We start from the raw sequence: 72,089 nt of genomic DNA, 5'->3' as shown, positions 1-72,089 counted from the left end.
CTCCCGATGCGAGGGTTGGTTCTTGCTGCAGCAGAAGGGTATTATTATCTAATTTTAATGTTTTATTGGAGAGTTCGAATCGATATTGATTTAAACCGGGTAAGCCTAATATGCCGTCTTCTATGATAGGGAAATTATCATCTACTAAGGAAAATTCTATCTCTTTGTTGAATAAATTTAGTTTAATTTTGGAATTGGATTCGTATTTGGAATGTTCCATGGAGAATTTCTATGTGTCTGGTATTATTGTTCTTCCTGGGTAGCATCCTCGTTTAAGCAAGTTGATTCCTGCTCCCGAGTCAACGAAAAATCGCAATCCTGGTCGTCCTGGTAATTGTAGTCGTATTGTGGATAATCTTCCTGAGGTAGCATTGTTAATTCTGATTGTTCTTGAATGTGGTTTATTCCTGGAGGGGCTTTTGTTTGAGGCGGTATTCGAAAATTTTGGCATTGATTGGCAAGGTGTCCCAATCGATTGCATTTGAAACATTTCGTTTGTGGCCTTTCGTTTAATGGTCGATTTTCAAGATTTGTAAAATTATTCATTCTTGGTTGAATGTTTTGTGTGGGTGGAGTTTTGTTATTCATGTTACTTGTAATCGTGAAGCGGTTACCTACTGGACGAGACGTCTGGTTACGATAAGATGGTGGAGTGGTTGTTTGTCGTGTCATCCGTCTGCGAGCGTTGTCTTCGCGAAAGTATTTTTCCACGTCCATTGCCTTTTTTTCTGCATCGATGATGTTTGGGAGGGGGGGATTAGCCAATAGCACGTGTCCTATTTCTGAATGAAGGCCTCTTACATAGTCAATCACAGAAACCATGTATAGTCGATCGTTCATCGCTCATCGAGTTAGTTCGTCTTTATATTCATTGGTAATGCTGTATTGAAGTTTGTTGAAAACACGTCGAAATCTAATGTTATAATTTTGCACGCTTTCGGTTATTCCTTGCTTCATCACTCTTAACTGATCTTGGTGTTCTCTTACTGATGCTTGAGTAGCTACGTTACGTCTTAATCCTTCGTACAGAGTTTCGAATTCGTTAATATGAATATTACGGATTGTCATTGCGGCTTTTCCTACAATTTTCTCTATTTTGATCATTTTTAATAATAACGTTTGTTCGCTACACATCATTCTCATTTCTTTTATTTCACGAATAAAATCTTCTACACTTATATCGTTTTCTCCGTTTAGTATCGGAGATACTAAACAGCTTTTAGATTTCCAGAGTTTGCAGCTGTTGGATTGGATGGTTGGACATATGTTGGTGGCTTTTGTGGCATAGGTGGAGGTGGATTAGTATCGTGTTTTAATACTGATATATTATCGTCATCGTCAGTCATCATAGAACCGAATTCAGTTGATTTTACGTTTATTTGTGGTAGTTTAACACGAGAGAGGTTTCTACCTAATATTTCCATTTCGTTAGCGCGTTTTCTATTTTCTTCGTCCGCTAATTTTAAAGCATTCTTTATTTCGTTAAATTGTTGTCGAAATTCTTCGTTCTGTCTCTGTATTAAGTCTAAAATTGCTCTGGTAGAGGAATCGAGTGATCCCGTTTTATTTTGGACTCCACTTGTAGAGGGTAAACTTGTCTCGGCTTTTGAGTCTTTCTTGTTGTTCATATTGTCTCTTCGCTAGAGTTACTAGAGAAACTAACTTTTCGCGTTCTATATTGTTTAAAAGAATTCCGACTTTTCTCACCTTGATACGTAAGTTTGTAGAATGAGGTTCTCTTGCGGTGTTTCCCTCTGTGGCGCGTTCAAATGTGTTGTTTGAGTGTCAAACTCGTTCTGTTGATTTGTTCTATGCTGACAGTGGCCCCGTTGATTTGGTCCACCGTGGTAAATTATTGGCACCAAAGTTCATAACACAAGTAGTTCGAATCCTTCGATCTTCAATAATGTCCGTAGACCGAAATCGTAACTTCGTTTACACTGAAGCGAATGGATCCTGGCAGGATCGCCAAAATGTCACGTAAAAATAATGGGAAAATAATAATAAAAAAATGTTGGGTTCTTGAACCAGAGTTCGAGGTACCTTTATTTTATAATAGGATTACAAGTGTGCGATTTGACCGTTACCGAAAGACTGAAAGACTCGATCAAGACTCAGCCCTTCTAGATGTTCGTTTATCTTATGCCTATGTGCCGAATTCATATTCCTTTGTTTTGGGAGTCGGTGTCGTGTGCAAGGCGGTTCAGGTTTCCTGAGTCTGTTGGAGATATTTGTTGACGTTACATGTACGTCAAGACTGTGTAAGTGTCACGAGGCAAAACAATAATATGAGTCGCTCTCGATTTGCATCGTTCTCTAACTCATGTGCCGCTACATACTTATATAGTTATTATTTCTTACAACCTAGCGTATGCAGTTGTGTATGGGGCCTTAGGTTCACTGTTTATAGATACTGCTAGGAATTAATCGAACGAATTCAACGCAGTCGCGTTTACAGTGTTCCGTATTATCGGAAATGCCGAATTCGCGTGGTTTCGCTTTGACGTTCGTCCACGTTGACGATTGTTCAAAGAACAACCGAGTGGCCTCCGCGTCACAGCTACGAAAGACATCGAAGCCGCGACACCCTTGAGTGACTTCCCTATCTTTTCCTAAAACCAAGGATGACGCAACTCAGGCAATCGTTACAAGCGTTCGAACTTCACATTTTCTTACCATACTATCAACAAAAAATGAAAGCTGGTTTTCAATGAGTCATTATACAATTATATGTCGGAGATGAAAGAACACCGGAGCCTTTGGAATTTTGGATAATCCCGCAACATTGTAACCTAGAGTCTACTATAGCTGTAATTGAACAATTGTAGTTATTCAATCCGATTGTAATTGTTCGAGAGTTGTGATAATGAGCTTGGGCTCGAGGCGACAGTCAGTCGCCGAACGTAGCCGCGGTCACGGGATGAACGCTTTGTCTAACAAAGGTATGGAGTAATTCTATAGATCTCCTTAGAAGAAATATTCGTGGCGACACGCGACAGTAAACATTCCAACGGTTTCTGTCCCGTGGCTCGCCACACGCAGACCCTATTCTTCGAGTAAGATGATTGCCAGATGTCGATGCGTCTCCGCAGTACATGTTCGGCTAGCCCGAGGGCCCGTTATAAATCTTAAGGTTTAGTTAACTAAAGTCCTTCAAACAGACAAACAGTCTTTGTCCCAACTACGGGAAGATAGGGGAGACATATTTTTCAACGAGCGCGGTCTCCCACTAGCAACTTTCCCTCGAGGGCGGCTAGCATCTTTTTCTAACCACCGATATGGAGATTGACCAATTAGCAGCAACGCCAATTTCCCTTACTTTCTGAACGAAGGCTTTTCTCGACGAATCCGATGATCTCGTGTCCTTAGACACACCCCATTATAGTTTTCCTCTGTGGCATCATCGGGACGGGAAGGGCATTCTTTTACGCGCTCCCGTCGACCAAAGAGTAACGTCTTTACGCTCAGCAATTATTTTTACGAGTCAGACTTAGATTCAGCGAGAACGCCCATCTGTCATCCCGTTGGCCGCGGATTCGTTATTGAACCGGAGACCACTGTCACTAGTGTCGCGGACGTCTCACCGCCGTGGTAGATTGTCAAACCTGTGTTATTCATACCTGTGTCAATAAATCGTATCTTCGTTACACCGCAACGATGGCTACCTTCAATGAAGACTCCTCAAACACCGACAACCCTATCCCCAATGTCATTCCGACATATATATCCACCGAAAATGCGCTCCTGTAGACAAACGCTCGATTCGCGTCATAGCTTGTCGCATCTCAATCCGTTGGAAAAAGTTTTTCCTGTAGCATATTTTATTTTTACGAACCAACAAGGTCTTTGTTTATTTCCTTCTTTTTTTTGCACCAATTCCCCCATTGCTTTTTCAAGGATAGTATTTCAGAGCCATTAGTCAAGTTCATTGTAACAATAAACGTACGTTTCGGAAACATTTTGTGCTGTGAAACAGAATACACTAAAGTTTGAAGGTCACATCGATTTTCGAAAGTTTATAAATGGAGGTGTATGACAGTATCACCAGCTGTTGCTGTCCAAGTAACTCCAACATCGAAATACTACAACGATTCCAATCGAAAACGCTAAGAGCCTTAATAGACGCACCTTGGTATGTTACCAACGAAACCATCCATCGCGACCTCAAGATACCTACAGTCAAAGAGGAAATAGCAAAATATAGCGACAGATATAGCAAAAGAGTCAAGAAACACCGAAACCCGCTAATCACTGGACTACTCGATACGACGGACCAGATTCGATTTCTTTTTACTACAGACATGCAAGAAATTCCGTGTTGGAGAGCGATGTTGCGAGTTCGAATGCCTGGACCATCTGAAGAACATTACCGGAACTGGTAAAGTTTATGTCGTTGATGATAATAATTCCTCCACGACTCAGCAACAAGAGCTACTCTGGGTGATGAGCTTAATGGTGCTGTTGCGGCTATTTTAATTTTTCAACAGGGATCCAGATGGCGCCGTTGACGAAATTCTTTCATTATAAACGTCAACGATCAACATCAGCCATCAGGGAACGAAGAAGGTACGCTGTAACGTGTCTGAGTAATTATACCTCGAGGAGTACATACAGTTATGTAATGAAGATTCGTATGTGAGTGTTTGTTTTCTTATTTCTTTTCCCTTTGTTTCATTTGAATGGATTTTTGTACTCAAAGAGCGAGGTAAGATTACGTCAGATTCGTTTTTACATATGCTAAAAAAATGGAAAATGATGACGATGAATCAATGACACGTAGAAAATTATAATCTATTGTATTGTTGTTATCTAATGGTGTTGTAGTTGACTGTATGGTGGATGTATCTAATGGTGTTGTAGTTGACTGTATGTTGTTCAATATTGCTACGAAACTCTTCTGATTCATTGTCACTTATACGAATGATGGAAGTATAAGAAATTGATAAAATTATTAATAATATTTACGAAGAGAAAGTAAACTGTTGGATATATGACAAAATAATTCTATTTTAAATAAGAGACTGGTCAGCGTGGTTATTTTGTTTACAAAATCAAACGAATGTAATGAATGTAATGGTAAGGAAGTAACTATAAGTGGCTGTTAAATTATTTTTATGCTTGAAAAGTAATTCGCAAAGTAATGTAAAGCAGTACTACTGAGTTGTACATAACCTCTTTCAGAATTTGTTCTTAACCTCTTGCTTCATAACTTCTTTAATTATACTCTTCAAACTTATGGACTACTTCGATGTTGTTACGAACAGAAACTGATAAAATATTAATCTTAAATATAGATTGAAATGAAAGCTTGTCACGTAAATATATGTATGTACTAGTTACTCAAACTATGGATCACATAACCTATACAAAAAAAAAAAAAAAAGAAAAAAGAAAAAGAAAAAAATTATTGTACACTATAAAGCAAGAGGTTAAATCTTTAATCTGTTAAGAATTAAATTTTTTATTGTAACTGCGAAAATTATAAAAGTACCAAGCGAAGCAAGTACGGAATATATGCGGAATATGAATCGCTCAACGAGCCAAAGAGCGGCTCAGTGACAAAATTAGTAAAGTAAAGACCACAAATATTACAACATTATATTCTACCACAAAATAATTCTCTATACAAAAAAGGTACACAACGAATCGATTTTTCACAACGATAAGAGTCAACAGAACCAATCAAGACCAGGCGAGACTCTCATAAGACAACGATATCAGAGGGATCAAATCAGCGACTTCAATCTATGTTACAGAGTATAGTTATCAAGAAAAATTGCTCTTTTCATGAAAAGTATGGTAATGATACTCTTATAATACATTGTATATCTGGCAGTCGGATGTGCCCGTGGCCATCGGAAATGTAAAGACGACGCTTTTAGAAAGTGATAGCGCCATCGCGTTTTAAAAACGCGTTAGAAGAAGGACGGTTTCGCTATCCAAGGCGAATCGAAAAGTGTGCGTGTTGCGAGAATCAGAGTTGATGGAGACGGCGAAGCATAGAGTCGTTAGAATTGAGTTGCGAGTGTTGTCGAGAGTTAGAGTTGCTAGTGAGAGAGAGAGAGAGAGAGAGAGTTACCAAATAGTTGTCAAGTTATTTGTTGTAAATACGAGCGTTGCATTTAGTTTTCCTGTTAATCAAACATCGTTTCTCTGTCTAACTAATATCTGTATTTTCAATCCATTATTAATATATTCCGATATTACAAGTGGGGGCTCGTCCGGGATTGAATAAGACAGAGAAACGATACGATTTAACGGAGCTATTTGTGCGGGAGTAGAAAAGAATAGAATAAAAGGGCAAACGTTGAAGACGAACGATTGTCGGGTGAAGAGGATTTGACGCTGGAGGAGCTGAGGAGTAAGCTCGCACAGATGAATCTGCCTATATCCGGTGCGAGATCAGTGCTGGTTGCCAGGTTGAACAGAGCGTGCAAACCTGGTCGATCTACTCCTAAGGATTCGAAGCGTGGCGAAGAACCAACAAACCAGCGAGATCTAAGAAGCAAGCAGAGAGCCGAACGCAGTCAAGAGGGAGAGGAAGACCTCGAGAAGCTGAGGACGAAAGAGCTGAGAGCGCGTCTCGTTAGCTTGGGGTTGAAGGTAACGGGAAGAAAATCCGAACTACGCGCGCGGCTACAGGCGGCCCTAGAAGGAGACGATGTATCGTCGGAAGAAGGGAGCTCCGACGAAAGTGAAGGCGAGGACGATAAACAAGGCGCGCGAGAATACAGGAGAGGCACGCGAGCGGTGTATCAGGACCGCGATGAGTATCAGCAGAAGTATATGCGTCGGTTCGATGTTGAGTCTTAAAGACGTGGAAGACTCATTAGAGAAATTCAGCGGGGATGATCTGCTGAGTGTAAATCAGTGGGTGGAAGACTTCGAGGAAATGGCAGAAGTGTGGGGTTGGTCAGACGCCCACATGGTGGCCTATGCTAAGAAATTACTCGCAGGCTCCGCTCAGGCCTTCGTACGACAAGAGCGATGCGCGAAGTTTTGGGCAAAGCTAAAAAAGGCGTTGAGGAATGAGTTTGAAAATGTAGTAAGCGACCAACAGATACATGGCGAGTTATCCCATAGAAAGAAGAAAGCAGATGAGAGTCTGCAACAATATATGTATCACATGTGCGGGATTGCAAAACAAGGAAGGGTTGATACGCAATCCTTGATAGACTACATTATTCAAGGCATTCCCGACGAGGTCGCGAACAAGACTGTGCTATACGGAGCCAGGAATATCGAGCAATTAAAAGAGCGTTTCAGGCGCTACGAAGCGATAAAAAGAGATATGGAGATGAGGACGAAATTTGAGGAGCCGAAGAGTAGCAGGGTAAAGCCGGTGGCGAAGCTGTCCGAAACCGAGAGGAACAAGGAACCCGGTCGATCTGGAGATGCGAGGAAGGCGCGATGCTACAATTGCGGTGATGCGGAGCACGTGTGTGCGGAGTGTCCGAGCAAGTCGAGAGGACCTAAATGCTTCAAATGTAGGGAGTACGGACACATCGCATCAAAATGCGACCAGGCACTGGGTGAGCCCTCAAAAAAAGTTTACAGCGTGTTTCGGTCGTTACAAACAAGGCGTGGTAAGGATGTTAAGATGGAAAATTTCGAATTGAGCGCGTTGATAGACACCGGTAGTGAGCTGACTCTAATGCGAGCAGATCAGCATGTGAAAATCGGAGCGTCCAGATTAAGTCGGGAAATCGTTGGATTTCGCGGTGTCGGTTCCGGAAGGAATTTTACGCTCGGGAAATTTTCGACGAACATTATTATAGACAATGAGTCGTACTGTATAACCATACACGTAGTTCCAGACACAGTGATGCAACATTCGCTTATTATTGGCGCAGACTTTTTGGACACTGTTGAAATAAGTATAAAAGGGGGAAAATCTTTTATTAGTAGAATAAAGGACGAAAATCCCGATGAGTGTCCGGAAGTCCTCAAGATAGATGTAGAGACACAGGCGAGTGAGATAGATTCGTCACACGTTAAGGACATGCAACATAGGCTAAAAAGAGATTTGAAGAGAACCAAAGCATTGCTAAGAGACGCTCAAACGATGCTGGAGAGATCGAAAGGTGACTCGACGGGTAAAGCAGCTTTACGACAGCTGAAGAACCAGTTAGAAGATGCAGAATGCGCTAGAGCAGTTGCAGTTAAAGCGAAACAGGCACTGGAGCAAGAACCGAATGAGACGCAGGCTTCGTTGCAGGAAGTACTGCGGCAACGTTCCGAAGCAGAAGATCGTGTTAATGTAGCTAGTCGCGAACGAACTGAGCTACTGTCGCAATTGGAAGAAAATAAAGAAGAGTTAGCAGAAGTTTTGAAGAAGTATCGGGCAGCTGTGCAGCAAGTGTCGGAGGAACGGAGAATAGTGGCAAGACACGTGGTGATTGGTAAAGTGGACCACGAGATGGTGTCCTCGTCGGATTCTTGCGGCCAGCAGGAGGACTTAGCGAACATCACGAGGAGGAAGAATCTGGCTAAACAACAGCAACAGGATGTTGTTGATGATATTTGCGAATTTACTGAGAAGGATAGCGTTGCGGGTGTGAGAGTTGTTTCAAGTTTTCGGATAGACTCGAAGAGAGTGAGTGCAAGGCGAACGAAAAGACAAGGGAAGTCGCACGCGCGGAATCCCTCCAATAATATCGATACGAAGATTCGATATACAGAGGATGTGGATGACGAGGACGACGATGGGATTGTCGAGGACACGATGAACGTGAAGACCTTCGAAAAAGAAGAGATCATAGTCTCGGTAGATGGTAAGTTGTTAACGTCTTCCATGTACGAACCGAGCCGACGAAAATGTCACGATGCTGCCACGACGATCAAAGCCCCTGACAAGAGTGAAATGGGTAAACAAACAACGGAGAGGAAGATAGAGGAAGAGCGAAAGAGGAGCAGTAGCATCGAGGACGAACAGGCCGCGGTGTTCCAAGAGGAACGAGATCAGCTGCGTGCGGACGCAAAGAGACGGATTGAGGAGATCCAAATCCGAAACAAGCGGGCGTATAACAGGAGACGCAAGAAGGCGACAGCATACAGAACGGGAGATCTAGTGGCAATCGAGAGGATGCAGAGGGGTCCCGGGCTAAAGCTGCATCCGAAGTTTCTTGGACCGTATCGGGTGATAAAAGTCCTGCGAAATGACCGATACATAGTGCAGCGAGAGGGGGAGCGCGAAGGGCCACGTACAACTTCCACGGCAGCCGATCACATGAAATGGTGGAATGCTGACGATAGTGATGTAAGTGCGAGCGGCGATGATGAGCACATCTGAGGGCAGATGTGATTGTCAGGAAAGGCCGATTGTGATATCGTAGAATAGCTTTGATTGGAGATCGGCTGAAAATAGAAAAACCGTGTACGTCGTGTTTCTGTGGTTCGTTTACATTTAAGAGTGCCTACGTGACTAAAGGCACGTAGTTGGTAGTTCTTACATAGGTATGAGGGAAACAATAGACAACGTTAGAAGAAGGACGGTTTCGCTATCCAAGGCGAATCGAAAAGTGTGCGTGTTGCGAGAATCAGAGTTGATCGAGACGTCGAAGCATAGAGTCGTTAGAATTGAGTTGCGAGTGTTGTCGAGTGTTAGAGTTGCTAGTGAGAGAGAGAGAGAGAGAGAGAGAGAGAGAGAGAGAGAGAGAGTTACCAAATAGTTGTCAAGTTATTTGTTGTAAATACGAGCGTTGCATTTAGTTTTCCTGTTAATCAAACATCGTTTCTCTGTCTAACTAATATCTGTATTTTCAATCCATTATTAATAAATTATAATTAATCGGACAAAATTACACCTTTAATATATTCCGATATTACATTACCGTGATGTAATATTTATCATGCTTATTTTGTACGTAAAACGAATCGTTGGAATATTCCCGAAGCTAACGAAGCATTTCCCAAAAGTTAAACCGAAGAAATTAACGCGAATAGTTAAGTGAAATTTTTCCATTAACTTGCTGACCAACCGGCAAATAAAAAATCATAAAAATTGTTTCAATGTGTTGAGGTCACGCATAACTTCTTTTTTCATTGACGATTACCAAACAGGTAAAATTTCGAAATTGTACGAAGGCCACGTGACCAGATCGTATTGGAATTTGAAGTGCATGGAAAAAGACAACTCGAAGTACAAACCTTGAGCTGTACTACTCGAAGTACAAACGTGAACTAATGGATGAAGAAAAGCAATTAACGCCAAACATCCGAACAGCATCTTGGAGCCCGTCATTGTTCTGAAATAAAAGAAGTGACGAATTAAAAAGACGCAGGACTAATAATAATAAAGGAAACTTAGTTCGTATCATAAATTGAATTTACATCAGAAAAGAAGCACGATCAAGCGAAACAGATCGTAGAAATGACAAATATCATCGATATACGTTTCAGTGTAATTTCACTTTTGAAAATTATTTAGTTTAATACGATCGTATTCATCGCTCTGAAACTTTCATTGTGCTGCAATTTGTGCTGCGTCTTTTTAATTTCTCTATCTTTCTGTGTTTTCGGAAAAATTACTTGAAAGATTAAGAATTGCTTGCCTTATTTTATTTTCGATTAGTTAGGATTTGATTGTTCCAGGTAAGGTTTATTATTTATAACAGGTTTTATCACTTGTTTATTATTTAGGAGTTTGTTATTTTAGGATTAGTACCTTTTAGGATTTCTTATCCTTCGAGTTTCTGTTTCAGATATCTAGGTCTATTTCAAGATGTTTTATTACATTAGGATTATTTATTCGATTAAGATAATTTAAGAGTTTCACAATGTACAAAGAAATAATCGCGTGAAATTTAGATTTATGCTTTAAACGTATTAAACACGCGGTAATTTCAATGTCTATAGCCTCGAACGTGTTCTGATTAGTTGTGTCATTGTCTGTGACATTGAAATCACAAAAATCCATTGCAAGTGTGCTGTCATGCAATGTGGATGTAATTGGGTTTTTTGGGTATTTCCTGTATCATCTGATTTGTACAGTACTATTTTAACGCAAGGACAGGAAACTTATTATATATTTCCCGTCCATTATTTGAATCGTTGTGAAGTGTAACGAATTATATTCGATTCGAGGAGATGTTAATGAATTACCCATTTCATATGTAATTACATGGAAATAAAAATCAACAGACAACGGAATTTCCAATATTTTTTTGTTTCGTCACGTCTTTTTCATAATATATCTTTTATAGGTACGTGATCTATTAATCGTTCGAATGGAAATAATTATTCGTATAATATTCAAATGATTCTAGCCATAAAATAAATTAAAACGATACCTGTCAATGATATGCAATCTGCGTATGACGTCAACCTCGATCTATGCTTATACAAGAAATTTTATCAATCAATGACTAGATATACAATAATCAAATATTATAAAATTTCCTGAAAACCTTTAGGTGTTAATATTAAGGTGTTAATATCTTTAATATTTGCAAGTTATTGTTTAGCGCTAATTAGTTAGAATGTAACAAGTGGTGTACCAGAATTGAGATAATTAAGCCACACGAACAATCTTATTTAGATCTTTTTAATTTTTTAATTCTCTTTTGCTCCAATACTTCGTAAAATTAATCTTCGTTAGCTACTACACTTCATAGAATGACAAGAGATAATTTGTCTTATATAACGTTTCATTCATAAAATCTATCATTAAAGTATATCTTCATAAAAATATCATTCCATACTAACGGTATATTTGGTGTCATACGAGATAACAGTTACCAGTGATGACATATGTAACTTTATAAAGATATCTCGTTTTATTATATATTAAAAGAATGTACTCATTGCTGCTATATTTCAGATGAAAAAAAGGAGGCAACGATTTTACAGTAAAATCGTTCGTTTACAACTGATTCATTTACATTTCATGATAATACTGTGCATTCTGAATATGCTATGATTTGGTTTAAAATAATAAATAGTCCATTCTTGCATACTATTGCTCCGGCTTTACTTGTATTTTCGATATTGGTATAAATAGAAAGACAATTAATGTCGTTCGAGTCTATTTTCGGATCATTTATATTACGTTTAATCCATATAGTTATTATATGAGACATAGTATCGTAAAATTTGGAAGAATAAAACGTTCGTACAGGATGTACATTTTATAAGAACTCCAACAAATCTGCGTGTGCACCTAAAATACAAACCGATAGTGATTGTTCATAAGTTTATATACATTATCTAATGTCAATCGAAGGTATCAATTCTTTTTCTCCATAAGAGTACTTTTTCATTTATATGTGTTCAAAAATACATGTGTTCAACCGTGAAGCATATGTCACCTACAACGAAAAAGAGTTTTCCTATACTTAATATTTCCTTTATATACCTATGAAAGTCTATTCTTCGCGTAGTATGAAATTATGAATAAATCTGGAATATTGTTCAATCTGAAAAGAAAAATAACTTATTGACATCATTCATTGATACGAGATTCAGAATGTTTGTTTTGTCTTGCAGAGAAAGAAGGCAGTCCTTTCTTTTAATGTGAAATAGAAAGCGAAAATTTGAAAACAGATTTTTTGGAAATTTACTTGCAAATATCGTTTTCAATATCGTGATTTTCTTCCCAATGGTACTGTACTTTCAAATTTTCCAGTATCCCTCTAAAAACAAAAAGTCGAACCTCGTTATCATTAACATAGGCATTACAAGGAAGAGAAGTATTAGAAAGCAGCTCCTTCTTATTATGGATTTCTTTATAATCGTGTAAATAAGAAATTCCGGAAATTTTTTCCTCAAGAATTTAATTCTTGTGTTTTGATTGATAATTATTACACTGCATACTAACTTTTCGCATACTGTTCGCGTCTAACAATTTCCTAATAATAACTACTTCAAAATTACATATGTTCTTGCACGAATTCAAAAGTACGTATGATACAATTACAATTGATTCTAAAATAATAATTATTTAAAGATATTAAGATACTAATTAAACGTTTCACTATATTTCAAAATCTGGAACAACAAATTTTTATTTATAAAAAATGAAACTGTCTTTATATATTCTTTGTCATGATGCTATTTCTTATTACCATGTCGACATTTTTTAAAATTCATTTTGTTATCTCTACGCAATATGAAAATTCATATACTGCTTAATATTTTTTACATATTATCCATCCACCGCATGATATCTCCTGAAAAATCAAAATATTAATGTTATATTATTACAATGCTTCTTAAATTTCAATTTTTGACAAATTTGAAATCCAATATATTTTGCACAATTATTATTTATCAAAAAATTCTAAGTTAGTAACTTTCTTTTCAAATGGCAAATAACATGTACATTGACTTACCTGTAAGTTTTTGTTCCTAATCATAATTTCCTCTTATAGAACATCGTTATTGTTCTCATAATTACTACCAGTGTCATAGATATTGTAGTGGCTACAACTGAATTAATAGAAAATGATAAATAACTGTGTATAACAATGACACATAACTTTTACTTACATATCAGTCGATAAGGGATTACTGTGATATCCTGTTGATGTTTCTTAAGGCACTTGATTAGGTGCGATACGGTATCATTCCTTATGGTATACTGTAGATAAGTATTTTAGAAAATAACAAGAATAAATGTAAATTATTCAGAGGTTCCAGTTTCGGCTTAGACATAAATACAGGACCATTTGCAAAGAAGAAAGGGTGCGTTTCTACAGCCTCGTTATAGTAACCATGAATACCAATCTCTGAATTACTGGTTACTAAACATAAATATCCTATAAAATTTAATATATTTCTTTAATTTGTAATACATACATGAGATAGTAGTTCTAAATTATGAATCATCCTACCTGTGATATTACACTTTTCCTTATAATATCATCACTCAAGTGAACAACATTAAGATCATGTAAACCATGTCATCCTATCTTACTGTGAAGATACTTAGTTATGTTATCTAACGTTACAAAAATATCATCAAATTCAAGTCCTTTTATTCACATCACATGGCCACGGCGATCTGGTTCTTCGTTATATAATGTTCTAAAATTTGTCGTATATATAGGATGTACAAACCGTGATATCAAGGTATCAGTTCTTCCTTCCCAAGGGACAGTTTCATTAAAATTCTGATAGAAATAAAGATTAATTATTAATATTCTAACAATCATATATGTTAAATACATTATAGTCAACGATATATACCTGAGCGAATGTAGGGGTGATTCCTTGATAATTATAAATGTCATCAGCCCACATCATTGTGCCACTTCTTTGTACTCCAGCCTCTAGATTAACAGCCTAAACAAACATACAAAATTTTATAGAAGCTGTACAAAATATAGTATATATGCGCAATATTGAAGCGTTCAAGGGGATATAAAGGTAATGTACATCACATACACGTGTACTCTCATGCAACAAAATACAATTAGATTTAATAGTATAAGCTCTTTTGTTCATCATAATAGATTGGAAATTTAAGTGTCTTACGAGGGTGAGTAAAAAGTTACCCGCTCTGTCGGTGTAGAATTTATTTTAAGCAATTGTCAAAAAAGACATACATCATTTTTTGACATAATCACTCAATTTCTGTATACACTTTGTCCATTTGCTGAAGGACCTTCGTATTTTCTCGTTAAAAAATGTTTTGGGCTGAGCTGCGAACCACGAATGCATCGTCGTCTTCACCTTTTCATCAGCTTTCTCGGCATCCATCTCGCACAAACTTTTTAAAACCCAAATCTGTCGTGCACTATTGCATAAGCAGAGCCGTGGCTGATTTGCAAATGATTTGCCACATTATCCAGTGTCACTCGTCTATTCCATAGAGCATAAGTTCATGAGCACGTTCAATGTTGTCGTCGTGGATGTGGACGGGCGTCCAGCTGCTTTTTCATAACACTTGTGCGATCTTCTTTGAACTTTTGTGCCCATTCAAACACACTTCGTGACAAAACACTTTCTCCATAATGTGCATTAAATCTTTGATAAATATAGGCATCAAACATAACTTCCGACCACAAGAAACGAATCACAGCATCCTGCACTGTTTTCCTGCAAATCGCCATTGCAAAGCGCCATTACTCGCGCAACGGTCACAAACGAATTGACGTAACACAATGAAACCTGCGCAGCAGCACTGAACAGATATTGACGTCATACGAAGAGTGCAGATGGATCAATACGGTCGACAGAAGTTTTAACTATCTGGAGTGCGGATAAATTTTTACCGAGAGTCGTATAGGAATCTATAATCTGTAAGTACACCTTTGGCTGAATGGAAATTTCTCTTACATATAGTCAAAAATGCAGAAACAGTGTATTGAATTGGAAAGTGATAAAAAATAAGCGAAGTTTCGAGGTTGCATGTGATTGCATGAGTACACAGGACGTTTTTAGCGAATAAAAAATAATTTTGAAAGACACGAGACTTATCTTGTATTTTATGCACTCTCTGTGTCCGAATCTCCAGAAGCTCTCTATCTTATGAAGTGTTTTAGATTAGCCGGAAAATTTTGTATGTACATACAAGAAGTATACGATCTAGGTGGAATATTCCATTATTCTCTTGATACAACAGAAACGAAATTTACAGAACTTCTCAGAAAGTTGGTTTATTATTACCAAATTAATAGAATTAATATACGTTTATCATCTTTACATACCTAAGTCGTGGAGGTTTATCGTGCGTAAAAAATTAGTGTCGTTTCAAAGTTAAATTTCGTACATTTTAAGCCTATAATTTGTAACGTACAAAACAATGTAAATTTGAGCTGTTTCTTATCTCCACAATAAGAAAATCCAACTTTACGTTTTTTACACAATGATATTTATGGAACAGTAATATCATATTATTGCATCGCTTGGAGAATGAAGTCAAGGTACGATGTGACCCTAGTGTAAACGCTGGGATAGCCAGCTGTGCCGCACTTATAAGCGTAAGACACAATACCTATTAAATAGGAGGTTAATTCATGTTGTATCAGCAGTGGTCCGCCGCGGTCAGCCTGAAAGGATCGTTAAATTTTTAATCAAAGATACTGAAATATATCGATCGAATTGTATTGAAATTATACTTATATACAGTAATAATCTTCTATTGATTTGTGTATAGAAATACTTCAATTTATAATGTACATGTTATATGTATTTTGAGCAAAACTAAGATTAGAAGGAAATTAGATTAAATACCATAATGAGGTGTGAGAAGTGGGCAAAACTATTAAATTGTGTTTATCTATTATTTCTAATGTTTAAGACGTCGATTTGATGTTAATTCGAATTGACGTGTCTTCAGATACCGTATAGTTTGTAGTAACTCTGTAACTTAATTACCGTACAAGAATCCTCTCCACCCTGAGCATGTTCGGCGCATATTATACCATCAGTGATATCAGGTGCATTAGGAAATTTGGAATAAGCTATTTTGCATTCGGCGTTCTTAATCACTGGCATTTGTACTTCCATTAATGCATTACGTCGTGGTCGTCCTACGAAGAAAATAAGAAAGATATTTAAGACTGGAACTGTTTAATTTTATTATAAAATTGATATCACTTACTATATCTTAACGCTCTCCATCCAGCAACAAGGGGGTTATAGCCGACGAAGTTGCTCTTTCGTAGGGGCTCTTTCGTACAAATGGGATATACGTACCCTGAAAAATAAAAAAGTAAATGAAAATGCAGGAAACGAATGACGAAAAGTATGAGAAAGAATTGTACACGCTTTATGACACAATATATGTGTACAGTAAGAAATTTCAGGATATGATACTTCAGTAATACTCAATAGCATATATATATATATATATTTGAGGAGTTACTCGAAAATGGCACCTCCTCCACCAATCTAAGAATGGCAATATTATGATTGTGTATGTTTTCTATTCCATCCATATGTGCACAATGTGCTGCGGTCAAAACATGCCTAGCCGATATCAGGGAACCTCCGCACTTCCATAGTGGTTTGTCTGGGTTTCGGGGATTACGAAAACCTAATGCATAGTCATAGTTGTGAATATACATAATTTTTTACATATTTACATATACAATTTTTTACATATACATAATTATTCGATATTCGATCATACAGCAGACGATAAGTACATACGTACAAATACTCTGAAATAGAGATTTGATAAAGACAGAAATTAAATTTTTATTCCAGTGGAATACAAATTATTAAATAATTCTATATAATTTCTATTTGAACTATACTGAACTATAAAGTTCAAACGTGTAATTTCTGCCCTAACAGTTTTTGATCTCTATCCATATTATTACTCCTATATCAATTTTTTATTTCAAGCAAAAAGATACTCTTCCTAACATGAAGTAAAAGAAAGAAATAATTCAAGTTAATAAGTAAAGTTACTACCGATAAAATCATAGCATTATTATTTAGTCTAATTGAAATGTACATTGATGTGCTGTTTAATGCCTTTAAAGTTCATTCTTTGCAGTAAATGGCTTATTATTAATCGGAAAGAAAGACATAAAACGTACCAAGTTCAGCTGGTTTACCATCGACCACCCTGGTATGAGAGACGTTGCTAAAACCACGGTATGGTGGTCGCAAAGCCTTATACTTATACACAGTTTTTATTAAAATTTCTCTCTTCTCTTTGTTTGGATCGTTCGGACAGCAAACGATCGTAACATTGCCCTGGTATCTGCACACTGATCGTCTATAAAAATCGGTGGCTGTACGGTACTGTATCTGCCATATTTCTTGCAGAGGTTTACATTTTCTGTAGTCAAGGCACCTGCCTTCTTGATTGTCCGGTGTGGTACATTCTGGATCAAACAATTTTAAAACATTTATGCAGTTCAAAGATGCGTAAGAAAGCGACACTGATTACTCAACTTTCGAAGTAAAAAGCCGATCAAGTCCACCGGATTGCCCTACAGACACGTATTAATCCGTAAGAGTTAGTCATCATGTTGATAATAATTATCTAAAGAAACTTTTCACGTGAAAATATAAAATTTTAATTGATTAGATATTGTGTTAGCCATACTTAAGAAAGAAAATGAAAATGAATGAAATGAAAGAAAAGGACTACCTTCAACCTCATTTTTTAAATAAACACTTTGTCAGTTTTGCGGTAAATAAATTCTTAGGAATTCAGGACAGTTTTTAGTGAATCATTTTGTTTCGACCGTTCGCGGAGAGACGCGATCGCGAGATAGCACGTCAACGAGAGTTGTAAGTTCCCGTTACGATTAAATAATCGACGCCACGAACTGATCGATCCCCTTATTTCGATTATGATAATAAGGGTAGTTCAATGAAATTCCACGGAATTAACACAAATAAATTAATGTTTATTTCAACAACTTATTAACTAGAAAGATATAAAAGGAACAAAAAAAATGTAACTGCGTTTTGGTTGATAAGTAATGCGCGACATACCACATGTGTTGACGGTTCGACTTCTCGAAAAGTTCTGAACGCCTTTCGATTTTTTTCGTTTTTTCTGGAAGGCGACCCCCACTACGTTCGGATCACGCCACATTCTTTTATTGCGAGGTAAAATACGGGCCACGAGTCGACGTTTCTGGAAGTCGCCCTGCTTAATGAACCACGCGCTTGCCACTACAATGTTTGTTTGCCGGGCAGACGCGACGATCCGCCTGCGACATTATAGTGGCGCGATCGATAGTTAAGAATATGACCTATGGTAAGCCGCATGGCGTAACATTCTCCCCCCGTTGAGAGGGTACCGATCAAACTAGGGAGGTGTGGTTGAAGTTCCCATCTTATTTCGTCTCGGTGGCTAGTTGTTCGGGTTTCTCGAGATCGGGTTGAATTGGCAGTGGGACAAGCCTTTTGACGCCCCGATCCAAAATGCTCTTTGCCGTCTGAACTGTAGCTGTCCGGATGACACCATCGGCGCCTGGATGAACCTTGATAACTCGGCCCAGAGGCCAATGCATGGAGGGAACGTTGTCCTCTCTGAGGATGACGATTGTGCCCTTTTGGATGCTGTGTCCACCCTTGCTCCATTTATTGCGGTTGGTTAGCTCGTTCAAATACTCCTTATGCCAGCGGTTCCAAAAATGTTGTTTAAGCTGTTGGATATGCTGCCATTTGGAGAGTCGGTTCGATGGAATGTCTCTGAAATCTCGATCACGTAAGCACATTAATGAATCGCCAATGAGGAAATGTCCGGGAGTGAGGGCTAGGAGATCATTTGGATCGGTGGAGATAGGAGTTAGCGGGCGGGAATTGAGGACTGCTTCTATTTCTATGATAAGAGTATTACGGTGTTAAGCTCATATGTTTCTGTTTCTCCACTCGCGCTGCGCCATAATATCCTTTGATATTTCCGATCCTCTGGTCGTACGAGGAATTGCCGATACATTTTCTCGATGTCGCCAGTGAGTACGTACTGATGAGCGCGGAATCTAATTAATATACAAAATAAATTGTGAGTTGATTCGAGAATATAGGATTTCCCCATTTTCATGATTATCGTGATTTTTGTATAAATATATTTTTTAAGATACTAATAATTAGGTAGTTATAAATTAGTATTATCAATTATTTTGCATTTATAATTCCGCCTCTAGTATAAGTGTTAATTGAAAACTAACTTTATGTTTCAAAAAGTACTAGCAAAGTCGTTGAGTAACAAGCCACTGATGCTAACACAAATAGCATTGTCGTGATTAAATATTTCTAAATATTCATTTTTCATTTTGAACCTGTAGAAACAATTTATTATATATACTATTAGCTAAGTAATTGCATATTTAATTAAGTCGAAATATAAAACTTAGTTATTTTAATAATTTAAAAAATAAAAAACTGACAAACATTTCAATTTAATTTATGGTTGGAACAAAAGACAGTTATTTTTCATTAATTGAAATATTGCAATGCAGAGTACTTTCCAAAATACGCCGAGAGTATTCCTGATGATGAAACGAGCGTTGCTTCATCGAACGCAGCTAAAGAAAACAACATCTATGTAGTTGGTGGTACGATGCCTGAAATAGAGGGCGATAAATTGTACAATACCTGTACTATTTGGGGTCCCGATGGAACGTTGATAGCAAAACACCGAAAGGTAAGTAATATATTCCTTTATGGCTTTGAATTTGAAAATATTGGGGTGAAGAAAGTGACTCTATCTAGGAATAATTTAGGAATATACATATGTACATACGTATACTATAACCAATTCTATAATTTACGGTTTATAAAATACGTTATGATACGGGAAACGCCCATTTTTGTTGTAATGTGTTTGTTGTTGTATAAATTTTTCACATACTTAAAATATTATTATACTTATTTTTTCTCCTTTTTAAACATTATTAAATGATAAGAATTTTTAATAAAAGAAAGTGATAAAAACGCTGTCAGTTATTAAATAAAAAGTAATTGAAGTTTAGGAGTTGGTAACTTTGATATTAAATTACAAAAGTTGCAGCAATAGAATTAGCGACTACATTTTTATGTTATTAGGTACATCTATTCGACATCGACATTCCTAATAAGATTACTTTTCGAGAGAGTGATTCACTCAGTCCTGGTAACTCCCTAACGACGTTCGATGTGGAGGGCTGCAAAATAGGTATTGGCATTTGCTATGATATTAGATTCGAGGAAATGGCACGCATTTATCGGAACAAAGGTACAGTAACTGAATCGATCAATACTTAACTAGCAAAAAATTAAATATCTTTCTTAAATATATTCTATATAAAATTAATATAATCTGTAACTCTGTATAAAAAGAAGCTTAATTTAAAAAACCAGTATATTTGCTGAAAATGAAACAAATAAAAGAATTAAAAGCACAATAAGAGGACTGTCCTTGCATATTCAGAAATGATGGAATGTGAACCATGCAACTACGAAGTTAATTGGTATTCGGTGGCTTCATATTTCCTGCTTCTCTGAGTTAGGTTGCCAAATGCTGATATATCCAGCGGCATTCAATATGACCACTGGACCACTGCACTGGTCATTACTTCAGCGTTTCAGAGCGAATGATAATCAATTATACGTTGCCTGCATATCACCGGCTCGTGTTCCTTAAGCAAGTTACGTCGCATGGGGACATACACAGTTGACCAATCCCTGGGGAAAGATTCTTTACGATTTGGAAACTCAAGAGAATATGGCAGTCACCGATATCGGTAATTTACAGCTTAAAATTAAAAGCGAGAGATCCATGATGTAATTAATTTTTAGTCTCGTTAATTTATCGATTTAGCCATCTTCCTCTGTATTTGTTGAATTTATTAGTAAGCATTACTTATTACTTCGTATGTTTCTTTTTTCTATCAGATCTAAAAGTTGTTGAGGAAGTAAGGGCTCAGATACCTACATCTTCTCAGAGACGTACAGATTTGTACGACACTGTCTGTAAGAAGGAGTAACTCTACACTACAACAGAAAATGTTTTTTTATAATATTTCTACTACGATATCCTTTTTCTGTGAATTATTACTAATTTCTTATCATTTGTACTACATGAATGACTCAATTAAGAAAACCAAAACGTTATAAATAATAATCTGTATATCTTGTGTATCAACATGTAATTGGATATTATAATAATATAGGAATGCTATAATAATATAGGATAATAATATAGGAGAATAATAATATAGAAAAAAATACATGCTTTTAAACACCTTTAATATCGATCACATAAATTGTTATAATTCACAATGATTACGCATACATAAAAGACCCCTTGATAGTAAAATTTACGATCAAAAGGCAATTACGTATCGTTTAACAACATTTAATTTATAACACCTTTTAAACATTTAGACAGATTAACACATAACACTTCTTATATATAAACATCAATTCGAAGTTATCGGCTTGGAGAAATTGGTCGATTAATACCTGTAGATTGTCTGTCTCGATGAAAGACTTAAAGAGAGCAAAAACATGATAATGCCGCTAATATAATATTCCTTCTTTCTTGTATCTGTCTGCCTCTCAGGTCGTTTTACTAATTACAATAAGTAATTTCGACTTCTTTGCGCTCTCTTTTAACGCATTCGAGACCGAAAGAAATTCATATCAGTCAGTAGGTAAGGGTATAATATACATATTTTATATATAACTTATGTAGTAATGTATATATCATGTTAATTTCATATTTTTTTCAATATAGAATTATTATATATATATATATATATATATATATATATATATATATATATATATATATGTCGGAGATGAAATGAAAAATCGGAGCCTTCCCTATGCAATTTTGAGGAGGCCTTTTAGTGCTTTGGCCTAGATTTTATCATAACTGTAATTAAGTAATTGTCATCTGTAATTGTTTGACATTTGTGAAAAGCGAAAGTGGGTTCGAGGTGACAACTGGTCGCTGAACGTAGCCACGGTCACGGGATAAACGTTTTGCTTGATGAAGACAGAAATTGCCTAGTATCGGCGTTTGGATCTTTCTCGATGTTACCAAGGAGTATATAACAAACTTTTGACAGATATTGCCTAGCAACAACGATTGGAACCTTCTCGATGTTTCCAGCGAGAATATAACAAACAAATGCAGTCGTATTACGAAAAAGATTTTAATCAGAGAGGCATTCGTGTGGTCGCCTTGGAAAGTGATACATCGAGTAATTTTTCCGTGTGATTCAGCAAACGTATTTTTGTGTTATAAAATTGTTTAAAGTTTTCCCGTTGACCGTGTATTCGTTTGAACCCCGGATCATTGTTTATAGCGTAAATTAAATTCAATATTTGTAAATTTATCAATCGTTAATTTTCATTATTCGTTAAAATTAGTAAATCGTAAGATATATTATTCGTTTCTTTTATTGTTCGATAAAATTTATTATTCTTTAATCTAATTAATAATTTAATTTATCATTTGTTAATCAATCATATCATTTACAAAATTCATTATTCATAATATTTGTAAAACCTTGTTTATTCGTGTAAATATATTCTCTGTTTTGTAAAACAATGGCTAATTCAAACGAAGAATCGGTACGCGCCTTAAATCCTAATGTTAACCCGACATATATATATATGACTGTACATAATACATTATAGAATAACATAGTATATAATTTTATATTTTAAAAATATGAGGTATACTATTTAAGATTGTCATCGATTTAAAATCAAAGTATGAAAAGGATACCCTGGAGAGAGTAAAACACAGAATCATTCTAACTAAACATTCAGATCGTACCGACACCTAGGTATCGTCTTACAATTAAGTCTCGGTCTCGAATGGATTAAAATGAAATACATACTTGCAGCTTCAACATCTTCAATATCGAGGAGATTCAAACTTTACAAATAAATGTAAATTGCGATGTAAAACAAAGCGATGTAAAAAGGGAAAAAGGAGGAAAGAAGGAACAGGGAAGCAAAGAGAAGAAACGAATTTTTCATTTTCTCTTGCCAGGAATATAAGATGCTAAGTAATCTTCCTAAGTAATCTCCTCCAGCTTTTTCTAGTTTGCTCAATAATTATTAGTACATGTTAGGAAAACAAATAGAATTTTTGTTCTCAAGCGAGGTATAATTTAAATTTTGTATGTACACAAAAATGTTAAATATCTGTAATAAACATGGTATAATCAATTTTTTTACATAAAATTATATTGTATAGGCTATTGTTATTTAAACATTTTAAATTGGATAAAGAAAAAAAATGACGCAAATAAAACGTAGGACATTTTAATTAAAGAGACTAATATAGAGATTTATCTACTTAACTGTGATTAAATCATCTCCACTTAACGCTCTACCTCTTCTATTAATTATGCTTCGTTAAACTATGATTACAGAGGATGGGTTTTTTGATAAAATGACATTCTGACAAATATATATAGATCGATATATATAGATATAGATAGACAAATATATAGATTCTTACAACAGTAGTTATGAATGAACAGTAGTTATTGTATCAATTCCGTTCTTCAGAAGCTTCATTTGTGAAAAGACAATTCGCCAGAATATGGATTCACTGTAGTTATAGCTATAGGATTTCAATCTAGTTGACAGACTTGCTTTACGTAGAGAATATCTGTCTCTTGTTCTACCTTATCGCGATTCTCTCCTCATCTTATACGCTTTGTCGAGTGTCACGTAATTTTTGGGTTGGTTGGTGAAAATAAAATATAGTTGAGTCGTAACACAACTATTAACTTGGTTTTAATCAACCTTTATTATGAATTCAGCAATCACAATGTAACACGCACTGAGTTAACATAAATCACAATTCACTCCAACCACGTTATGTAAGACTTAGTTACAACAATACATTAAGTACGCGACTTATAAGAGTAGAGACCGACATAGATATGTTGACTATTCTAAGGATACAGAATAAGTGAAGTTTTACTGACGATACTGTGTCTGAGGAAAGCTAGGGGTGGGTGTGTCTAAGGACACGGGACTATCGGATTTGTTGATGACAATTTTGGTTAAGGAAGTGAGGGCAGTAGACACCATCTCCGATTGGATAATAGGACGGTTGGTAGACCAGGAAGGGTTTTAGCCGCCCTCGCGAGAAAGTTGCCAACGGAACATACCAGAAGTGGAGAAAACCAACTTTCTAAGCTAACACGTGGTAGACAATAAACGTAAAGGGAAATTTAAGACAGGAAATACTCGCTTGGTCCGAAGGACTTTAACTATAAAAATGCCAAGGCCCCTGGTGGGCACTTAAGACTATTGAGGGTGCGCGCCAAGGATATGCAGACATCTGGGTGCCATCCTGTCCGTGGTGTGTGGCCTGGTCTCTGATATGAATTGACGTTACACGAGCAAAGTAATATTGGCATATATCTCGGCTCTGGTTACAATCATTAGTTTCCGCCTAAAAGGTTAGAATCACATAGCTCGCGCTCTACTCTCGTTTATTCAACATTCAGGCCATATGGTCGCATGCGACGAGTTTTATGTTAATTCCGACCGATTACAATACCTTTCTTTCGTTTACAAGGAACGACGAGACTGGCAGTTGCGTGATTTCCAATGCAAAAGCCGCGATATCTGCACGATAACCTAACCTGAACCGATTTTGTTGTACTATTCTTATGTGGACTTCGTTTGTACCACTTTCGTAACAAAAATAGAATACGTAGAACACAGCATTCCGTTATGCGATATTGTCGATTCATAACATCCGAAAAATCAGAGATAATTATTTCCCTACAGTTGTACATTTGTGTGAAAAATTACGAACGTAAAGTTGTTTGGTGCATGCACAGTCCTCCCCTCCCCTGCATTTGCGTGGACATGCTAGAAAGATTCACTTTTCCACGGTGAAACTGTATGTATTATAATTTCATTTTTACAAAGGTCGAACATCCTACTATGCATAAATTTAATATTAATATAAGCAGGTTTCGTGTTAGGTATTACATCTGACGTATAAGCACACGTGTGTACGAGCCTTGGTTTTAAATGTCTTGTAGTAGACACCGAAAAGATTATTCAGATGGATATCTGACTCAACATCAATATTTTACTAGGAGATAACATGTTAAGAACACGTTGGTGGATGGCATGGGAGATGATGAATGAAGACATACTTCTGTGAGATACATAAAATAGTAGTCAAAACGTATTTTGGCGCTTGGGGACAGCAACAGCTTTTTTTTTTTTATTTATTTGTTGGAATTACAATCAATTCTCGCGTTGAGAATTTTCAGTAATTTTTCTGGCGTGGCGCAGTGACATGGCTGTTTATTTACAATAAGTTAATACTTATTATAGATAGGTATAATTTATAAGTATTATAAGTAAGTGCATATGCTTAATTTGGATAATTAAATGAATCTAACGTTTAGGTCTAGCGGGTAGTGCCTCTTCAGCCTGCGAATCTGGTCCGTCGTATCGAGTAGTCCAGTGATTAGGGGGTTTCGGTGTTTCTTGACTCTTTTGCTATATCTGTCGCTATATTTTGCTATTTCCTCTTTGACTGTAGGTATCTTGAGGTCGCGGTGGATGGTTTCGTTGGTAACATACCAAGGTGCGTCTATTAAGGCTCTTAGCGTTTTCGATTGGAATCGTTGTAGTATTTCGATGTTGGAGTTACTTGCTGTTCCCCATCGCTTCCTATATCCCTATATTCCGTACTTGCTTCGCTTGGTACTTTTATAATTTTCGTAGTTACAATAAAAAATTTAATTCTTAACAGATTAAAGATTTAACCTCTTGCTTTATAGTGTACAATAATTTTTTTCTTTTTCTTTTTTTTTTTTTTTTTTTTTGTATAGGTTATGTGATCCATAGTTTGAGTAACTAGTACATATATATATTTACGTGACAAGCTTTCATTTCAATCTATATTTAAGATTAATATTTTATCAGTTTCTGTTCGTAACAACATCGAAGTAGTCCATAAGTTTGAAGAGTATAATTAAGGAAGTTATGAAGCAAGAGGTTAAAGACAAATTCTGAAAGAGGTTATGTACAACTCAGTAGTACTGCTTCACATTACTTTGCGAATTACTTTTCAAGCATAAAAATAGTTTAACAGCCACTTATAGTTACTTCCTTACCATTACATTCATTAAATTCGTTTGATTTTGTAAACAAAATAACCACGCTGACCAGTCTCTTATTTAAAATAGAATTATTTTGTCATATATCCAACAGTTTACTTTCTCTTCGCTTTGTCTCGTATTACGACTTTATAACGGTGTTTCTTTAAACTTTAAACGATCGTAATAAATGTATTTACGGACGATGACTGATATCTGGTCTGTCTTAAAGTTTCAACTAATTAGTGCCCCGTTACTTTGGACGTTATGAAATGTTGTATAACCAAAGACTTATCTTCTCTTTTGGTAGTTGCATAAGAGAAGACTGAGCCATTGAAACGCTCGAATAGATTAGCTGATTCGCTTAACGTATTTTTACTTCCGACGAGCTAAACACAAGAGCAGAAAGCACATAAGGAATAATACAGAAACGTCAAACGTATACAGAAATATATTTCGTAAAAGCATTAGTACGTAACATGTCTTTATAATTCTATTTATGTATAGTAAAATGGCTTGTTTCCATTTTCATGAATTATAACTGACATTTCAAAGCATTCATGTAGATATGTAACTCTCGTTAATTAATAATTTAACAATGCGTCATGAAACGTATCATTTTCGTTTCTTCCTTTGTTTCGTTATACACAGGAACGAATTTGTAAATAAAGATGTATAATCAACGATAACATATGACAGCGAGTATAATAACTGTCAGCAAAGGAAGAGGTCGGTAAAATGATTGTGGTTGATTTCAGTGTATCGGTAAATAAGCTTCGACAGACGTTGCCGGGGGACTCGGTGTCGGTGAAACCGCGTCGATGAAATGATTGTCAGTGATTTAAAGATAACCCAATTTATTGATCTGTCTCCCCTTCATGGCGTTGTACGTCTCTCTATAAAACATATTCTACCTCGGAGGGCTGAAAAATTTAACTTGGTCTCACTGGACTGGACTGTAAGTAAGAAAATTGAAATGCAAAATCCACGTGTGAGCGCAACGGTTTAGATGGAAAGTTCGATAGGACAATTATGTATATTAGCCTGAAAGAAAGCTCGTGGCTTCGCACGCAACACGTAATTTCCCTCGCTGAAATAATCCTATTACAACGATACGATTTAAAATTTTCCTTAACAGACCTCGCAATGTAATTCTTCATCTACAATTTTTTATTCGGCCTGAAACAAGAGACTTTCGAAGCCTTATAGAGTCTCGCGAATGTAAAAGTCAGGTTTCAACGTATTTTCGCGTCTTATTCTATAATACTGAAGACATTAAAGGTGTTAACGATTATTGTCTCACTATGTACGTACATCAAACGAGTACTTACGTAAGAGACGAATGGAAATGGAAACAGCCGAGAATAATTGAAGATAATTTGAATACGTTCCAGGCTATAATACAATTTCTCGTGAACCGTAATTGATTCGCAGAAGGGAATTGCTGCTTCTCACGACTAGCAAAGTGTTTCGCAAAAAAAAAAAAAAGAAAAGAAAAATGGTATCGGAAGGATAGAAAAAAAGCGGTGGCCTACATCAAGCAATCTTCATGCCGATAATGCATTTATTATTCAGTTCGTTCATTTTCTATCGCGTAACAGACACTGGGATAACTGACAGAACGAGCGTATAAATCTTGCATCTCTCAACCTGACTTCTCCCAATTCGTATACTTCCATCCTTCGTATAAGTGACAATGAATCAGAAGAGTTTCATAGCAATATTGAACAACATACAGTCAACTACAACACCATTAGATACATCCACCATACAGTCAACTACAACACCATTAGATAACAGCAATACAATAGATTATAATTTTCTACGTGTCATTGATTCATCGTCATCATTTTCCATTTTTTTAGCATATGTAAAAACGTATCTGACGTAATCTTACCTCGCTCTTTGAGTACAAAAATCCATTCAAATGAAACAAAGGGAAAAGAAATAAGAAAACAAACACTCACATACGAATCTTCATTACATAACTGTATGTACTCCTCGAGGTATAATTACTCAGACACGTTACAGCGTACCTTCTTCGTTCCCTGATGGCTGATGTTGATCGTTGACGTTTATAATGAAAGAATTTCGTCAACGGCGCCATCTGGATCCCTGTTGAAAAATTAAAATAGCCGCAACAGCACCATTAAGCTCATCACCCAGAGTAGCTTTTGTGGCTGAGTCGTGGAGGAATTATTATCATCAACGACATAAACTTTACCAGTTCCGGTAATGTTCTTTAGATGGTCCAGGCATTCGAACTCGCAACATCGCTTTCCAAGACGGAATTTCTTGCATGTCTGTAGTAAAATAAATCGAATCTGGTCCGTCGTATCGAGTAGTCCAGTGATTAGCGGGTTTCGGTGTTTCTTGACTCTTTTGCTATATCTGTCGCTATATTTTGCTATTTCCTCTTTGACTGTAGGTATCTTGAGGTCGCGATGGATGGTTTCGTTGGTAACATACCAAGGTGCGCCTATTAAGGCTCATAGCGTTTTCGATTGGAATCGTTGTAGTATTTCGATGTTGGAGTTACTTGGACAGCAACAGCTGGTGATACTGTCATACACCTCCATTTATAAACTTTCGAAAATCGATGTGACCTTCAAACTTTAGTGTATTCTGTTTCACAGCACAAAATGTTTCCGAAACGTACGTTTATTGTTACAATGAACTTGACTAATGGCTCTGAAATACTATCCTTGAAAAAACAATGGGGGAATTGGAGCAAAAAAAAAGAAGGAAATAAACAAAGACCTTGTTGGTTCGTAAAAATAAAATATGCTACAGGAAAAACTTTTTCCAACGGATTGAGATGCGACAAGCTATGACGCGAATCGAGCGTTTGTCTACAGGAGCGCATTTTCGGTGGATATATATGTCGGAATGACATTGGGGATAGGGTTGTCGGTGTTTGAGGAGTCTTCATTGAAGGTAGCCATCGTTGCGGTGTAACGAAGATACGATTTATTGACACAGGTATGAATAACACAGGTTTGACAATCTACCACGGCGGTGAGACGTCCGCGACACTAGTGACAGTGGTCTCCGGTTCAATAACGAATCCGCGGCCAACGGGATGACAGATGGGCGATCTCGCTGAATCTAAGTCTGACTCGTAAAAATAATTGCTGAGCGTAAAAACGTTACTCTTTGGTCGACGGGAGCGCGTAAAAGAATGCCCGTCCCGTCCCGATGATGCCACAGAGGAAAACTATAATGGGGTGTGTCTAAGGACACGAGATCATCGGATTCGTCGAGGAAAGCCTTCGTTTAGGAAGTAAGGGAAATTGACGTTGCTGCTAATTGGTCAATCTCCATATCGGTGGTTAGAAAAAGATGCTAGCCGCCCTCGAGGGAAAGTTGCTAGTGGGAGACGCCGCTCGTTGAAAAATATGTCTCCCCTATCTTCCCGTAGTTGGGACAAAGACTGTTTGTCTGTTTGAAGGACTTTAGTTAACTAAACCTTAAGATTTATAACGGGCCCTCGGGCTAGCCGAACATGTACTGCGGAGACGCATCGACATCTGGCAATCATCTTACTCGAAGAATAGGGTCTGCGTGTGGCGAGCCACGGGACAGAAACCGTTGGAATGTTTACTGTCGCGTGTCGCCACGAATATTTCTTTTAAGGAGAGCTATAGAATTACTCCATACCTTTGTTAGGCAAAGCGTTCATCCCTTGACCGCGGCTACGTTGGGCGACAGACTGTCACCTCGAGCCAAAGCTCACCGTCACTAATCTCGAACAATTACAATCGGATTGAATAACTACAATAGTTTAGTTACAGTTATAGTAGACTTTAGATTGCAATGTTGCGGGGCTATCCAAAGGTTCCGGTGTCCTTTCATCTCCGACATATAGATATACATGTATATGTGACGAAATATACTAAAGCAATATTGACCCTTTGTCGCTGAAAGTATCAAACTACAAAACTTTCTTTCAAATTTTCAGAATAAGAAAATCAGGATCATGATAAATAATTGGAACATAATTAAAAATAATATATCTTCTCTATAAGATAATGAATACATTGGTTCATTTAATTTTTATGGATATTCAAACGCTTCTGTGAAATAAAACGTCAAGATTATAGAGTATAAAATTCATAGCTATGAAATAACTAAAACTCTGATGTATTATTAAAAATATACGTTAGGTTGTATGTAGTGATACATACAAAGATTACATGTACAAACCCATAATTAACACAATGCTACCGCAATCATTCTGCAATCTACCTTGCCCAAAACACTCTTCCAGTCACCTCCAAACTCTTCAATTCTCTCCACCTAACCACCCACAAACCATTCACAAACATGCAATTCTCGACAAAAGAAGAACTTATCGTCAGTTGTCCTTAACATCTCGTTCATTCATTTGGTCCCTATCCCCCTATTTCCTCCCACTGCGATGATCGCACTACATTTTTCCACGTCTCTATTCTATTCTCTGGATGATCTGAATTCTCGAGCAGTCGAGTGACGATTGATCTGTACAATTGATCGATTTCTTTTCACTACAGACATGCAAGAAATACCGTGTTGGAGAGCGATGTTGCGAGTTCCAGTGCCTGGACCATCTGAAGAACGTTACCGGAACTGGTATAGTTTATGTCGTTGATGATAAGAATTCCTCCACGACTCAGCAACAAGAGCTACTCTGGGTAATGAGCTTAATGGTGCTGTTGCGGCTATTTTAATTTTTCAACAAGGATCCAGATGGCGCCGTTGACGAAATTCTTTCATTATAAACGTCAACGATCAACATCAGCCATCAGGGAACGAAGAAGGTACGCTGTAACGTGTCTGAGTAATTATACCTCGAGGAGTACATACAGTTATGTGATGAAGATTCGTATGTGAGTGTTTGTTTTCTTATTTCTTTTCCCTTTGTTTCATTTGAATGGATTTTTGTACTCAAAGAGCGAGGTAAGATTACGTCAGATACGTTTTTACATATGCTAAAAAAATGGAAAATGATGATGATGAATCAATGACGCGTAGAAAATTATAATCTATTGTATTGCTGTTATCTAATGGTGTTGTAGTTGACTGTATGGTGGATGTATCTAATGGTGTTGTAGTTGACTGTATGTTGTTCAATATTGCTATGAAACTCTTCTGATTCATTGTCACTTATACGAAGGATGGAAGTATACGAATTGGGAGAAGTCAGGTTGAGAGATGCAAAATTTATACGCTCGTTCTGTCAGTTATCCCAGTGTCTGTTACGCGATAGAAAATGAACGAACAGAATAATAAATGCATTATCGGCATGAAGATTGCTTGATGTAGGCCACCGCTTTTTTTCTATCCTTCCGATACCATTTTTCTTTTCTTTTTTTTTTTTTGCGAAACACTTTGCTAGTCGGGAGAAGCAGCAATTCCCTTCGGCGAATCAATTACGGTTCACGAGAAATTGTATTATAGCCTGGAACGTATTCAAATTATCTTCAATTATTCTCGGCTGTTTCCATTTCCATTCGTCTCTTACGTAAGTACTCGTTTGATGTACGTACATAGTGAGACAATAATCGTTAACACCTTTAATGTCTTCAGTATTATAGAATAAGACGCGAAAATACGTTGAAACCTGACTTTTAGATTCGCGAGACTCTATAAGGCTTCGAAAGTCTCTTGTTTCAGGCCGAATAAAAAATTGTAGATGAAGAATTACATTGCGAGGTCTGTTAAGGAAAATTTTAAATCGTATCGTTGTAATAGGATTATTTCAGCGAGGGAAATTACGTGTTGCGTGCGAAGCCACGAGCTTTCTTTCAGGCTAATATACATAATTGTCCTATCGAACTTTCCATCTAAACCGTTGCGCTCACACGTGGATTTTGCATTTCAATTTTCTTACTTACAGTCCAGTCCAGTGAGACCAAGTTAAATTTTTCAGCCCTCCGAGGTAGAATATGTTTTATAGAGAGACGTACAACGCCATGAAGGGGAGACAGATCAATAAATTGGGTTATCTTTAAATCACTGACAATCATTTCATCGACGCGGTTTCACCGACACCGAGTCCCCCGGCAACGTCTGTCGAAGCTTATTTACCGATACACTGAAATCAACCACAATCATTTTACCGACCTCTTCCTTTGCTGACAGTTATTATACTCGCTGTCATATGTTATCGTTGATTATACATCTGTATTTACAAATTCGTTCCTGTGTATAACGAAACAAAGGAAGAAACGAAAATGATACGTTTCATGACGCATTGTTAAATTATTAATTAACGAGAGTTACATATCTACATGAATGCTTTGAAATGTCAGTTATAATTCATGAAAATGGAAACAAGCCATTTTACTATACATAAATAGAATTATAAAGACATGTTACGTACTAATGCTTTTACGAAATATATTTCTGTATACGTTTGACGTTTCTGTATTATTCCTTATGTGCTTTCTGCTCTTGTGTTTAGCTCGTCGGAAGTAAAAATACGTTAAGCGAATCAGCTAATCTATTCGAGCGTTTCAATGGCTCAGTCTTCTCTTATGCAACTACCAAAAGAGAAGATAAGTCTTTGGTTATACAACATTTCATAACGTCCAAAGTAACGGGGCACTAATTAGTTGAAACTTTAAGACAGACCAGATATCAGTCATCGTCCGTAAATACATTTATTACGATCGTTTAAAGTTTAAAGAAACACCGTTATAAAGTCGTAATACGAGACAAAGCGAAGAGAAAGTAAACTGTTGGATATATGACAAAATAATTCTATTTTAAATAAGAGACTGGTCAGCGTGGTTATTTTGTTTACAAAATCAAACGAATGTAATGAATGTAATGGTAAGGAAGTAACTATAAGTGGCTGTTAAATTATTTTTATGCTTGAAAAGTAATTCGCAAAGTAATGTAAAGCAGTACTACTGAGTTGTACATAACCTCTTTCAGAATTTGTTCTTAACCTCTTGCTTCATAACTTCCTTAATTATACTCTTCAAACTTATGGACTACTTCGATGTTGTTACGAACAGAAACTGATAAAATATTAATCTTAAATATAGATTGAAATGAAAGCTTGTCACGTAAATATATATATGTACTAGTTACTCAAATTATGGATCACATAACCTATACAAAAAAAAAAAAAAAAAAAAAGAAAAAGAAAAAAATTATTGTACACTATAAAGCAAGAGGTTAAATCTTTAATCTGTTAAGAATTAAATTTTTTATTGTAACTGCGAAAATTATAAAAGTACCAAGCGAAGCAAGTACGGAATATATGCGGAATATGAATCGCTCAACGAGCCAAAGAGCGGCTCAGTGACAAAATTAGTAAAGTAAAGACCACAAATATTACAACATTATATTCTACCACAAAATAATTCTCTATACAAAAAAGGTACACAACGAATCGATTTTTCACAACGATAAGAGTCAACAGAACCAATCAAGACCAGGCGAGACTCTCATAAGACAACGATATCAGAGGGATCAAATCAGCGACTTCAATCTATGTTACAGAGTATTGTTATCAAGAAAAATTGCTCTTTTCATGAAAAGTATGGTAATGATTCTCTTATAATACATTGTATATCTGGCAGTCGGATGTGCCCGTGGCCATCGGAAATGTAAAGACGACGCTTTTAGAAAGTGATAGCGCCATCGCGTTTTAAAAACGCGTTAGAAGAAGGACGGTTTCGCTATCCAAGGCGAATCGAAAAGTGTGCGTGTTGCGAGAATCAGAGTTGATCGAGACGTCGAAGCATAGAGTCGTTAGAATTGAGTTGCGAGTGTTGTCGAGTGTTAGAGTTGCTAGTGAGAGAGAGAGAGAGAGAGAGAGAGTTACCAAATAGTTGTCAAGTTATTTGTTGTAAATACGAGCGTTGCATTTAGTTTTCCTGTTAATCAAACATCGTTTCTCTGTCTAACTAATATCTGTATTTTCAATCCATTATTAATATATTCCGATATTACAAGTGGGGGCTCGTCCGGGATTGAATAAGACAGAGAAACGATACGATTTAACGGAGCTATTTGTGCGGGAGTAGAAAAGAATAGAATAAAATGGCAAACGTTGAAGACGAACGATTGTCGGGTGAAGAGGATTTGACGCTGGAGGAGCTGAGGAGTAAGCTCGCACAGATGAATCTGCCTATATCCGGTGCGAGATCAGTGCTGGTTGCCAGGTTGAACAGAGCGTGCAAACCTGGTCGATCTACTCCTAAGGATTCGAAGCGTGGCGAAGAACCAACAAACCAGCGAGATCTAAGAAGCAAGCAGAGAGCCGAACGCAGTCAAGAGGGAGAGGAAGACCTCGAGAAGCTGAGGACGAAAGAGCTGAGAGCGCGTCTCGTTAGCTTGGGGTTGAAGGTAACGGGAAGAAAATCCGAACTACGCGCGCGGCTACAGGCGGCCCTAGAAGGAGACGATGTATCGTCGGAAGAAGGGAGCTCCGACGAAAGTGAAGGCGAGGACGATAAACAAGGCGCGCGAGAATACAGGAGAGGCACGCGAGCGGTGTATCAGGACCGCGATGAGTATCAGCAGAAGTATATGCGTCGGTTCGATGTTGAGTCTTAAAGACGTGGAAGACTCATTAGAGAAATTCAGCGGGGATGATCTGCTGAGTGTAAATCAGTGGGTGGAAGACTTCGAGGAAATGGCAGAAGTGTGGGGTTGGTCAGACGCCCACATGGTGGCCTATGCTAAGAAATTACTCGCAGGCTCCGCTCAGGCCTTCGTACGACAAGAGCGATGCGCGAAGTTTTGGGCAAAGCTAAAAAAGGCGTTGAGGAATGAGTTTGAAAATGTAGTAAGCGACCAACAGATACATGGCGAGTTATCCCATAGAAAGAAGAAAGCAGATGAGAGTCTGCAACAATATATGTATCACATGTGCGGGATTGCAAAACAAGGAAGGGTTGATACGCAATCCTTGATAGACTACATTATTCAAGGCATTCCCGACGAGGTCGCGAACAAGACTGTGCTATACGGAGCCAGGAATATCGAGCAATTAAAAGAGCGTTTCAGGCGCTACGAAGCGATAAAAAGAGATATGGAGATGAGGACGAAATTTGAGGAGCCGAAGAGTAGCAGGGTAAAGCCGGTGGCGAAGCTGTCCGAAACCGAGAGGAACAAGGAACCCGGTCGATCTGGAGATGCGAGGAAGGCGCGATGCTACAATTGCGGTGATGCGGAGCACGTGTGTGCGGAGTGTCCGAGCAAGTCGAGAGGACCTAAATGCTTCAAATGTAGGGAGTACGGACACATCGCATCAAAATGCGACCAGGCACTGGGTGAGCCCTCAAAAAAAGTTTACAGCGTGTTTCGGTCGTTACAAACAAGGCGTGGTAAGGATGTTAAGATGGAAAATTTCGAATTGAGCGCGTTGATAGACACCGGTAGTGAGCTGACTCTAATGCGAGCAGATCAGCATGTGAAAATCGGAGCGTCCAGATTAAGTCGGGAAATCGTTGGATTTCGCGGTGTCGGTTCCGGAAGGAATTTTACGCTCGGGAAATTTTCGACGAACATTATTATAGACAATGAGTCGTACTGTATAACCATACACGTAGTTCCAGACACAGTGATGCAACATTCGCTTATTATTGGCGCAGACTTTTTGGACACTGTTGAAATAAGTATAAAAGGGGGAAAATCTTTTATTAGTAGAATAAAGGACGAAAATCCCGATGAGTGTCCGGAAGTCCTCAAGATAGATGTAGAGACACAGGCGAGTGAGATAGATTCGTCACACGTTAAGGACATGCAACATAGGCTAAAAAGAGATTTGAAGAGAACCAAAGCATTGCTAAGAGACGCTCAAACGATGCTGGAGAGATCGAAAGGTGACTCGACGGGTAAAGCAGCTTTACGACAGCTGAAGAACCAGTTAGAAGATGCAGAATGCGCTAGAGCAGTTGCAGTTAAAGCGAAACAGGCACTGGAGCAAGAACCGAATGAGACGCAGGCTTCGTTGCAGGAAGTACTGCGGCAACGTTCCGAAGCAGAAGATCGTGTTAATGTAGCTAGTCGCGAACGAACTGAGCTACTGTCGCAATTGGAAGAAAATAAAGAAGAGTTAGCAGAAGTTTTGAAGAAGTATCGGGCAGCTGTGCAGCAAGTGTCGGAGGAACGGAGAATAGTGGCAAGACACGTGGTGATTGGTAAAGTGGACCACGAGATGGTGTCCTCGTCGGATTCTTGCGGCCAGCAGGAGGACTTAGCGAACATCACGAGGAGGAAGAATCTGGCTAAACAACAGCAACAGGATGTTGTTGATGATATTTGCGAATTTACAGAGAAGGATAGCGTTGCGGATGTGAGAGTTGTTTCAAGTTTTCGGATAGACTCGAAGAGAGTGAGTGCAAGGCGAACGAAAAGACAAGGGAAGTCGCACGCGCGGAATCCCTCCAATAATATCGATACGAAGATTCGATATACAGAGGATGTGGATGACGAGGACGACGATGGGATTGTCGAGGACACGATGAACGTGAAGACCTTCGAAAAAGAAGAGATCATAGTCTCGGTAGATGGTAAGTTGTTAACGTCTTCCATGTACGAACCGAGCCTACGAAAATGTCACGATGCTGCCACGACGATCAAAGCCCCTGACAAGAGTGAAATGGGTAAACAAACAACGGAGAGGAAGATAGAGGAAGAGCGAAAGAGGAGCAGTAGCATCGAGGACGAACAGGCCGCGGTGTTCCAAGAGGAACGAGATCAGCTGCGTGCGGACGCAAAGAGACGGATTGAGGAGATCCAAATCCGAAACAAGCGGGCGTATAACAGGAGACGCAAGAAGGCGACAGCATACAGAACGGGAGATCTAGTGGCAATCGAGAGGATGCAGAGGGGTCCCGGGCTAAAGCTGCATCCGAAGTTTCTTGGACCGTATCGGGTGATAAAAGTCCTGCGAAATGACCGATACATAGTGCAGCGAGAGGGGGAGCGCGAAGGGCCACGTACAACTTCCACGGCAGCCGATCACATGAAATGGTGGAATGCTGACGATAGTGATGTAAGTGCGAGCGGCGATGATGAGCACATCTGAGGGCAGATGTGATTGTCAGGAAAGGCCGATTGTGATATCGTAGAATAGCTTTGATTGGAGATCGGCTGAAAATAGAAAAACCGTGTACGTCGTGTTTCTGTGGTTCGTTTACATTTAAGAGTGCCTACGTGACTAAAGGCACGTAGTTGGTAGTTCTTACATAGGTATGAGGGAAACAATAGACAACGTTAGAAGAAGGACGGTTTCGCTATCCAAGGCGAATCGAAAAGTGTGCGTGTTGCGAGAATCAGAGTTGATCGAGACGTCGAAGCATAGAGTCGTTAGAATTGAGTTGCGAGTGTTGTCGAGTGTTAGAGTTGCTAGTGAGAGAGAGAGAGAGAGAGAGAGAGAGAGAGAGAGAGAGAGAGAGTTACCAAATAGTTGTCAAGTTATTTGTTGTAAATACGAGCGTTGCATTTAGTTTTCCTGTTAATCAAACATCGTTTCTCTGTCTAACTAATATCTGTATTTTCAATCCATTATTAATAAATTATAATTAATCGGACAAAATTACACCTTTAATATATTCCGATATTACATTACCGTGATGTAATATTTATCATGCTTATTTTGTACGTAAAACGAATCGTTGGAATATTCCCGAAGCTAACGAAGCATTTCCCAAAAGTTAAACCGAAGAAATTAACGCGAATAGTTAAGTGAAATTTTTCCATTAACTTGCTGACCAACCGGCAAATAAAAAATCATAAAAATTGTTTCAATGTGTTGAGGTCACGCATAACTTCTTTTTTCATTGACGATTACCAAACAGGTAAAATTTCGAAATTGTACGAAGGCCACGTGACCAGATCGTATTGGAATTTGAAGTGCATGGAAAAAGACAACTCGAAGTACAAACCTTGAGCTGTACTACTCGAAGTACAAACGTGAACTAATGGATGAAGAAAAGCAATTAACGCCAAACATCCGAACAGCATCTTGGAGCCCGTCATTGTTCTGAAATAAAAGAAGTGACGAATTAAAAAGACGCAGGACTAATAATAATAAAGGAAACTTAGTTCGTATCATAAATTGAATTTACATCAGAAAAGAAGCACGATCAAGCGAAACAGATCGTAGAAATGACAAATATCATCGATATACGATTCAGTGTAATTTCACTTTTGAAAATTATTTAGTTTAATACGATCGTATTCATCGCTCTGAAACTTTCATTGTGCTGCAATTTGTGCTGCGTCTTTTTAATTTCTCTATCTTTCTGTGTTTTCGGAAAAATTACTTGAAAGATTAAGAATTGCTTGCCTTATTTTATTTTCGATTAGTTAGGATTTGATTGTTCCAGGTAAGGTTTATTATTTATAACAGGTTTTATCACTTGTTTATTATTTAGGAATTTGTTATTTTAGGATTAGTACCTTTTAGGATTTCTTATCCTTCGAGTTTTTGTTTCAGATATCTAGGGCTATTTCAAGATGTTTTATTACATTAGGATTATTTATTCGATTAAGATAATTTAAGAGTTTCACAATGTACAAAGAAATAATCGCGTGAAATTTAGATTTATGCTTTAAACGTATTAAACACGCGGTAATTTCAATGTCTATAGCCTCGAACGTGTTCTGATTAGTTGTGTCATTGTCTGTGACATTGAAATCACAAAAATCCATTGCAAGTGTGCTGTCATGCAATGTGGATGTAATTGGGTTTTTTGGGTATTTCCTGTATCATCTGATTTGTACAGTACTATTTTAACGCAAGGACAGGAAACTTATTATATATTTCCCGTCCATTATTTGAATCGTTGTGAAGTGTAACGAATTATATTCGATTCGAGGAGATGTTAATGAATTACCCATTTCATATGTAATTACATGGAAATAAAAATCAACAGACAACGGAATTTCCAATATTTTTTTGTTTCGTCACGTCTTTTTCATAATATATCTTTTATAGGTACGTGATCTATTAATCGTTCGAATGGAAATAATTATTCGTATAATATTCAAATGATTCTAGCCATAAAATAAATTAAAACGATACCTGTCAATGATATGCAATCTGCGTATGACGTCAACCTCGATCTATGCTTATACAAGAAATTTTATCAATCAATGACTAGATATACAATAATCAAATATTATAAAATTTCCTGAAAACCTTTAGGTGTTAATATTAAGGTGTTAATATCTTTAATATTTGCAAGTTATTGTTTAGCGCTAATTAGTTAGAATGTAACAAGTGGTGTACCAGAATTGAGATAATTAAGCCACACGAACAATCTTATTTAGATCTTTTTAATTTTTTAATTCTCTTTTGCTCCAATACTTCGTAAAATTAATCTTCGTTAGCTACTACACTTCATAGAATGACAAGAGATAATTTGTCTTATATAACGTTTCATTCATAAAATCTATCATTAAAGTATATCTTCATAAAAATATCATTCCATACTAACGGTATATTTGGTGTCATACGAGATAACAGTTACCAGTGATGACATATGTAACTTTATAAAGATATCTCGTTTTATTATATATTAAAAGAATGTACTCATTGCTGCTATATTTCAGATGAAAAAAAGGAGGCAACGATTTTACAGTAAAATCGTTCGTTTACAACTGATTCATTTACATTTCATGATAATACTGTGCATTCTGAATATGCTATGATTTGGTTTAAAATAATAAATAGTCCATTCTTGCATACTATTGCTCCGGCTTTACTTGTATTTTCGATATTGGTATAAATAGAAAGACAATTAATGTCGTTCGAGTCTATTTTCGGATCATTTATATTACGTTTAATCCATATAGTTATTATATGAGACATAGTATCGTAAAATTTGGAAGAATAAAACGTTCGTACAGGATGTACATTTTATAAGAACTCCAACAAATCTGCGTGTGCACCTAAAATACAAACCGATAGTGATTGTTCATAAGTTTATATACATTATCTAATGTCAATCGAAGGTATCAATTCTTTTTCTCCATAAGAGTACTTTTTCATTTATATGTGTTCAAAAATACATGTGTTCAACCGTGAAGCATATGTCACCTACAACGAAAAAGAGTTTTCCTATACTTAATATTTCCTTTATATACCTATGAAAGTCTATTCTTCGCGTAGTATGAAATTATGAATAAATCTGGAATATTGTTCAATCTGAAAAGAAAAATAACTTATTGACATCATTCATTGATACGAGATTCAGAATGTTTGTTTTGTCTTGCAGAGAAAGAAGGCAGTCCTTTCTTTTAATGTGAAATAGAAAGCGAAAATTTGAAAACAGATTTTTTGGAAATTTACTTGCAAATATCGTTTTCAATATCGTGATTTTCTTCCCAATGGTACTGTACTTTCAAATTTTCCAGTATCCCTCTAAAAACAAAAAGTCGAACCTCGTTATCATTAACATAGGCATTACAAGGAAGAGAAGTATTAGAAAGCAGCTCCTTCTTATTATGGATTTCTTTATAATCGTGTAAATAAGAAATTCCGGAAATTTTTTCCTCAAGAATTTAATTCTTGTGTTTTGATTGATAATTATTACACTGCATACTAACTTTTCGCATACTGTTCGCGTCTAACAATTTCCTAATAATAACTACTTCAAAATTACATATGTTCTTGCACGAATTCAAAAGTACGTATGATACAATTACAATTGATTCTAAAATAATAATTATTTAAAGATATTAAGATACTAATTAAACGTTTCACTATATTTCAAAATCTGGAACAACAAATTTTTATTTATAAAAAATGAAACTGTCTTTATATATTCTTTGTCATGATGCTATTTCTTATTACCATGTCGACATTTTTTAAAATTCATTTTGTTATCTCTACGCAATATGAAAATTCATATACTGCTTAATATTTTTTACATATTATCCATCCACCGCATGATATCTCCTGAAAAATCAAAATATTAATGTTATATTATTACAATGCTTCTTAAATTTCAATTTTTGACAAATTTGAAATCCAATATATTTTGCACAATTATTATTTATCAAAAAATTCTAAGTTAGTAACTTTCTTTTCAAATGGCAAATAACATGTACATTGACTTACCTGTAAGTTTTTGTTCCTAATCATAATTTCCTCTTATAGAACATCGTTATTGTTCTCATAATTACTACCAGTGTCATAGATATTGTAGTGGCTACAACTGAATTAATAGAAAATGATAAATAACTGTGTATAACAATGACACATAACTTTTACTTACATATCAGTCGATAAGGGATTACTGTGATATCCTGTTGATGTTTCTTAAGGCACTTGATTAGGTGCGATACGGTATCATTCCTTATGGTATACTGTAGATAAGTATTTTAGAAAATAACAAGAATAAATGTAAATTATTCAGAGGTTCCAGTTTCGGCTTAGACATAAATACAGGACCATTTGCAAAGAAGAAAGGGTGCGTTTCTACAGCCTCGTTATAGTAACCATGAATACCAATCTCTGAATTACTGGTTACTAAACATAAATATCCTATAAAATTTAATATATTTCTTTAATTTGTAATACATACATGAGATAGTAGTTCTAAATTATGAATCATCCTACCTGTGATATTACACTTTTCCTTATAATATCATCACTCAAGTGAACAACATTAAGATCATGTAAACCATGTCATCCTATCTTACTGTGAAGATACTTAGTTATGTTATCTAACGTTACAAAAATATCATCAAATTCAAGTCCTTTTATTCACATCACATGGCCACGGCGATCTGGTTCTTCGTTATATAATGTTCTAAAATTTGTCGTATATATAGGATGTACAAACCGTGATATCAAGGTATCAGTTCTTCCTTCCCAAGGGACAGTTTCATTAAAATTCTGATAGAAATAAAGATTAATTATTAATATTCTAACAATCATATATGTTAAATACATTATAGTCAACGATATATACCTGAGCGAATGTAGGGGTGATTCCTTGATAATTATAAATGTCATCAGCCCACATCATTGTGCCACTTCTTTGTACTCCAGCCTCTAGATTAACAGCCTAAACAAACATACAAAATTTTATAGAAGCTGTACAAAATATAGTATATATGCGCAATATTGAAGCGTTCAAGGGGATATAAAGGTAATGTACATCACATACACGTGTACTCTCATGCAACAAAATACAATTAGATTTAATAGTATAAGCTCTTTTGTTCATCATAATAGATTGGAAATTTAAGTGTCTTACGAGGGTGAGTAAAAAGTTACCCGCTCTGTCGGTGTAGAATTTATTTTAAGCAATTGTCAAAAAAGACATACATCATTTTTTGACATAATCACTCAATTTCTGTATACACTTTGTCCATTTGCTGAAGGACCTTCGTATTTTCTCGTTAAAAAATGTTTTGGGCTGAGCTGCGAACCACGAATGCATCGTCGTCTTCACCTTTTCATCAGCTTTCTCGGCATCCATCTCGCACAAACTTTTTAAAACCCAAATCTGTCGTGCACTATTGCATAAGCAGAGCCGTGGCTGATTTGCAAATGATTTGCCACATTATCCAGTGTCACTCGTCTATTCCATAGAGCATAAGTTCATGAGCACGTTCAATGTTGTCGTCGTGGATGTGGACGGGCGTCCAGCTGCTTTTTCATAACACTTGTGCGATCTTCTTTGAACTTTTGTGCCCATTCAAACACACTTCGTGACAAAACACTTTCTCCATAATGTGCATTAAATCTTTGATAAATATAGGCATCAAACATAACTTCCGACCACAAGAAACGAATCACAGCATCCTGCACTGTTTTCCTGCAAATCGCCATTGCAAAGCGCCATTACTCGCGCAACGGTCACAAACGAATTGACGTAACACAATGAAACCTGCGCAGCAGCACTGAACAGATATTGACGTCATACGAAGAGTGCAGATGGATCAATACGGTCGACAGAAGTTTTAACTATCTGGAGTGCGGATAAATTTTTACCGAGAGTCGTATAGGAATCTATAATCTGTAAGTACACCTTTGGCTGAATGGAAATTTCTCTTACATATAGTCAAAAATGCAGAAACAGTGTATTGAATTGGAAAGTGATAAAAAATAAGCGAAGTTTCGAGGTTGCATGTGATTGCATGAGTACACAGGACGTTTTTAGCGAATAAAAAATAATTTTGAAAGACACGAGACTTATCTTGTATTTTATGCACTCTCTGTGTCCGAATCTCCAGAAGCTCTCTATCTTATGAAGTGTTTTAGATTAGCCGGAAAATTTTGTATGTACATACAAGAAGTATACGATCTAGGTGGAATATTCCATTATTCTCTTGATACAACAGAAACGAAATTTACAGAACTTCTCAGAAAGTTGGTTTATTATTACCAAATTAATAGAATTAATATACGTTTATCATCTTTACATACCTAAGTCGTGGAGGTTTATCGTGCGTAAAAAATTAGTGTCGTTTCAAAGTTACATTTCGTACATTTTAAGCCTATAATTTGTAACGTACAAAACAATGTAAATTTGAGCTGTTTCTTATCTCCACAATAAGAAAATCCAACTTTACGTTTTTTACACAATGATATTTATGGAACAGTAATATCATATTATTGCATCGCTTGGAGAATGAAGTCAAGGTACGATGTGACCCTAGTGTAAACGCTGGGATAGCCAGCTGTGCCGCACTTATAAGCGTAAGACACAATACCTATTAAATAGGAGGTTAATTCATGTTGTATCAGCAGTGGTCCGCCGCGGTCAGCCTGAAAGGATCGTTAAATTTTTAATCAAAGATACTGAAATATATCGATCGAATTGTATTGAAATTATACTTATATACAGTAACAATCTTCTATTGATTTGTGTATAGAAATACTCCAATTTATAATGTACATGTTATATGTATTTTGAGCAAAACTAAGATTAGAAGGAAATTAGATTAAATACCATAATGAGGTGTGAGAAGTGGGCAAAACTATTAAATTGTGTTTATCTATTATTTCTAATGTTTAAGACGTCGATTTGATGTTAATTCGAATTGACGTGTCTTCAGATACCGTATAGTTTGTAGTAACTCTGTAACTTAATTACCGTACAAGAATCCTCTCCACCCTGAGCATGTTCGGCGCATATTATACCATCAGTGATATCAGGTGCATTAGGAAATTTGGAATAAGCTATTTTGCATTCGGCGTTCTTAATCACTGGCATTTGTACTTCCATTAATGCATTACGTCGTGGTCGTCCTACGAAGAAAATAAGAAAGATATTTAAGACTGGAACTGTTTAATTTTATTATAAAATTGATATCACTTACTATATCTTAACGCTCTCCATCCAGCAACAAGGGGGTTATAGCCGACGAAGTTGCTCTTTCGTAGGGGCTCTTTCGTACAAATGGGATATACGTACCCTGAAAAATAAAAAAGTAAATGAAAATGCAGGAAACGAATGACGAAAAGTATGAGAAAGAATTGTACACGCTTTATGACACAATATATGTGTACAGTAAGAAATTTCAGGATATGATACTTCAGTAATACTCAATAGCATATATATATATATATATATATTTGAGGAGTTACTCGAAAATGGCACCTCCTCCACCAATCTAAGAATGGCAATATTATGATTGTGTATGTTTTCTATTCCATCCATATGTGCACAATGTGCTGCGGTCAAAACATGCCTAGCCGATATCAGGGAACCTCCGCACTTCCATAGTGGTTTGTCTGGGTTTCGGGGATTACGAAAACCTAATGCATAGTCATAGTTGTGAATATACATAATTTTTTACATATTTACATATACAATTTTTTACATATACATAATTATTCGATATTCGATCATACAGCAGACGATAAGTACATACGTACAAATACTCTGAAATAGAGATTTGATAAAGACAGAAATTAAATTTTTATTCCAGTGGAATACAAATTATTAAATAATTCTATATAATTTCTATTTGAACTATACTGAACTATAAAGTTCAAACGTGTAATTTCTGCCCTAACAGTTTTTGATCTCTATCCATATTATTACTCCTATATCAATTTTTTATTTCAAGCAAAAAGATACTCTTCCTAACATGAAGTAAAAGAAAGAAATAATTCAAGTTAATAAGTAAAGTTACTACCGATAAAATCATAGCATTATTATTTAGTCTAATTGAAATGTACATTGATGTGCTGTTTAATGCCTTTAAAGTTCATTCTTTGCAGTAAATGGCTTATTATTAATCGGAAAGAAAGACATAAAACGTACCAAGTTCAGCTGGTTTACCATCGACCACCCTGGTATGAGAGACGTTGCTAAAACCACGGTATGGTGGTCGCAAAGCCTTATACTTATACACAGTTTTTATTAAAATTTCTCTCTTCTCTTTGTTTGGATCGTTCGGACAGCAAACGATCGTAACATTGCCCTGGTATCTGCACACTGATCGTCTATAAAAATCGGTGGCTGTACGGTACTGTATCTGCCATATTTCTTGCAGAGGTTTACATTTTCTGTAGTCAAGGCACCTGCCTTCTTGATTGTCCGGTGTGGTACATTCTGGATCAAACAATTTTAAAACATTTATGCAGTTCAAAGATGCGTAAGAAAGCGACACCGATTACTCAACTTTCGAAGTAAAAAGCCGATCAAGTCCACCGGATTGCCCTACAGACACGTATTAATCCGTAAGAGTTAGTCATCATGTTGATAATAATTATCTAAAGAAACTTTTCACGTGAAAATATAAAATTTTAATTGATTAGATATTGTGTTAGCCATACTTAAGAAAGAAAATGAAAATGAATGAAATGAAAGAAAAGGACTACCTTCAACCTCATTTTTTAAATAAACACTTTGTCAGTTTTGCGGTAAATAAATTCTTAGGAATTCAGGACAGTTTTTAGTGAATCATTTTGTTTCGACCGTTCGCGGAGAGACGCGATCGCGAGATAGCACGTCAACGAGAGTTGTAAGTTCCCGTTACGATTAAATAATCGACGCCACGAACTGATCGATCCCCTTATTTCGATTATGATAATAAGGGTAGTTCAATGAAATTCCACGGAATTAACACAAATAAATTAATGTTTATTTCAACAACTTATTAACTAGAAAGATATAAAAGGAACAAAAAAAATGTAACTGCGTTTTGGTTGATAAGTAATGCGCGACATACCACATGTGTTGACGGTTCGACTTCTCGAAAAGTTCTGAACGCCTTTCGATTTTTTTCGTTTTTTCTGGAAGGCGACCCCCACTACGTTCGGATCACGCCACATTCTTTTACTGCGAGGTAAAATACGGGCCACGAGTCGACGTTTCTGGAAGTCGCCCTGCTTAATGAACCACGCGCTTGCCACTACAATGTTTGTTTGCCGGGCAGACGCGACGATCCGCCTGCGACATTATAGTGGCGCGATCGATAGTTAAGAATATGACCTATGGTAAGCCGCATGGCGTAACATTCTCCCCCCGTTGAGAGGGTACCGATCAAACTAGGGAGGTGTGGTTGAAGTTCCCATCTTATTTCGTCTCGGTGGCTAGTTGTTCGGGTTTCTCGAGATCGGGTTGAATTGGCAGTGGGACAAGCCTTTTGACGCCCCGATCCAAAATGCTCTTTGCCGTCTGAACTGTAGCTGTCCGGATGACACCATCGGCGCCTGGATGAACCTTGATAACTCGGCCCAGAGGCCAATGCATGGAGGGAACGTTGTCCTCTCTGAGGATGACGATTGTGCCCTTTTGGATGCTGTGTCCACCCTTGCTCCATTTATTGCGGTTGGTTAGCTCGTTCAAATACTCCTTATGCCAGCGGTTCCAAAAATGTTGTTTAAGCTGTTGGATATGCTGCCATTTGGAGAGTCGGTTCGATGGAATGTCTCTGAAATCTCGATCACGTAAGCACATTAATGAATCGCCAATGAGGAAATGTCCGGGAGTGAGGGCTAGGAGATCATTTGGATCGGTGGAGATAGGAGTTAGCGGGCGGGAATTGAGGACTGCTTCTATTTCTATGATAAGAGTATTACGGTGTTAAGCTCATATGTTTCTGTTTCTCCACTCGCGCTGCGCCATAATATCCTTTGATATTTCCGATCCTCTGGTCGTACGAGGAATTGCCGATACATTTTCTCGATGTCGCCAGTGAGTACGTACTGATGAGCGCGGAATCTAATTAATATACAAAATAAATTGTGAGTTGATTCGAGAATATAGGATTTCCCCATTTTCATGATTATCGTGATTTTTGTATAAATATATTTTTTAAGATACTAATAATTAGGTAGTTATAAATTAGTATTATCAATTATTTTGCATTTATAATTCCGCCTCTAGTATAAGTGTTAATTGAAAACTAACTTTATGTTTCAAAAAGTACTAGCAAAGTCGTTGAGTAACAAGCCACTGATGCTAACACAAATAGCATTGTCGTGATTAAATATTTCTAAATATTCATTTTTCATTTTGAACCTGTAGAAACAATTTATTATATATACTATTAGCTAAGTAATTGCATATTTAATTAAGTCGAAATATAAAACTTAGTTATTTTAATAATTTAAAAAATAAAAAACTGACAAACATTTCAATTTAATTTATGGTTGGAACAAAAGACAGTTATTTTTCATTAATTGAAATATTGCAATGCAGAGTACTTTCCAAAATACGCCGAGAGTATTCCTGATGATGAAACGAGCGTTGCTTCATCGAACGCAGCTAAAGAAAACAACATCTATGTAGTTGGTGGTACGATGCCTGAAATAGAGGGCGATAAATTGTACAATACCTGTACTATTTGGGGTCCCGATGGAACGTTGATAGCAAAACACCGAAAGGTAAGTAATATATTCCTTTATGGCTTTGAATTTGAAAATATTGGGGTAAAGAAAGTGACTCTATCTAGGAATAATTTAGGAATATACATATGTACATACGTATACTATAACCAATTCTATAATTTACGGTTTATAAAATACGTTATGATACGGGAAACGCCCATTTTTGTTGTAATGTGTTTGTTGTTGTATAAATTTTTCACATACTTAAAATATTATTATACTTATTTTTTCTCCTTTTTAAACATTATTAAATGATAAGATTTTTTAATAAAAGAAAGTGATAAAAACGCTGTCAGTTATTAAATAAAAAGTAATTGAAGTTTAGGAGTTGGTAACTTTGATATTAAATTACAAAAGTTGCAGCAATAGAATTAGCGACTACATTTTTATGTTATTAGGTACATCTATTCGACATCGACATTCCTAATAAGATTACTTTTCGAGAGAGTGATTCACTCAGTCCTGGTAACTCCCTAACGACGTTCGATGTGGAGGGCTGCAAAATAGGTATTGGCATTTGCTATGATATTAGATTCGAGGAAATGGCACGCATTTATCGGAACAAAGGTACAGTAACTGAATCGATCAATACTTAACTAGCAAAAAATTAAATATCTTTCTTAAATATATTCTATATAAAATTAATATAATCTGTAACTCTGTATAAAAAGAAGCTTAATTTAAAAAACCAGTATATTTGCTGAAAATGAAACAAATAAAAGAATTAAAAGCACAATAAGAGGACTGTCCTCGCATATTCAGAAATGATGGAATGTGAACCGTGCAACTACGAAGTTAATTGGTATTCGGTGGCTTCATATTTCCTGCTTCTCTGAGTTAGGTTGCCAAATGCTGATATATCCAGCGGCATTCAATATGACCACTGGACCACTGCACTGGTCATTACTTCAGCGTTTCAGAGCGAATGATAATCAATTATACGTTGCCTGCATATCACCGGCTCGTGTTCCTTAAGCAAGTTACGTCGCATGGGGACATACACAGTTGACCAATCCCTGGGGAAAGATTCTTTACGATTTGGAAACTCAAGAGAATATGGCAGTCACCGATATCGGTAATTTACAGCTTAAAATTAAAAGCGAGAGATCCATGATGTAATTAATTTTTAGTCTCGTTAATTTATCGATTTAGCCATCTTCCTCTGTATTTGTTGAATTTATTAGTAAGCATTACTTATTACTTCGTATGTTTCTTTTTTCTATCAGATCTAAAAGTTGTTGAGGAAGTAAGGGCTCAGATACCTACATCTTCTCAGAGACGTACAGATTTGTACGACACTGTCTGTAAGAAGGAGTAACTCTACACTAAAACAGAAAATGTTTTTTTATAATATTTCTACTACGATATCCTTTTTCTGTGAATTATTACTAATTTCTTATCATTTGTACTACATGAATGACTCAATTAAGAAAACCAAAACGTTATAAATAATAATCTGTATATCTTGTGTATCAACATGTAATTGGATATTATAATAATATAGGAATGCTATAATAATATAGGATAATAATATAGGAGAATAATAATATAGAAAAAAATACATGCTTTTAAACACCTTTAATATCGATCACATAAATTGTTATAATTCACAATGATTACGCATACATAAAAGACCCCTTGATAGTAAAATTTACGATCAAAAGGCAATTACGTATCGTTTAACAACATTTAATTTATAACACCTTTTAAACATTTAGACAGATTAACACATAACACTTCTTATATATAAACATCAATTCGAAGTTATCGGCTTGGAGAAATTGGTCGATTAATACCTGTAGATTGTATGTCTCGATGAAAGACTTAAAGAGAGCAAAAACATGATAATGCCGCTAATATAATATTCCTTCTTTCTTGTATCTGTCTGCCTCTCAGGTCGTTTTACTAATTACAATAAGTAATTTCGACTTCTTTGCGCTCTCTTTTAACGCATTCGAGACCGAAAGAAATTCATATCAGTCAGTAGGTAAGGGTATAATATACATATTTTATATATAACTTATGTAGTAATGTATATATCATGTTAATTTCATATTTTTTTCAATATAGAATTATTATATATATATATATATATGTCGGAGATGAAATGAAAAACCGGAGCCTTCCCTATGCAATTTTGAGGAGGCCTTTTAGTGCTTTGGCCTAGATTTTATCATAACTGTAATTAAGTAATTGTCATCTGTAATTGTTTGACATTTGTGAAAAGCGAAAGTGGGTTCGAGGTGACAACTGGTCGCTGAACGTAGCCACGGTCACGGGATAAACGTTTTGCTTGATGAAGACAGAAATTGCCTAGTATCGGCGTTTGGATCTTTCTCGATGTTACCAAGGAGTATATAACAAACTTTTGACAGATATTGCCTAGCAACAACGATTGGAACCTTCTCGATGTTTCCAGCGAGAATATAACAAACAAATGCAGTCGTATTACGAAAAAGATTTTAATCAGAGAGGCATTCGTGTGGTCGCCTTGGAAAGTGATACATCGAGTAATTTTTCCGTGTGATTCAGCAAACGTATTTTTGTGTTATAAAATTGTTTAAAGTTTTCCCGTTGACCGTGTATTCGTTTGAATCCCGGATCATTGTTTATAGCGTAAATTAAATTCAATATTTGTAAATTTATCAATCGTTAATTTTCATTATTCGTTAAAATTAGTAAATCGTAAGATATATTATTCGTTTCTTTTATTGTTCGATAAAATTTATTATTCTTTAATCTAATTAATAATTTAATTTATCATTTGTTAATCAATCATATCATTTACAAAATTCATTATTCATAATATTTGTAAAACCTTGTTTATTCGTGTAAATATATTCTCTGTTTTGTAAAACAATGGCTAATTCAAACGAAGAATCGGTACGCGCCTTAAATCCTAATGTTAACCCGACATATATATATATGACTGTACATAATACATTATAGAATAACATAGTATATAATTTTATATTTTAAAAATATGAGGTATACTATTTAAGATTGTCATCGATTTAAAATCAAAGTATGAAAAGGATACCCTGGAGAGAGTAAAACACAGAATCATTCTAACTAAACATTCAGATCGTACCGACACCTAGGTATCGTCTTACAATTAAGTCTCGGTCTCGAATGGATTAAAATGAAATACATACTTGCAGCTTCAACATCTTCAATATCGAGGAGATTCAAACTTTACAAATAAATGTAAATTGCGATGTAAAACAAAGCGATGTAAAAAGGGAAAAAGGAGGAAAGAAGGAACAGGGAAGCAAAGAGAAGAAACGAATTTTTCATTTTCTCTTGCCAGGAATATAAGATGCTAAGTAATCTTCCTAAGTAATCTCCTCCAGCTTTTTCTAGTTTGCTCAATAATTATTAGTACATGTTAGGAAAACAAATAGAATTTTTGTTCTCAAGCGAGGTATAATTTAAATTTTGTATGTACACAAAAATGTTAAATATCTGTAATAAACATGGTATAATCAATTTTTTTACATAAAATTATATTGTATAGGCTATTGTTATTTAAACATTTTAAATTGGATAAAGAAAAAAAATGACGCAAATAAAACGTAGGACATTTTAATTAAAGAGACTAATATAGAGATTTATCTACTTAACTGTGATTAAATCATCTCCACTTAACGCTCTACCTCTTCTATTAATTATGCTTCGTTAAACTATGATTACAGAGGATGGGTTTTTTGATAAAATGACATTCTGACAAATATATATAGATCGATATATATAGATATAGATAGACAAATATATAGATTCTTACAACAGTAGTTATGAATGAACAGTAGTTATTGTATCAATTCCGTTCTTCAGAAGCTTCATTTGTGAAAAGACAATTCGCCAGAATATGGATTCACTGTAGTTATAGCTATAGGATTTCAATCTAGTTGACAGACTTGCTTTACGTAGAGAATATCTGTCTCTTGTTCTACCTTATCGCGATTCTCTCCTCATCTTATACGCTTTGTCGAGTGTCACGTAATTTTTGGGTTGGTTGGTGAAAATAAAATATAGTTGAGTCGTAACACAACTATTAACTTGGTTTTAATCAACCTTTATTATGAATTCAGCAATCACAATGTAACACGCACTGAGTTAACATAAATCACAATTCACTCCAACCACGTTATGTAAGACTTAGTTACAACAATACATTAAGTACGCGACTTATAAGAGTAGAGACCGACATAGATATGTTGACTATTCTAAGGATACAGAATAAGTGAAGTTTTACTGACGATACTGTGTCTGAGGAAAGCTAGGGGTGGGTGTGTCTAAGGACACGGGACTATCGGATTTGTTGATGACAATTTTGGTTAAGGAAGTGAGGGCAGTAGACACCATCTCCGATTGGATAATAGGACGGTTGGTAGACCAGGAAGGGTTTTAGCCGCCCTCGCGAGAAAGTTGCCAACGGAACATACCAGAAGTGGAGAAAACCAACTTTCTAAGCTAACACGTGGTAGACAATAAACGTAAAGGGAAATTTAAGACAGGAAATACTCGCTTGGTCCGAAGGACTTTAACTATAAAAATGCCAAGGCCCCTGGTGGGCACTTAAGACTATTGAGGGTGCGCGCCAAGGATATGCAGACATCTGGGTGCCATCCTGTCCGTGGTGTGTGGCCTGGTCTCTGATATGAATTGACGTTACACGAGCAAAGTAATATTGGCATATATCTCGGCTCTGGTTACAATCATTAGTTTCCGCCTAAAAGGTTAGAATCACATAGCTCGCGCTCTACTCTCGTTTATTCAACATTCAGGCCATATGGTCGCATGCGACGAGTTTTATGTTAATTCCGACCGATTACAATACCTTTCTTTCGTTTACAAGGAACGACGAGACTGGCAGTTGCGTGATTTCCAATGCAAAAGCCGCGATATCTGCACGATAACCTAACCTGAACCGATTTTGTTGTACTATTCTTATGTGGACTTCGTTTGTACCACTTTCGTAACAAAAATAGAATACGTAGAACACAGCATTCCGTTATGCGATATTGTCGATTCATAACATCCGAAAAATCAGAGATAATTATTTCCCTACAGTTGTACATTTGTGTGAAAAATTACGAACGTAAAGTTGTTTGGTGCATGCACAGTCCTCCCCTCCCCTGCATTTGCGTGGACATGCTAGAAAGATTCACTTTTCCACGGTGAAACTGTATGTATTATAATTTCATTTTTACAAAGGTCGAACATCCTACTATGCATAAATTTAATATTAATATAAGCAGGTTTCGTGTTAGGTATTACATCTGACGTATAAGCACACGTGTGTACGAGCCTTGGTTTTAAATGTCTTGTAGTAGACACCGAAAAGATTATTCAGATGGATATCTGACTCAACATCAATATTTTACTAGGAGATAACATGTTAAGAACACGTTGGTGGATGGCATGGGAGATGATGAATGAAGACATACTTCTGTGAGATACATAAAATAGTAGTCAAAACGTATTTTGGCGCTTGGGGACAGCAACAGCTTTTTTTTTTTTATTTATTTGTTGGAATTACAATCAATTCTCGCGTTGAGAATTTTCAGTAATTTTTCTGGCGTGGCGCAGTGACATGGCTGTTTATTTACAATAAGTTAATACTTATTATAGATAGGTATAATTTATAAGTATTATAAGTAAGTGCATATGCTTAATTTGGATAATTAAATGAATCTAACGTTTAGGTCTAGCGGGTAGTGCCTCTTCAGCCTGCGAATCTGGTCCGTCGTATCGAGTAGTCCAGTGATTAGGGGGTTTCGGTGTTTCTTGACTCTTTTGCTATATCTGTCGCTATATTTTGCTATTTCCTCTTTGACTGTAGGTATCTTGAGGTCGCGGTGGATGGTTTCGTTGGTAACATACCAAGGTGCGTCTATTAACGCTCTTAGCGTTTTCGATTGGAATCGTTGTAGTATTTCGATGTTGGAGTTACTTGCTGTTCCCCATCGCTTCCTATATCCCTATATTCCGTACTTGCTTCGCTTGGTACTTTTATAATTTTCGTAGTTACAATAAAAAATTTAATTCTTAACAGATTAAAGATTTAACCTCTTGCTTTATAGTGTACAATAATTTTTTTCTTTTTCTTTTTTTTTTTTTTTTTTTTGTATAGGTTATGTGATCCATAGTTTGAGTAACTAGTACATATATATATTTACGTGACAAGCTTTCATTTCAATCTATATTTAAGATTAATATTTTATCAGTTTCTGTTCGTAACAACATCGAAGTAGTCCATAAGTTTGAAGAGTATAATTAAGGAAGTTATGAAGCAAGAGGTTAAAGACAAATTCTGAAAGAGGTTATGTACAACTCAGTAGTACTGCTTCACATTACTTTGCGAATTACTTTTCAAGCATAAAAATAGTTTAACAGCCACTTATAGTTACTTCCTTACCATTACATTCATTAAATTCGTTTGATTTTGTAAACAAAATAACCACGCTGACCAGTCTCTTATTTAAAATAGAATTATTTTGTCATATATCCAACAGTTTACTTTCTCTTCGCTTTGTCTCGTATTACGACTTTATAACGGTGTTTCTTTAAACTTTAAACGATCGTAATAAATGTATTTACGGACGATGACTGATATCTGGTCTGTCTTAAAGTTTCAACTAATTAGTGCCCCGTTACTTTGGACGTTATGAAATGTTGTATAACCAAAGACTTATCTTCTCTTTTGGTAGTTGCATAAGAGAAGACTGAGCCATTGAAACGCTCGAATAGATTAGCTGATTCGCTTAACGTATTTTTACTTCCGACGAGCTAAACACAAGAGCAGAAAGCACATAAGGAATAATACAGAAACGTCAAACGTATACAGAAATATATTTCGTAAAAGCATTAGTACGTAACATGTCTTTATAATTCTATTTATGTATAGTAAAATGGCTTGTTTCCATTTTCATGAATTATAACTGACATTTCAAAGCATTCATGTAGATATGTAACTCTCGTTAATTAATAATTTAACAATGCGTCATGAAACGTATCATTTTCGTTTCTTCCTTTGTTTCGTTATACACAGGAATGAATTTGTAAATAAAGATGTATAATCAACGATAACATATGACAGCGAGTATAATAACTGTCAGCAAAGGAAGAGGTCGGTAAAATGATTGTGGTTGATTTCAGTGTATCGGTAAATAAGCTTCGACAGACGTTGCCGGGGGACTCGGTGTCGGTGAAACCGCGTCGATGAAATGATTGTCAGTGATTTAAAGATAACCCAATTTATTGATCTGTCTCCCCTTCATGGCGTTGTACGTCTCTCTATAAAACATATTCTACCTCGGAGGGCTGAAAAATTTAACTTGGTCTCACTGGACTGGACTGTAAGTAAGAAAATTGAAATGCAAAATCCACGTGTGAGCGCAACGGTTTAGATGGAAAGTTCGATAGGACAATTATGTATATTAGCCTGAAAGAAAGCTCGTGGCTTCGCACGCAACACGTAATTTCCCTCGCTGAAATAATCCTATTACAACGATACGATTTAAAATTTTCCTTAACAGACCTCGCAATGTAATTCTTCATCTACAATTTTTTATTCGGCCTGAAACAAGAGACTTTCGAAGCCTTATAGAGTCTCGCGAATCTAAAAGTCAGGTTTCAACGTATTTTCGCGTCTTATTCTATAATACTGAAGACATTAAAGGTGTTAACGATTATTGTCTCACTATGTACGTACATCAAACGAGTACTTACGTAAGAGACGAATGGAAATGGAAACAGCCGAGAATAATTGAAGATAATTTGAATACGTTCCAGGCTATAATACAATTTCTCGTGAACCGTAATTGATTCGCAGAAGGGAATTGCTGCTTCTCACGACTAGCAAAGTGTTTCGCAAAAAAAAAAAAAAGAAAAGAAAAATGGTATCGGAAGGATAGAAAAAAAGCGGTGGCCTACATCAAGCAATCTTCATGCCGATAATGCATTTATTATTCAGTTCGTTCATTTTCTATCGCGTAACAGACACTGGGATAACTGACAGAACGAGCGTATAAATCTTGCATCTCTCAACCTGACTTCTCCCAATTCGTATACTTCCATCCTTCGTATAAGTGACAATGAATCAGAAGAGTTTCATAGCAATATTGAACAACATACAGTCAACTACAACACCATTAGATACATCCACCATACAGTCAACTACAACACCATTAGATAACAGCAATACAATAGATTATAATTTTCTACGTGTCATTGATTCATCGTCATCATTTTCCATTTTTTTAGCATATGTAAAAACGTATCTGACGTAATCTTACCTCGCTCTTTGAGTACAAAAATCCATTCAAATGAAACAAAGGGAAAAGAAATAAGAAAACAAACACTCACATACGAATCTTCATTACATAACTGTATGTACTCCTCGAGGTATAATTACTCAGACACGTTACAGCGTACCTTCTTCGTTCCCTGATGGCTGATGTTGATCGTTGACGTTTATAATGAAAGAATTTCGTCAACGGCGCCATCTGGATCCCTGTTGAAAAATTAAAATAGCCGCAACAGCACCATTAAGCTCATCACCCAGAGTAGCTTTTGTGGCTGAGTCGTGGAGGAATTATTATCATCAACGACATAAACTTTACCAGTTCCGGTAATGTTCTTTAGATGGTCCAGGCATTCGAACTCGCAACATCGCTTTCCAAGACGGAATTTCTTGCATGTCTGTAGTAAAAAGAAATCGAATCTGGTCCGTCGTATCGAGTAGTCCAGTGATTAGCGGGTTTCGGTGTTTCTTGACTCTTTTGCTATATCTGTCGCTATATTTTGCTATTTCCTCTTTGACTGTAGGTATCTTGAGGTCGCGATGGATGGTTTCGTTGGTAACATACCAAGGTGCGCCTATTAAGGCTCTTAGCGTTTTCGATTGGAATCGTTGTAGTATTTCGATGTTGGAGTTACTTGGACAGCAACAGCTGGTGATACTGTCATACACCTCCATTTATAAACTTTCGAAAATGTTGACCTTCAAACTTTAGTGTATTCTGTTTCACAGCACAAAATGTTTCCGAAACGTACGTTTATTGTTACAATGAACTTGACTAATGGCTCTGAAATACTATCCTTGAAAAAACAATGGGGGAATTGGAGCAAACAAAAGAAGGAAATGAACAAAGACGTTGTTGGTTCGTAAAAATAAAATATGCTACAGGAAAAACTTTTTCCAACGGATTGAGATCCGACAAGCTATGACGCGAATCGAGCGTTTGTCTACAGGAGCGCATTTTCGGTGGATATATATGTCGGAATGACATTGGGGATAGGGTTGTCGGTGTTTGAGGAGTCTTCATTGAAGGTAGCCATCGTTGCGGTGTAACGAAGATACGATTTATTGACACAGGTATGAATAACACAGGTTTGACAATCTACCACGGCGGTGAGACGTCCGCGACACTAGTGACAGTGGTCTCCGGTTCAATAACGAATCCGCGGCCAACGGGATGACAGATGGGCGTTCTCGCTGAATCTAAGTCTGACTCGTAAAAATAATTGCTGAGCGTAAAAACGTTACTCTTTGGTCGACGGGAGCGCGTAAAAGAATGCCCGTCCCGTCCCGATGATGCCACAGAGGAAAACTATAATGGGGTGTGTCTAAGGACACGAGATCATCGGATTCGTCGAGGAAAGCCTTCGTTTAGGAAGTAAGGGAAATTGACGTTGCTGCTAATTGGTCAATCTCCATATCGGTGGTTAGAAAATGATGCTAGCCGCCCTCGAGGGAAAGTTGCTAGTGGGAGACGCCGCTCGTTGAAAAATATGTCTCCCCTATCTTCCCGTAGTTGGGACAAAGACTGTTTGTCTGTTTGAAGGACTTTAGTTAACTAAACCTTAAGATTTATAACGGGCCCTCGGGCTAGCCGAACATGTACTACGGAGACGCATCGACATCTGGCAATCATCTTACTCGAAGAATAGGGTCTGCGTGTGGCGAGCCACGGGACAGAAACCGTTGGAATGTTTACTGTCGCGTGTCGCCACGAATATTTCTTTTAAGGAGAGCTATAGAATTACTCCATACCTTTGTTAGGCAAAGCGTTCATCCCGTGACCGCGGCTACGTTCGGCGACTGACTGTCGCCTCGAGCCCAAGCTCATTATCACAACTCTCGAACAATTACAATCGGATTGAATAACTACAATAGTTTAGTTACAGTTATAGTAGACTTTAGATTGCAATGTTGCGGGGCTATCCAAAGGTTCCGGTGTCCTTTCATCTCCGACATATAGATATACATGTATATGTGACGAAATATACTAAAGCAATATTGACCCTTTGTCGCTGAAAGTATCAAACTACAAAACTTTCTTTCAAATTTTCAGAATAAGGAAATCAGGATCATGATAAATAATTGGAACATAATTAAAAATAATATATCTTCTCTATAAGATAATGAATACATTGGTTCATTTAATTTTTATGGATATTCAAACGCTTCTGTGAAATGAAACGTCAAGATTATAGAGTATAAAATTCATAGCTATGAAATAACTAAAACTCTGATGTATTATTAAAAATATACGTTAGGTTGTATGTAGTGATACATACAAAGATTACATGTACAAACCCATAATTAACACAATGCTACCGCAACCATTCTGCAATCTACCTTGCCCAAAACACTCTCCCAGTCACCTCCAAACTCTTCAATTCTCTCCACCTAACCACCCACAAACCATTCACAAACATGCAATTCTCGACAAAAGAAGAACTTATCGTCAGTTGTCCTTAACATCTCGTTCATTCATTTGGTCCCTATCCCCCTATTTCCTCCCACTGCGATGATCGCACTACATTTTTCCACGTCTCTATTCTATTCTCTGGATGATCTGAATTCTCGAGCAGTCGAGTGACGATTGATCTGTACAATTGATCGATTTCTTTTTACTACAGACATGCAAGAAATTCCGTGTTGGAGAGCGATGTTGCGAGTTCGAGTGCCTGGACCATCTGAAGAACGTTACCGGAACTGGTATAGTTTATGTCGTTGATGATAAGAATTCCTCCACGACTCAGCCACAAAAGCTACTCTGGGTGATGAGCTTAATGGTGCTGTTGCGGCTATTTTAATTTTTCAACAGGGATCCAGATGGCGCCGTTGACGAAATTCTTTCATTATAAACGTCAACGATCAACATCAGCCATCAGGGAACGAAGAAGGTACGCTGTAACGTGTCTGAGTAATTATACCTCGAGGAGTACATACAGTTATGTAATGAAGATTCGTATATGAGTGTTTGTTTTCTTATTTCTTTTCCCTTTGTTTCATTTGAATGGATTTTTGTACTCAAAGAGCGAGGTAAGATTACGTCAGATACGTTTTTACATATGCTAAAAAAATGGAAAATGATGACGATGAATCAATGACACGTAGAAAATTATAATCTATTGTATTGCTGTTATCTAATGGTGTTGTAGTTGACTGTATGGTGGATGTATCTAATGGTGTTGTAGTTGACTGTATGTTGTTCAATATTGCTATGAAACTCTTCTGATTCATTGTCACTTATACGAAGGATGGAAGTATACGAATTGGGAGAAGTCAGGTTGAGAGATGCAAGATTTATACGCTCGTTCTGTCAGTTATCCCAGTGTCTGTTACGCGATAGAAAATGAACGAACTGAATAATAAATGCATTATCGGCATGAAGATTGCTTGATGTAGGCCACCGCTTTTTTTCTATCCTTCCGATACCATTTTTCTTTTCTTTTTTTTTTTTTTGCGAAACACTTTGCTAGTCGTGAGAAGCAGCAATTCCCTTCTGCGAATCAATTACGGTTCACGAGAAATTGTATTATAGCCTGGAACGTATTCAAATTATCTTCAATTATTCTCGGCTGTTTCCATTTCCATTCGTCTCTTACGTAAGTACTCGTTTGATGTACGTACATAGTGAGACAATAATCGTTAACACCTTTAATGTCTTCAGTATTATAGAATAAGACGCGAAAATACGTTGAAACCTGACTTTTAGATTCGCGAGACTCTATAAGGCTTCGAAAGTCTCTTGTTTCAGGCCGAATAAAAAATTGTAGATGAAGAATTACATTGCGAGGTCTGTTAAGGAAAATTTTAAATCGTATCGTTGTAATAGGATTATTTCAGCGAGGGAAATTACGTGTTGCGTGCGAAGCCACGAGCTTTCTTTCAGGCTAATATACATAATTGTCCTATCGAACTTTCCATCTAAACCGTTGCGCTCACACGTGGATTTTGCATTTCAATTTTCTTACTTACAGTCCAGTCCAGTGAGACCAAGTTAAATTTTTCAGCCCTCCGAGGTAGAATATGTTTTATAGAGAGACGTACAACGCCATGAAGGGGAGACAGATCAATAAATTGGGTTATCTTTAAATCACTGACAATCATTTCATCGACGCGGTTTCACCGACACCGAGTCCCCCGGCAACGTCTGTCGAAGCTTATTTACCGATACACTGAAATCAACCACAATCATTTTACCGACCTCTTCCTTTGCTGACAGTTATTATACTCGCTGTCATATGTTATCGTTGATTATACATCTGTATTTACAAATTCGTTCCTGTGTATAACGAAACAAAGGAAGAAAAGAAAATGATACGTTTCATGACGCATTGTTAAATTATTAATTAACGAGAGTTACATATCTACATGAATGCTTTGAAATGTCAGTTATAATTCATGAAAATGGAAACAAGCCATTTTACTATACATAAATAGAATTATAAAGACATGTTACGTACTAATGCTTTTACGAAATATATTTCTGTATGCGTTTGACGTTTCTGTATTATTCCTTATGTGCTTTCTGCTCTTGTGTTTAGCTCGTCGGAAGTAAAAATACGTTAAGCGAATCAGCTAATCTATTCGAGCGTTTCAATGGCTCAGTCTTCTCTTATGCAACTACCAAAAGAGAAGATAAGTCATTGGTTCTACAACATTTCATAACGTCCAAAGTAACGGGGCACTAATTAGTTGAAACTTTAAGACAGACCAGATATCAGTCATCGTCCGTAAATACATTTATTACGATCGTTTAATGTTTAAAGAAACACCGTTATAAAATCGTAATACGAGACAAAGCGAAGAGAAAGTAAACTGTTGGATATATGACAAAATAATTCTATTTTAAATAAGAGACTGGTCAGCGTGGTTATTTTGTTTACAAAATCAAACGAATTTAATGAATGTAATGGTAAGGAAGTAACTATAAGTGGCTGTTAAACTATTTTTATGCTTGAAAAGTAATTCGCAAAGTAATGTAAAGCAGTACTACTGAGTTGTACATAACCTCTTTCAGAATTTGTTCTTAACCTCTTGCTTCATAACTTCCTTAATTATACTCTTCAAACTTATGGACTACTTCGATGTTGTTACGAACAGAAACTGTAAAATATTAATCTTAAATATAGATTGAAATGAAAGCTTGTCACGTAAATATATATATGTACTAGTTACTCAAACTATGGATCACATAACCTATACAAAAAAAAAAAAAAAAAAAAAAAGAAAAAGAAAAAAATTATTCTACACTATAAAGCAAGAGGTTAAATCTTTAATCTGTTAAGAATTAAATTTTTTATTGTAACTGCGAAAATTATAAAAGTACCAAGCGAAGCAAGTACGGAATATATGCGGAATATGAATCGCTCAACGAACCAAAGAGCGGCTCAGTGACAAAATTAGTAAAGCAAAGACCACGAATATTACAACATTATATTCTACCACAAAATAATTCTCTATACAAAAAAGGTACACAACGAATCGATTTTTCACAACGATAAGAGTCAACAGAACCAATCAAGACCAGGCGAGACTCTCATAAGACAACGATATCAGAGGGATCAAATCAGCGACTTCAATCTATGTTACAGAGTATAGTTATCAAGAAAAATTGCTGTTTTCATGAAAAGTATGGTAATGATACTCTTATAATACATTGTATATCTGGCAGTCGGATGTGCCCGTGGCCATCGGAAATGTAAAGACGACGCTTTTAGAAAGTGATAGCGCCATCGCGTTTTAAAAACGCGTTAGAAGAAGGACGGTTTCGCTATCCAAGGCGAATCGAAAAGTGTGCGTGTTGCGAGAATCAGAGTTGATGGAGACGTCGAAGCATAGAGTCGTTAGAATTGAGTTGCGAGTGTTGTCGAGTGTTAGAGTTGCTAGTGAGAGAGAGAGAGAGAGAGAGAGAGAGTTACCAAATAGTTGTCAAGTTATTTGTTGTAAATACGAGCGTTGCATTTAGTTTTCCTGTTAATCAAACATCGTTTCTCTGTCTAACTAACATCTGTATTTTCAATCCATTATTAATATATTCCGATATTACAAGTGGGGGCTCGTCCGGGATTGAATAAGACAGAGAAACGATACGATTTAACGGAGCTATTTGTGCGGGAGTAGAAAAGAATAGAATAAAATGGCAAACGTTGAAGACGAACGATTGTCGGGTGAAGAGGATTTGACGCTGGAGGAGCTGAGGAGTAAGCTCGCACAGATGAATCTGCCTATATCCGGTGCGAGATCAGTGCTGGTTGCCAGGTTGAACAGAGCGTGCAAACCTGGTCGATCTACTCCTAAGGATTCGAAGCGTGGCGAAGAACCAACAAACCAGCGAGATCTAAGAAGCAAGCAGAGAGCCGAACGCAGTCAAGAGGGAGAGGAAGACCTCGAGAAGCTGAGGACGAAAGAGCTGAGAGCGCGTCTCGTTAGCTTGGGGTTGAAGGTAACGGGAAGAAAATCCGAACTACGCGCGCGGCTACAGGCGGCCCTAGAAGGAGACGATGTATCGTCGGAAGAAGGGAGCTCCGACGAAAGTGAAGGCGAGGACGATAAACAAGGCGCGCGAGAATACAGGAGAGGCACGCGAGCGGTGTGTCAGGACCGCGATGAGTATCAGCAGAAGTATATGCGTCGGTTCGATGTTGAGTCTTAAAGACGTGGAAGACTCATTAGAGAAATTCAGCGGGGATGATCTGCTGAGTGTAAATCAGTGGGTGGAAGACTTCGAGGAAATGGCAGAAGTGTGGGGTTGGTCAGACGCCCATATGGTGGCCTATGCTAAGAAATTACTCGCAGGCTCCGCTCAGGCCTTCGTACGACAAGAGCGATGCGCGAAGTTTTGGGCAAAGCTAAAAAAGGCGTTGAGGAATGAGTTTAAAAATGTAGTAAGCGACCAACAGATACATGGCGAGTTATCCCATAGAAAGAAGAAAGCAGATGAGAGTCTGCAACAATATATGTATCACATGTGCGGGATTGCAAAACAAGGAAGGGTTGATACGCAATCCTTGATAGACTACATTATTCAAGGCATTCCCGACGAGGTCGCGAACAAGACTGTGCTATACGGAGCCAGGAATATCGAGCAATTAAAAGAGCGTTTCAGGCGCTACGAAGCGATAAAAAGAGATATGGAGATGAGGACGAAATTTGAGGAGCCGAAGAGTAGCACGGTAAAGCCGGTGGCGAAGCTGTCCGAAACCGAGAGGAACAAGGAACCCGGTCGATCTGGAGATGCGAGGAAGGCGCGATGCTACAATTGCGGTGATGCGGAGCACGTGTGTGCGGAGTGTCCGAGCAAGTCGAGAGGACCTAAATGCTTCAAATGTAGGGAGTACGGACACATCGCATCAAAATGCGACAAGGCACTGGGTGAGCCCTCAAAAAAAGTTTACAGCGTGTTTCGGTCGTTACAAACAAGGCGTGGTAAGGATGTTAAGATGGAAAATTTCGAATTGAGCGCGTTGATAGACACCGGTAGTGAGCTGACTCTAATGCGAGCAGATCAGCATGTGAAAATCGGAGCGTCCAGATTAAGTCGGGAAATCGTTGGATTTCGCGGTGTCGGTTCCGGAAGGAATTTTACGCTCGGGAAATTTTCGACGAACATTATTATAGACAATGAGTCGTACTGTATAACCATACACGTAGTTCCAGACACAGTGATGCAACATTCGCTTATTATTGGCGCAGACTTTTTGGACACTGTTGAAATAAGTATAAAAGGGGGAAAATCTTTTATTAGTAGAATAAAGGACGAAAATCCCGATGAGTGTCCGGAAGTCCTCAAGATAGATGTAGAGACACAGGCGAGTGAGATAGATTCGTCACACGTTAAGGACATGCAACATAGGCTAAAAAGAGATTTGAAGAGAACCAAAGCATTGCTAAGAGACGCTCAAACGATGCTGGAGAGATCGAAAGGTGACTCGACGGGTAAAGCAGCTTTACGACAGCTGAAGAACCAGTTAGAAGATGCAGAATGCGCTAGAGCAGTTGCAGTTAAAGCGAAACAGGCACTGGAGCAAGAACCGAATGAGACGCAGGCTTCGTTGCAGGAAGTACTGCGGCAACGTTCCGAAGCAGAAGATCGTGTTAATGTAGCTAGTCGCGAACGAACTGAGCTACTGTCGCAATTGGAAGAAAATAAAGAAGAGTTAGCAGAAGTTTTGAAGAAGTATCGGGCAGCTGTGCAGCAAGTGTCGGAGGAACGGAGAATAGTGGCAAGACACGTGGTGATTGGTAAAGTGGATCACGAGATGGTGTCCTCGTCGGATTCTTGCGGCCAGCAGGAGGACTTAGCGAACATCACGAGGAGGAAGAATCTGGCTAAACAACAGCAACAGGATGTTGTTGATGATATTTGCGAATTTACTGAGAAGGATAGCGTTGCGGGTGTGAGGGTTGTTTCAAGTTTTCGGATAGACTCGAAGAGAGTGAGTGCAAGGCGAACGAAAAGACAAGGGAAGTCGCACGCGCGGAATCCCTCCAATAATATCGATACGAAGATTCGATATACAGAGGATGTGGATGACGAGGACGACGATGGGATTGTCGAGGACACGATGAACGTGAAGACCTTCGAAAAAGAAGAGATCATAGTCTCGGTAGATGGTAAGTTGTTAACGTCTTCCATGTACGAACCGAGCCTACGAAAATGTCACGATGCTGCCACGACGATCAAAGCCCCTGACAAGAGTGAAATGGGTAAACAAACAACGGAGAGGAAGATAGAGGAAGAGCGAAAGAGGAGCAGTAGCATCGAGGACGAACAGGCCGCGGTGTTCCAAGAGGAACGAGATCAGCTGCGTGCGGACGCAAAGAGACGGATTGAGGAGATCCAAATCCGAAACAAGCGGGCGTATAACAGGAGACGCAAGAAGGCGATAGCATACAGGACGGGAGATCTAGTGGCAATCGAGAGGATGCAGAGGGGTCCCGGGCTAAAGCTGCATCCGAAGTTTCTTGGACCGTATCGGGTGATAAAAGTCCTGCGAAATGACCGATACATAGTGCAGCGAGAGGGGGAGCACGAAGGGCCACGTACAACTTCCACGGCAGCCGATCACATGAAATGGTGGAATGCTGACGATAGTGATGTAAGTGCGAGCGGCGATGATGAGCACATCTGAGGGCAGATGTGATTGTCAGGAAAGGCCGATTGTGATATCGTAGAATAGCTTTGATTGGAGATCGGCTGAAAATAGAAAAACCGTGTACGTCGTGTTTCTGTGGTTCGTTTACATTTAAGAGTGCCTACGTGACTAAAGGCACGTAGTTGGTAGTTCTTACATAGGTATGAGGGAAACCATAGACAACGTTAGAAGAAGGACGGTTTCGCTATCCAAGGCGAATCGAAAAGTGTGCGTGTTGCGAGAATCAGAGTTGATCGAGACGTCGAAGCATAGAGTCGTTAGAATTGAGTTGCGAGTGTTGTCGAGTGTTAGAGTTGCTAGTGAGAGAGAGAGAGAGAGAGAGAGAGAGAGAGAGAGAGAGAGTTACCAAATAGTTGTCAAGTTATTTGTTGTAAATACGAGCGTTGCATTTAGTTTTCCTGTTAATCAAACATCGTTTCTCTGTCTAACTAATATCTGTATTTTCAATCCATTATTAATAAATTATAATTAATCGGACAAAATTACACCTTTAATATATTCCGATATTACATTACCGTGATGTAATATTTATCATGCTTATTTTGTACGTAAAACGAATCGTTGGAATATTCCCGAAGCTAACGAAGCATTTCCCAAAAGTTAAACCGAAGAAATTAACGCGAATAGTTAAGTGAAATTTTTCCATTAACTTGCTGACCAACCGGCAAATAAAAAATCATAAAAATTGTTTCAATGTGTTGAGGTCACGCATAACTTCTTTTTTCATTGACGATTACCAAACAGGTAAAATTTCGAAATTGTACGAAGGCCACGTGACCAGATCGTATTGGAATTTGAAGTGCATGGAAAAAGACAACTCGAAGTACAAACCTTGAGCTGTACTACTCGAAGTACAAACGTGAACTAATGGATGAAGAAAAGCAATTAACGCCAAACATCCGAACAGCATCTTGGAGCCCGTCATTGTTCTGAAATAAAAGAAGTGACGAATTAAAAAGACGCAGGACTAATAATAATAAAGGAAACTTAGTTCGTATCATAAATTGAATTTACATCAGAAAAGAAGCACGATCAAGCGAAACAGATCGTAGAAATGACAAATATCATCGATATACGTTTCAGTGTAATTTCACTTTTGAAAATTATTTAGTTTAATACGATCGTATTCATCGCTCTGAAACTTTCATTGTGCTGCAATTTGTGCTGCGTCTTTTTAATTTCTCTATCTTTCTGTGTTTTCGGAAAAATTACTTGAAAGATTAAGAATTGCTTGCCTTATTTTATTTTCGATTAGTTAGGATTTGATTGTTCCAGGTAAGGTTTATTATTTATAACAGGTTTTATCACTTGTTTATTATTTAGGAGTTTGTTATTTTAGGATTAGTACCTTTTAGGATTTCTTATCCTTCGAGTTTCTGTTTCAGATATCTAGGTCTATTTCAAGATGTTTTATTACATTAGGATTATTTATTCGATTAAGATAATTTAAGAGTTTCACAATGTACAAAGAAATAATCGCGTGAAATTTAGATTTATGCTTTAAACGTATTAAACACGCGGTAATTTCAATGTCTATAGCCTCGAACGTGTTCTGATTAGTTGTGTCATTGTCTGTGACATTGAAATCACAAAAATCCATTGCAAGTGTGCTGTCATGCAATGTGGATGTAATTGGGTTTTTTGGGTATTTCCTGTATCATCTGATTTGTACAGTACTATTTTAACGCAAGGACAGGAAACTTATTATATATTTCCCGTCCATTATTTGAATCGTTGTGAAGTGTAACGAATTATATTCGATTCGAGGAGATGTTAATGAATTACCCATTTCATATGTAATTACATGGAAATAAAAATCAACAGACAACGGAATTTCCAATATTTTTTTGTTTCGTCACGTCTTTTTCATAATATATCTTTTATAGGTACGTGATCTATTAATCGTTCGAATGGAAATAATTATTCGTATAATATTCAAATGATTCTAGCCATAAAATAAATTAAAACGATACCTGTCAATGATATGCAATCTGCGTATGACGTCAACCTCGATCTATGCTTATACAAGAAATTTTATCAATCAATGACTAGATATACAATAATCAAATATTATAAAATTTCCTGAAAACCTTTAGGTGTTAATATTAAGGTGTTAATATCTTTAATATTTGCAAGTTATTGTTTAGCGCTAATTAGTTAGAATGTAACAAGTGGTGTACCAGAATTGAGATAATTAAGCCACACGAACAATCTTATTTAGATCTTTTTAATTTTTTAATTCTCTTTTGCTCCAATACTTCGTAAAATTAATCTTCGTTAGCTACTACACTTCATAGAATGACAAGAGATAATTTGTCTTATATAACGTTTCATTCATAAAATCTATCATTAAAGTATATCTTCATAAAAATATCATTCCATACTAACGGTATATTTGGTGTCATACGAGATAACAGTTACCAGTGATGACATATGTAACTTTATAAAGATATCTCGTTTTATTATATATTAAAAGAATGTACTCATTGCTGCTATATTTCAGATGAAAAAAAGGAGGCAACGATTTTACAGTAAAATCGTTCGTTTACAACTGATTCATTTACATTTCATGATAATACTGTGCATTCTGAATATGCTATGATTTGGTTTAAAATAATAAATAGTCCATTCTTGCATACTATTGCTCCGGCTTTACTTGTATTTTCGATATTGGTATAAATAGAAAGACAATTAATGTCGTTCGAGTCTATTTTCGGATCATTTATATTACGTTTAATCCATATAGTTATTATATGAGACATAGTATCGTAAAATTTGGAAGAATAAAACGTTCGTACAGGATGTACATTTTATAAGAACTCCAACAAATCTGCGTGTGCACCTAAAATACAAACCGATAGTGATTGTTCATAAGTTTATATACATTATCTAATGTCAATCGAAGGTATCAATTCTTTTTCTCCATAAGAGTACTTTTTCATTTATATGTGTTCAAAAATACATGTGTTCAACCGTGAAGCATATGTCACCTACAACGAAAAAGAGTTTTCCTATACTTAATATTTCCTTTATATACCTATGAAAGTCTATTCTTCGCGTAGTATGAAATTATGAATAAATCTGGAATATTGTTCAATCTGAAAAGAAAAATAACTTATTGACATCATTCATTGATACGAGATTCAGAATGTTTGTTTTGTCTTGCAGAGAAAGAAGGCAGCCCTTTCTTTTAATGTGAAATAGAAAGCGAAAATTTGAAAACAGATTTTTTGGAAATTTACTTGCAAATATCGTTTTCAATATCGTGATTTTCTTCCCAATGGTACTGTACTTTCAAATTTTCCAGTATCCCTCTAAAAACAAAAAGTCGAACCTCGTTATCATTAACATAGGCATTACAAGGAAGAGAAGTATTAGAAAGCAGCTCCTTCTTATTATGGATTTCTTTATAATCGTGTAAATAAGAAATTCCGGAAATTTTTTCCTCAAGAATTTAATTCTTGTGTTTTGATTGATAATTATTACACTGCATACTAACTTTTCGCATACTGTTCGCGTCTAACAATTTCCTAATAATAACTACTTCAAAATTACATATGTTCTTGCACGAATTCAAAAGTACGTATGATACAATTACAATTGATTCTAAAATAATAATTATTTAAAGATATTAAGATACTAATTAAACGTTTCACTATATTTCAAAATCTGGAACAACAAATTTTTATTTATAAAAAATGAAACTGTCTTTATATATTCTTTGTCATGATGCTATTTCTTATTACCATGTCGACATTTTTTAAAATTCATTTTGTTATCTCTACGCAATATGAAAATTCATATACTGCTTAATATTTTTTACATATTATCCATCCACCGCATGATATCTCCTGAAAAATCAAAATATTAATGTTATATTATTACAATGCTTCTTAAATTTCAATTTTTGACAAATTTGAAATCCAATATATTTTGCACAATTATTATTTATCAAAAAATTCTAAGTTAGTAACTTTCTTTTCAAATGGCAAATAACATGTACATTGACTTACCTGTAAGTTTTTGTTCCTAATCATAATTTCCTCTTATAGAACATCGTTATTGTTCTCATAATTACTACCAGTGTCATAGATATTGTAGTGGCTACAACTGAATTAATAGAAAATGATAAATAACTGTGTATAACAATGACACATAACTTTTACTTACATATCAGTCGATAAGGGATTACTGTGATATCCTGTTGATGTTTCTTAAGGCACTTGATTAGGTGCGATACGGTATCATTCCTTATGGTATACTGTAGATAAGTATTTTAGAAAATAACAAGAATAAATGTAAATTATTCAGAGGTTCCAGTTTCGGCTTAGACATAAATACAGGACCATTTGCAAAGAAGAAAGGGTGCGTTTCTACAGCCTCGTTATAGTAACCATGAATACCAATCTCTGAATTACTGGTTACTAAACATAAATATCCTATAAAATTTAATATATTTCTTTAATTTGTAATACATACATGAGATAGTAGTTCTAAATTATGAATCATCCTACCTGTGATATTACACTTTTCCTTATAATATCATCACTCAAGTGAACAACATTAAGATCATGTAAACCATGTCATCCTATCTTACTGTGAAGATACTTAGCTATGTTATCTAACGTTACAAAAATATCATCAAATTCAAGTCCTTTTATTCACATCACATGGCCACGGCGATCTGGTTCTTCGTTATATAATGTTCTAAAATTTGTCGTATATATAGGATGTACAAACCGTGATATCAAGGTATCAGTTCTTCCTTCCCAAGGGACAGTTTCATTAAAATTCTGATAGAAATAAAGATTAATTATTAATATTCTAACAATCATATATGTTAAATACATTATAGTCAACGATATATACCTGAGCGAATGTAGGGGTGATTCCTTGATAATTATAAATGTCATCAGCCCACATCATTGTGCCACTTCTTTGTACTCCAGCCTCTAGATTAACAGCCTAAACAAACATACAAAATTTTATAGAAGCTGTACAAAATATAGTATATATGCGCAATATTGAAGCGTTCAAGGGGATATAAAGGTAATGTACATCACATACACGTGTACTCTCATGCAACAAAATACAATTAGATTTAATAGTATAAGCTCTTTTGTTCATCATAATAGATTGGAAATTTAAGTGTCTTACGAGGGTGAGTAAAAAGTTACCCGCTCTGTCGGTGTAGAATTTATTTTAAGCAATTGTCAAAAAAGACATACATCATTTTTTGACATAATCACTCAATTTCTGTATACACTTTGTCCATTTGCTGAAGGACCTTCGTATTTTCTCGTTAAAAAATGTTTTGGGCTGAGCTGCGAACCACGAATGCATCGTCGTCTTCACCTTTTCATCAGCTTTCTCGGCATCCATCTCGCACAAACTTTTTAAAACCCAAATCTGTCGTGCACTATTGCATAAGCAGAGCCGTGGCTGATTTGCAAATGATTTGCCACATTATCCAGTGTCACTCGTCTATTCCATAGAGCATAAGTTCATGAGCACGTTCAATGTTGTCGTCGTGGATGTGGACGGGCGTCCAGCTGTTTTTTCATAACACTTGTGCGATCTTCTTTGAACTTTTGTGCCCATTCAAACACACTTCGTGACAAAACACTTTCTCCATAATGTGCATTAAATCTTTGATAAATATAGGCATCAAACATAACTTCCGACCACAAGAAACGAATCACAGCATCCTGCACTGTTTTCCTGCAAATCGCCATTGCAAAGCGCCATTACTCGCGCAACGGTCACAAACGAATTGACGTAACACAATGAAACCTGCGCAGCAGCACTGAACAGATATTGACGTCATACGAAGAGTGCAGATGGATCAATACGGTCGACAGAAGTTTTAACTATCTGGAGTGCGGATAAATTTTTACCGAGAGTCGTATAGGAATCTATAATCTGTAAGTACACCTTTGGCTGAATGGAAATTTCTCTTACATATAGTCAAAAATGCAGAAACAGTGTATTGAATTGGAAAGTGATAAAAAATAAGCGAAGTTTCGAGGTTGCATGTGATTGCATGAGTACACAGGACGTTTTTAGCGAATAAAAAATAATTTTGAAAGACACGAGACTTATCTTGTATTTTATGCACTCTCTGTGTCCGAATCTCCAGAAGCTCTCTATCTTATGAAGTGTTTTAGATTAGCCGGAAAATTTTGTATGTACATACAAGAAGTATACGATCTAGGTGGAATATTCCATTATTCTATTGATACAACAGAAACGAAATTTACAGAACTTCTCAGAAAGTTGGTTTATTATTACCAAATTAATAGAATTAATATACGTTT

The 72,089-nt window shown here is 36.6% G+C and overlaps 2 protein-coding genes and 3 long non-coding RNA genes across 9 annotated transcripts; 2 read left to right on the top strand and 3 right to left on the bottom strand.

The window, feature by feature from the left end:
• Positions 1-11,529: 11,529 nt before the first annotated feature.
• LOC143304435 (venom serine protease Bi-VSP-like) lies at positions 11,530-17,084 on the bottom strand. 3 transcript variants are annotated; one of them, XM_076626913.1, is made up of 7 exons: positions 16,321-17,084; positions 14,496-15,992; positions 14,188-14,283; positions 13,833-14,111; positions 13,489-13,757; positions 13,332-13,428; positions 11,530-13,169 (listed from the first exon to the last, which is right to left on the bottom strand). In XM_076626913.1, the coding sequence occupies exons 1-2, from the start codon at positions 16,450-16,452 to the stop codon at positions 15,837-15,839; spliced, it is 288 nt and encodes a 95-aa protein (XP_076483028.1). In that variant the 5' UTR covers positions 16,453-17,084; the 3' UTR covers positions 11,530-13,169; positions 13,332-13,428; positions 13,489-13,757; positions 13,833-14,111; positions 14,188-14,283; positions 14,496-15,836. The 3 variants fall into 3 exon arrangements, with proteins under 3 accessions (XP_076483028.1, XP_076483027.1, XP_076483026.1); XM_076626912.1 differs by having other exon boundaries at positions 14,188-15,992; positions 16,321-16,475; positions 16,547-17,084; XM_076626911.1 differs by having other exon boundaries at positions 14,188-15,992.
• A 3,290-nt stretch (positions 17,085-20,374) lies between these two features.
• LOC143304436 (uncharacterized) lies at positions 20,375-23,616 on the top strand. The gene is made up of 2 exons (XR_013061115.1): positions 20,375-21,140; positions 21,292-23,616. It is a non-coding gene; the product is annotated as an uncharacterized LOC143304436 (long non-coding RNA).
• Positions 23,617-39,772: 16,156 nt separating this feature from the next.
• LOC143304433 (venom serine protease Bi-VSP-like) lies at positions 39,773-45,331 on the bottom strand. Of its 3 annotated transcripts, XM_076626909.1 has the most exons (7): positions 44,790-45,331; positions 44,564-44,718; positions 42,431-44,235; positions 42,076-42,354; positions 41,732-42,000; positions 41,575-41,671; positions 39,773-41,412 (listed from the first exon to the last, which is right to left on the bottom strand). In XM_076626909.1, the coding sequence occupies exons 2-3, from the start codon at positions 44,693-44,695 to the stop codon at positions 44,080-44,082; spliced, it is 288 nt and encodes a 95-aa protein (XP_076483024.1). In that variant the 5' UTR covers positions 44,696-44,718; positions 44,790-45,331; the 3' UTR covers positions 39,773-41,412; positions 41,575-41,671; positions 41,732-42,000; positions 42,076-42,354; positions 42,431-44,079. The 3 variants fall into 3 exon arrangements, with proteins under 3 accessions (XP_076483024.1, XP_076483023.1, XP_076483025.1); XM_076626908.1 differs by having other exon boundaries at positions 44,564-45,331; XM_076626910.1 differs by lacking the exons at positions 44,564-44,718; positions 44,790-45,331 and having other exon boundaries at positions 42,431-42,526; positions 42,739-42,869.
• A 3,169-nt stretch (positions 45,332-48,500) lies between these two features.
• LOC143304434 (uncharacterized) lies at positions 48,501-51,801 on the top strand. Its single transcript, XR_013061114.1, has 2 exons — positions 48,501-49,387; positions 49,539-51,801. It is a non-coding gene; the product is annotated as an uncharacterized LOC143304434 (long non-coding RNA).
• Positions 51,802-67,983: 16,182 nt separating this feature from the next.
• Positions 67,984-71,723, bottom strand: LOC143304449 (uncharacterized). Its single transcript, XR_013061128.1, has 5 exons — positions 70,950-71,723; positions 70,287-70,737; positions 69,943-70,211; positions 69,786-69,882; positions 67,984-69,623 (listed from the first exon to the last, which is right to left on the bottom strand). It is a non-coding gene; the product is annotated as an uncharacterized LOC143304449 (long non-coding RNA).
• Positions 71,724-72,089: the final 366 nt, after the last annotated feature.

The sequence above is a fragment of the Bombus vancouverensis genome, unplaced genomic scaffold (genome assembly GCF_051014615.1).
Source record: "Bombus vancouverensis nearcticus unplaced genomic scaffold, iyBomVanc1_principal scaffold0035, whole genome shotgun sequence".
In the NCBI taxonomy this organism is placed as follows: domain Eukaryota; kingdom Metazoa; phylum Arthropoda; class Insecta; order Hymenoptera; family Apidae; genus Bombus; species Bombus vancouverensis.
The sequence above is the reverse complement of the archived record's forward strand: the minus strand, read 5'-3'. Positions and strand labels throughout refer to the sequence as shown.

Excerpts from the sequence above, each read along its gene's own strand:
- LOC143304435 (XM_076626911.1), bottom strand. The coding sequence starts at position 16,452 with ATGGAAGTACAAATGCCAGTGATTAAGAACGCCGAATGCAAAATAGCT. Across the intron at positions 15,993-16,320 it reads GTGGAGAGGATTCTTGTACG|GCTGACCGCGGCGGACCACT; the intron begins GTAATTAAGTTA and ends CGATCCTTTCAG.
- LOC143304433 (XM_076626908.1), bottom strand. The coding sequence starts at position 44,695 with ATGGAAGTACAAATGCCAGTGATTAAGAACGCCGAATGCAAAATAGCT. Across the intron at positions 44,236-44,563 it reads GTGGAGAGGATTCTTGTACG|GCTGACCGCGGCGGACCACT; the intron begins GTAATTAAGTTA and ends CGATCCTTTCAG.